The 72,089-nt window shown below is 32.6% G+C and overlaps 2 protein-coding genes and 1 pseudogene across 10 annotated transcripts; 1 reads left to right on the plus strand and 2 right to left on the minus strand.

The window, feature by feature from the left end:
• Nucleotides 1-8,347: 8,347 nt before the first annotated feature.
• On the plus strand, nucleotides 8,348-12,168 carry LOC129289087 (RING-H2 finger protein ATL46-like). The gene is made up of 3 exons (XM_054925907.1): nucleotides 8,348-8,521; nucleotides 11,242-11,540; nucleotides 12,108-12,168. Exons 1-3 carry the CDS (start codon nucleotides 8,348-8,350, stop codon nucleotides 12,166-12,168), a joined length of 534 nt encoding a protein of 177 aa, XP_054781882.1.
• Nucleotides 12,169-15,059: 2,891 nt separating this feature from the next.
• On the minus strand, nucleotides 15,060-23,169 carry LOC129288285 (putative pentatricopeptide repeat-containing protein At1g74580). 9 transcript variants are annotated; one of them, XM_054924798.1, is made up of 4 exons: nucleotides 22,890-23,169; nucleotides 17,368-20,693; nucleotides 17,249-17,286; nucleotides 15,060-15,642 (listed from the first exon to the last, which is right to left on the minus strand). In XM_054924798.1, the coding sequence occupies exon 2, from the start codon at nucleotides 19,801-19,803 to the stop codon at nucleotides 17,485-17,487; it is 2,319 nt and encodes a 772-aa protein (XP_054780773.1). In that variant the 5' UTR covers nucleotides 19,804-20,693; nucleotides 22,890-23,169; the 3' UTR covers nucleotides 15,060-15,642; nucleotides 17,249-17,286; nucleotides 17,368-17,484. The 9 variants fall into 9 exon arrangements, with proteins under 9 accessions (XP_054780773.1, XP_054780766.1, XP_054780772.1 ...); XM_054924791.1 differs by having other exon boundaries at nucleotides 16,565-17,286; XM_054924797.1 differs by lacking the exon at nucleotides 15,060-15,642 and adding an exon at nucleotides 22,681-22,737 and having other exon boundaries at nucleotides 16,195-17,286; nucleotides 22,937-23,169.
• Nucleotides 23,170-32,904: 9,735 nt separating this feature from the next.
• Nucleotides 32,905-42,634, minus strand: LOC129289088 (endoglucanase 3-like; annotated as a pseudogene).
• Between the last annotated feature and the right edge of the window lie 29,455 nt (nucleotides 42,635-72,089).

The raw sequence follows: 72,089 nt of genomic DNA on the forward strand, positions 1-72,089 counted from the left end.
TTTATATTATACCTTACTTTTAATATTATATGTGTGTGTATCCATGTAGCTAACCCTGCTTATAGCAAGATGATATTTGTTGTTATTGTTAGGGCAAAAATACTCATAAAGTGGTCAGTTAGGGGCACCTTGCATCCTAAAGTGAAAAAAAGAGTAAAAATACCTATAACGTTACATGAATGGGTGCAAAAGTGACCAAATCATTAACTTTATTTAACCTAACGCTATTAACTTTGATCGTTAAATACTGACTATGCATGCCACATGTCAGTCTTTGCTAACGTGGACTAATAAAGAGGTAAAAATAGTCACAAAGTTATTGGTTATGAGTAAAAATACCCATAATGTTACCAAAGTTGGTGCAAAAGTAACCAATCTATCAAATCCTTTAAATGTTGATCGTTTAACTGACACCTAAGTAGAAGTTGACCATTTTTTTCGCTAACATGGACAAAAAAAATTTTCAGATGAAATTTTCTAGAGGTTAATTGATCATTATATGAATATCATGTGAGAAAATATCATTATAATCAAATATCAAATTAAATCACTTATTTCTTTGCAGCAGTGACAAAAATCATTTGAAAATTTTGAACCTATTATGAATAAAATTGCTTAAATTTGTGACAATGTTCTTAAGGTAGGATGGCATAGAAGGTGTGCTCAATCTCAATCTTCAATTGTGTTTAACTTATTTCACTATGTTGAATCTCAAGTTTTGCAGATAAAAAAGAATAAGTGGAGAGGGAGGGAGGAAGGGGGTGAAATACATAGCAATGGAAAGAAACCATATGTCGTGGATTTTGATGAATTGGTCACTATTACACCTACTAAAGTAACATTATGGATACTCATACGATGATTGATCAATATTCATAAAAATTCATCTAGGAATATTTTTTGTCTATATCAATGAAAAAATAGTCAACTTCTACTTAGGTGTCAGTTAAACGACCAAAATTTAAGGGATTTGATAGATTGGTCACTTTCGCACCAACTCTGGTAACATTATCGGTATTTTTCCTCTTGGTCAATGATTTTGCGGGTATTTTTATCATTTTATTAGTTTACATCAACAAAGACTGACATGTGACATGCATAGTTAACATTAATAGTCAAAGTTAACGGCGTTAGGTCAAAGTTAACGGTTTGGTCACTTTCGCACCCACTCATGTATTATGAGTATTTTTACCATTTTCCTCACTTTAGAATATTGGGCGCCCTTGGCTAATCACTTTATGATTATTTTTGCCCCTTTACCCTTGTTGTTATATTGTATGTATGTATATACTCCCTCCTTAATATAAGGCAAACTTAACCAATTTTATGCTTATTAAGAAATGATAGTTATTCTTTCTAATATTATTTATAAGTCACGTTCAACATTTCATGTGAATCAAGAAAAATTTTAAACCTCATTAACTCTATCTAAAAATTCATCAAGTTTCTAATTTCACCTCCTATTAAATATACATATTTTAAAAATAAAAAACTCTAGTATTTAATAACTTTTCTAACATTTAATAGGGGTAAATGGATAAAGATGCAAACAATAATGTCATATAAATAAGATCAAAATAAATATTTACTTATCTTTGCCTTGTAAATAGTACTAGAGGAGTATATCCTTAAAATTGTTAAAAATATATAACTTTTCAATTTTTCTCTTATTTGCATTTAATAATCATATTTAGGGCTTGTTTGATTTTTGTTTTCAAAAATTATTTTCTATTTTTAAAAACAAAAAGTTTAAAAACTCATTTGGATAAATATTTTGAATTTAATTATTTTCAAAACTATTCTTATTTTTAATTTTTAAAAATAAAAAATGGAAACATCTTTAAATTATTTTTATTTATTTTTTATTTTTTAAAATTATTAGATTTAATTATTCAAAAATATAGTTAGCTTGATTGATTTCTATCATAAACCATCACTATTAACTACTTGCAATCATTACTATCATCCTATTTTTAATTATAAAACTGTTTTTAATTAACCTAACCAAATAGATTTTCATTTTGTTTAGTTTTGAAAAAAATTCTAATATCTTTATTAAAAAACAGTTTTAAAAATAAAAATTGGGAATAGAAACCATGCAGCCCTTAATTGTTGTTGAAGAATTCAAACCATAACAAATAAATAAGGTGGTAAACCAAGGTGAAACTATAGTTAGGAGATGTACTCACATTTAGAGACTGAACATATATCTCAAATATAATTACTTTTAATAAAAAATATTTTTCCATCACAATAAAAACGAATCCCTTTTATGTTAAAAATATATATCACTTTTTTTAAAATAAAATATTGTCAAAGCTGTAATTTATGCAGTTTAAGAAGAGCCATTTAATTTATCCGTTTCAGGGTTTGGATTTTAAATGGTCCTCAGGTCACGCAACAACGTACCCATGTTCTCAATCATGGGTTATCGAAATGGGTTTAGACCCACGATAATAACAAAAATTGAAATAAAATAAATGAATAATTAAAACGTGACAGATGCAGCCTTAATATTTTCTAGGGAAAGTCATTGTCACCCTATCGGGTCTCTCTAATTATTCTAAATACCCAAAATCTCACCAAATCTATAAAAAAATAATAATAATAACAATCAAGGATCACTGAGTAAAATTTATATAAATTAAGAATTAATTATTGTCAAAACTTAAATAAATATTTGTTAATTTATGTTAGTCTTTTATCAATAATTACCCATTCAAGTTTTAACAACAACTCATTCTAAATTAACAATAGTTCATTCAAGCTTATTTTTCATTCGGGTTTTAACAAGAAGCTAAGTGATCATTGACTAATATAAATTTTGATCAATGGTCTTGATTGCTATTTTCTCAATCTATCTAAATAGTTGTCAGGCCTCTTGGACTTAAATGCAAATAAGATTGGAGGGACCATGATCAAAATACCCTTAGTTTAAAATAAAAGAAAACGTACTCCTACTTCTACTGATTGTTGAACAGTCCTTCATTCTTATCAAGAAAAGTTTTAACCCAACGTTACCACACCACAAAAAAATTGACTTTCAGCGGTGACAAAAATCGCCATTGAAGACAAAAAGTCACTCAATGTCACCGCAAGAGCTCTTATCACTGATTCTATCTGCGGTGACAATAAAAGTCATCGCTTAAAGTTTAGAATCAGCAGTGACAAATGTCACTGCAGAAAGATAGTCGCCACTATAAATTGAGAATCGACGATGATGAAAGTCACCATAGAAATCACACATTAGCGGCGACTATTTGGTTGCTGCTGAAAACTATCAATTAGCGGCGACTTTTTTTGTCACCGCTGAAAAGTAATGTTGGTTTTACCATCATGTGTTGCCACCTCACCCCTCCACATGGCACCACATCACCCTCCATGTGTTGCCCCGACCTCACGCCATGTGTCGCCATGTCACTAATTTATATTTCTATTTTACAAGTTGTCTCCTCCAAGGTTTGAACTCATGACCTCCTCTTTTTGTATCCTGCCATTTTGCCACTAAGTTAAAATGAACTTGCAGTCTGTTACTGCATAATTATATATATATATATATATATATATTAAACTATACAAACACACACATATATTAAATATTAAATATAATAAAATATCATTACTATCGTTAAATACTTTAATTTAATTCTTTTAATTTATTAAAATTGTAAATTATATTATTTATTTTGTCTAAAGTAAACTATAAATGTAGTTGATACAATATCATTTGTGTTATTTATTTTAATGCTCATATTTACAATTATAATATAAAAAATATGTAAGAATAATAGTAAAAATATAGATGGTTATACATTAGTTCATAATTATTTACTTTTCTAGCTAGTTTTACTTAAAATTTTATTTTTACTTTTAATTAACAATAACTCTTAAGTAATGTAATTGGGTTGTTTTATATTACACTTTACTTTTTTAATTAGTTTTCATTTTTAAATTATAATTTTATAAGAAAGTTATGCATTATATGATCTAATTTTTTTATATTTATGTCACAAGATAGCATGAAACCAAAAAAATCATATAGCATTACATCCATAGATATATTTTGTATATTATAACAGTTAAAAGTAAAATTTTAGAATATCTTATTTTTCTTCTTTTTATCTTTCTCTTTCCTATGAGCCATCAAAATGAGAACATCTAAAAGCATCAAGCTCTAAAGTTACTAGTATTAAATGTAGAATTTGAATTAAAAAATTATAATAAATGAAATATCATTCTATGAATGAATAAATTTAACTATCATATGTCTAATTATTATAAACGAGTAGTGTTATTGTTTAAAATATCAATTTAATCATAAAAAAATTGAAAATAAAGACTCATTACCACATTATATACATTCCAAATTAAAAAAAAAATCAAACATTAGATTTTTGAATGAATTTATTACTTCATATAAGGGTATGCATTAGTCAATTTAGTTAGATTTGGTGTTATTTGACTAAAACCAATTAACTAAATTAGCCTAAATAGTTGTATTGAATCAAAGCAAACAAAAAATTGACATAAAATAATATAGTTTGGCTTAATTTTTTTCTCCGACTCATTAGCATTATAATAATACCTTAACTTTATTTTAAAATAATTTCATTATTTTAAAGTTACAATTTAACCATAAATTATATTAAATGAAAACTCATTATGTTATTTTATATATTCATTGTAAATTACAATAATACAATAAAATTAATGTCTTAAAATGTTAAACATTAGATTAAACAAAAATAAAAAATAATGTTGAAAATATAAAATCAAATTTTCAGTGGCGACTTTGAATGTCGCCACTGAAAGTGAGATTTTTAGCAGCGACTCAAAATGTTGCCCCTAAAAGTCTCACTTTCAGTGGTGACACTGTAAAGTCACTGCTGATTATCAACTTTTAGCGGTGACTTATATATCACTGTTGAAACTTATATTATATTTATTATACCATTAGTTTTTATAAAATTATAATACATTTTAAAATATGTTGACAATTAGCAGCAACTTTAAAAAGTCATTGCTAATTGTCAATTTTTAGCAATGACTTTTATATCGCCACTAAAACTTAGACCTTCGCGACAACATACACTTGTCGCCATTGAAGGTCAGACAATCAACGATGACTATATATTGTTGCCGCAGAAAGTCACCCTTTCAATGGCAATTTTAAATGTCGTCGCAGAAAGTTAAACTTTCAACAGTGACTTTTTTTGTCGCCATAGATTGTTCATTTTCAGTGGTAACTTTTTAGAGTCACCGCTGAAAGTTTTTTTTTTTGTAATACCCATTTTGTCCAAAACTCTAACTATCTCCACGTGGTGGTGACAAATGACTGATTTTAGATTGGAATTTTTATGTGGGTATTTTGCATCTTGGACTTGTCCACAACAATTTAGGATGATGGCACCTATACCTAAGTATTTCTAATTTCTTGAGGAATTAACAGATATTAATGGATTTGATAAAACCTTAGGTTGTGTTTGGATAAGTGGATTTAAGTTGGGAATTTGAATTTAAAATTTCATATTTGAAATCTCACATTTGAAATTCATAGATTCTAAATTCTTTGTTTGAATGATATAAAAAATTTCAAATTACAATATTACAATCCTTTGGCTTGGATCTAAAGTAAAATTTCAAATTTCCAATTTCATATTTGAATTTAAAAGAAACTTGGAAGATTGATCAAACTCAATGATTTGAATGGCCAACTTCCAATTGGATCAGACAAACAAAGCTGAATAGGACTGTGACACCGATGACGATTAGAACAGGACCTTTGACTTTCATTAAGACCAAACCATTGTGACAACAGGGATGGGACCCCCAGTCGACTTCTATCGGGACCAGAATGACAATGATGACAGGACCGGATTAATGGGGATGATAAGGATTGGACAGCTAACTTTTATCGGGATCGAATTGACAGTGACGATGAGGACTGGATTGCTAACTTCCACTAGTGCAAGATTGAACTAACGGTGACAAGGATCGGATAGTCAACTTCTATCGACACCAAATCAGACTGGTGATGATGGTGACCAGATTGAAGGCGATGGTGACGGAAGGCTGGACTAAACTTTCCAGAGAATTTTGGAATCAAGTGATATTATCATTTGCTATGATAGTTTAATGATTTGAGATTTTACTTAAAATTTATAAAGCCATTTTATTATGAAGTTTATTAAATTTTTTTACAAAATTTTGTCTATTTAACTTACATAACTATTTCAAAATTTTCATTTTATTCATGTTTTATTGTTTATTGTTAGGACGTTATTCACTGAAAAATTATTTTGGTCTCAGATACCTTAACTGACATTGATCTTCTTGCCGATTCTCGAGCATTATAGACAGGTGGAGGGTTGGTTGAAATTTTTCTTTTGATGTAATTATAAATGTTTATATATCTTATTTTTATTTTATTTTTGAAAAGTACGATTAGGTGCTCCGCATAAGCTATGACAAGGACTTTTATTTTTATATACATATGCTATTTGTCGGCTGGAAGAAGCTAAGCTCCTGATTTATTTTATATTTTGACTGCATCAATGTATTGTGAAAATTTTGAGAAATTCTATTTATAGGAGGGGTTTTGTTGAAATTTTTATGAACATGTTGAAACTTTGTTATAATTATTAGTGTTAAAAGTGTTATAATTTCAATATAAATTTGATTTAATTGTAGAAACAGAGTGAATTTACGATCTAAGGCTTACAAGGATGTGTGAAACGGTTCACATCCCGTGCCAGTCGCTCTCCAAATTTTAAGGCGTGACATGACTGATTATATTACCATTCTAGTTTTCAATACCTTGTATTTGAAGGAGTCTCTTCATCTCATCCCTTCAAATTTTCGTGTCTCCTTTTATTGTGCCTTGGTTTCCTACTTGATTTTGGATTTTGATTTGTTGTTTTGTTTTATGCTTTTGGCTAAATTTTGTGTGGTGTGTCTTTCTTGTTTCTGATTTTGCTGGTCAAGCTAAGTGTTCTCTTTCTTCCTCCTCCCTTTATTTCATTATTCGTGGATGGGATGGGAGGAGTATGACTGTCACTTTTTATCATATATTAAAGGGAATGAGGTTTAATTTTGGTGGAAGACTCTAGAAGTCAAGATTGCTCAAGATTCTACTGGTACACAATCTAGGACTATGAAGTCAATCAATGAAGACCAGATCAATTTAGTGTAAGTGCTAGGCACTACCACTATGGCAGATATGACTTGTTTAGTAGAGAAGCTAAGAGAATTATCAACATGGAGTACAATAGTCAAGCTTCACCTCAACAAATCCAAGTAAATTTGTATTGATTAATGTCAAATTGTTCTATTTAGTCAAATTCAAACCACAATATAAGATATAAATAATAGCCACCAAAATACGGAGAGTAATTAAATCAACACCCAACAAAATAACAATTAAGTTCACGCACCACATGTCTGATCCATTCACTTGTTCAATTACGCGGTATGATGTGATCCATTAATTCATTTTTCTTAACGATAGGGAGATTGCCCAAAAGGCTTTCAATTTCATCACGAGGGAGGGAGCAACTCAGCCGTTCCAATGCTTTGACTACAATCTGTTTGATTTCTTCGGCCTCAATGGGTTAAAGTAAAAATTGAGCAAATATATCTAACAACTAAGGGAGTGGGTTGAGCATCTGAATTATATTTTTCAAAAATAAATGGTCAGGTAAGAATTGTAGGAGAATAAAACCATTTGGATAAAACAGTAAGTAAAGAAAGAAATTTAAACATTCTTAAAAGAAACAATTGCCTAGTACATCAAGGGTGATACAAGATTACAAGTACATCAATTGATAACAAAGACTCCCATGGTTCCCTTTTTTTGTTCTTTTAGGAAGAACTCATAAGCAATTTAGAAAAATAAACTAATTAAATGTATCAAATTAAAGTTTACATAGAAGTTAAAAAAAATAAAATTTCCAAACAAGTAATGGAAAATTAGAAGTACAATAAATTTACTTGTCCATTTTATTCCTAAAAAAATGTTGATTTAAATGAAATGTGATATAGCTTATAAAACAAACTGGAAGTTACCTGTTTTAATGAAATGCAATCGAAGTACTTCCATATTATATTTGCCCCTACAGAAACTGCATTAGCCCTTACTGAATCACTTTGCTCGGACACTCTAAGCAAAGGAAGAAGGTGATACAATATTTTGGAGTAGTATCTAACATTATATTAAAGAAATGCTAACTAATCTCAAATCCAGTCCTCGCCCGGTGGAAGTTAAACTTTTGATCCTCATCATCATTGTTGGTTCGATTCCGATGGAAGTTGGCCTTTTGGTTCTTGTTGTCATTGTCGGTCAGTCTCAATGGAAGTCGACCGTTTGGTCTCGGTAGAAGTCAGTCATCCGGCCCCTGTTGTCACCATCAATCCTGTCTCGATAGAAGTCTGCCGTTCGGTCACCATCGTCACCATTGTTCCAATCTTAGTGGAAGTCGTCCGTCTGGTCCTCGTCATCGCTGTAGGTGTGATCTCGGTGGAAGTTAGCCGTCCATCCTAGTCAACAGTGGCAGTTTGTTTTAGTCAACTTTGGTGGTTCGGTCCAATTACAATTAGCAGATCGATCAAGCCTTCATACATTTGGGTCAAATTACAAAAGAGCTTGAGTCAGGATTTGAAATAATAGTAGTTTAAAAAGGATTTCAAATTACAAAGAAATTAAGGGAGAACTTGGATTTGGATTTCACTTGGATTTGGATTTGGATGAAATCCAAATCTATATATTTTTAATTATCCAAACAATGGATTTGGCTCAAATCCAAATCCAAATCTATGTGTATTCAAATATAGCATTAAAGTATTTTGAAGGACCTCTAACCAAAATTTATATTAGTCAAGGACCATTTGTTGTCAAAACCTAAATAGAAAATAAGTCCAAATAGACTGTTATTAATTTATAATGGGTTGTTGTTAAAACTCGAATGTATACTTGTTGATAAAAGACTAACCCAAATTAATAAGTATCCATTCAGTTTTTAACAATAAATGATCTTTATTGACTGACATAAATTTTGGTCAGCGGTCCTTCATTGCTATTTTACCAAAAAAAATATTTTCAATGTTTCTATTATTTTAATAATATTTTATTAATAATAGAAAAGGAATATTAGTATTTAAGCTAAGCCCATTTCTTCAAATTTTAAAAATAAAATATTAGTTTGTTAATAATTTCAATGTTCGAGCTTGACTCAAATTTTTTTTAAATTTATTCAGGTGATTCTAATAAACCTGAAGTTGAAAAAAATTTATATGCTCTAAAGTCTAAAATTCTATAATTTTTCAAGTCTATCTCGACAGACCTGTCAAGTTTCACTCAAATTATAGCGTTTAAATTTTATTATATCTGGAGGCAATATCTATGGTGTCTACGTTGCAATACGATGATGTTTAAAATAGTAGGATGAAAATGACAACTTTTTCTTCTTTTTATAAGACAAAAAATTGTATTAAACAAAGGAAAATGATACTCCCACCGTTAAAAAATATAAAATATTTTTAATCAATTCTCACTTTTTAATAAAGTTATTACTTATTTTTAAACTAACTTTATCTTTTTATATTTACCTCTATTAAATATCTTACAATAAATATGAAGTTATTCATTAATAGGGACACTTTTAAAAAAATATAATGATTATATCTCAAAAGATTAAAAATGTCTTATATTTTTTAATATTTAAATTTTTAAAAAATACCTTACATTTTTTAATGGGAGAGTAATAGCAAACAAAAAGCTCAAGAAAAAAGTTAAACTTCATCGCTCCAAGACAAATATATAGTAAGGATGTTATTAAATTTAAATATTTAAATATTATAAATTAAAAATAAATAAAAATGATGAATACTGCTTTTTACAAATTGTGTTGAATACAATAATTTTGGATACAGTTAATATAAATAAGATAAGCGGTAACGCTGCTGTCTCTTTCAGCATAGGAGTTTTGCTTATATGTACGTTTTGAAGACACTCTTGGACAAAACAAATTTCAACTACGTAGATATATAGTGTGTTTTAAGGCTTTGCCAATTGGCAATTAAAATTTATACCGTAAAAAATATTTTAATCTTTTTCACAATCGTGTTATATTGGTAGTTGCAAAATTATGACACAGGAAAATAGATCAACTGTTGCTGCTGAAGCGGACAGCATCACAATGCTGCTACATACACCTTTAATTGGAAATGTCAGATCACATCAGATAATTTTAATTTTATTTTATATTTTATGCTTTCCATTTTTAATAACATCTCTTATAGAGAGAATGATGGAGAAATCTTAAAAAGATTAATTAATTTAAATTAAGTTTTAATTTTACAATTATGTTTTAATAAATTTGTAACTTATATTCTAAATTTTAATAAAAATAAATTTTTTATTTTTCATTCATGTTAAAATTTAAAAAATAAGTTATAAATTTATTACAATGCAGTTGTAAAATTGAGAAATTGAGTTGTAAATTTATGAAGTTCAGTACTTAGGACCTAATTTAAATTAATTGATCCTTTTAAAACTATTCTTTGTCGTTCTCCTTTTTTTTATAAAGTTTAATTACATTTATAAAGTTATTTTTACTTTCACAAAAAAAATATTTTTACTATGTGAAATATTTATTTTAAAATAAAAACATAAATATATATATATATATATATATATAAATGCACCTAGGTTTTAGTTTGATCTCTTAATTTTTATAAAATATTTTTTTAATCCTCTAAGTTAGTATTTTGACTAAAAAAAATTGTCAACATTAAACTATTAAATATAAAACAAAACAAGGCGCACTTTTGCCCCATGTATTTGTGTGCGAGCGCGCAATGGACAGCACAGTTTCAAACCATTATGGATGGTTCAAAATTTAAATCTACATCTTTACCGTCACACAGCATCAGTTCAAATCTAAACCTCTGAAGGAATGTCACTTCACGGTAGAGCACTCGTCAAGGAAAACAAAGCAACTTAATAACAAAACTTACGTTGTGTGTGTGTGTGTGTGTCTTCTCGCATCGACGTTTATGCTGCATATATGTAAATCTATCTCCTTGTCCCATGCAAACTGGTCATCACCTTTCTAGTTTTATTACCATTCCGTTATTACTGCCAAGTGAAAGATGAATAACGTTATGTACATCTTGATGGTGTTATTCACAGTAATACTTACAGCATTTATCCTCTCAGTAATATCATATTGTTGCACCACATAGTCCAACACAGCAAGCCAATCAAATCATGGGGTTGATAGCAGAAATATTAGTATTGATGCTACAGACTTGAACCAGACAACGATGCTGACGACGACGATAGTGGAGCCATGCCTGGTAGATCAAACTAGGGTTTGCAACTACCTTAAGCTTCTTTGCAGTTTATCAAAAGCCAACAAGTTGTGTGATGAAGATGATGGTGTTTCAAGTTCTTGTTGCGTCTGCTCAATATGCTTGATGGATTTCAAAGAATCTGATCTCTTGCGAGTTCTACCACAATGTGGTCATTTCTTCCATGTCAAGTGCGTTGACCCTTGGTTCACAATGCATTTGACCTGCCCCGTCTATAGGAGTTCAATAAGAAATTTTTAAACCATACCCAATCTTCTTGGAATTTTGTATTTTGCTTTTATATATAATCCAAATTTTAGATAAAGTAGGCTTCATGAGTGTCACCAGGTTCAAGATAGATATATCTCAGAACTCCAAAAGTATTTATAGACATCATTTAGATTATCCATCACTAACAAAACCCTCATATCAATATGTAGTAGGATTCACCACATCCTTATATATGTGATATGAGTTGTATACTGATTGATTGGACAAACCTTGGTTGGCTTCTTAGAACTCTTCATATTTGAATGGAGTGATTGGCACAAAATTCACTCATTTAATGAATGTTCGATGTGGCTCTGATACCATGGGGACGAGTCTCATGTGCTAGCTTGGACCTAGATATCCCTGTGTTGACGTATCTTATGGTATATTGATCCAAATAAGCCCCTCAATGCCTCTCTTAGGTAAATTTAGCCCATTTTAAAATCCTCAATCCCTTGATATTTCAACCTGTGGATCTTTAAACATAGTGACATAAGCTTATTCTCATGGATCGTTGGTCGAATTCTTTCTGATGCACAGATATCTTAGAGAGGCAAGTATAGGGGATACTTTTTAGTATGATAAAATTAAGAGATTATTGAATCAAGCTTTCAAAAGAAAAGAAAGAGTTTTAAAAGAGAGACATAATTGAAAACACTCCTGAAACCCCTTTACTGCTGAATAATATCTTGTCCTTGAAAGAAATTTTCTCATATGTACAATAGCAATTGTTGATTTAATCGAATGACTATTAGAATTTTTGTCAATTTCATCATATGATGATATATACTTTGAAAGCATCAAATCTGATATTACAAATCATATCCTAGCTGATTTAATTTCTTGGAGGGGATGACATATTTGAGGGGTATTTTGACTGAGAGGTTGTTCTGAATTTTTGTAGGGAAATGTGTATTGTTAATATCAAACATTGATAAAATTTAATGGTTGTAATTAAGACATTTATTGAATGGGTGAATTTTGACTTTTCACCGAATTCAAATCCAAAGCCTTGTGTTTTTTGTATAAAGAATCTCTTTAAGCTAATATAATACACTGTGTTTCCTTTCGTGGGATTGTTGTGGTCACTAATCATAGCATAATTGAAATCGAAATAAACAAAGATCAAAAGCAATTGATTGATGATAAATAATCATTCTGTAATTAGTGTTCAAATTTTGAAATATTGGTCACTTCTCTTATTGGTTTTTTAGAGATTAATAGGTACATTAGTCATCACCACGAGATTACACGTGGGAATGTCTTTGAGAAATAGAAACATAAACAAATTCCCCATTTCGTTAATAGAAAAGATATCAATGGAAATGAATCTTGTAATAAAAAATAAAACAGACTAAAATAAAATGATAACGACCATATACATATAGAGAGAGGAGGGCAAGGTGAAAATATGGGTTGAGATATTTAAGATCATAAATCTAGACTTTTATTACTCTCTCCGTTAAAAAATGTAAGGTATTTTTAACTGAATTTTATCCTCCAATAAAGTAGTTACTTACTCTTAAACTAACTCTATCTTTTCATATTTATTCCTATTAAACACCCTACAATAAATATAAAGTCATTCATTAATAGGGGCACTTTTAAAAAAAAGGCAATTATATTAGATCTCAAAAAACTAAAAGTGCCTTACATTTTTTAACATCTAACTCCTCAAAAAATACCTTATATTTTTAAACGGAGAGAGTATTTAAGATCACAATTTTTATGTATAATAGAGAGTGAAAATAAGGATTGACATAAATATTTTCATCTGTATGAGTCAACTTCTAGACTGATCTTGAAGCATATTGAACTTCACGTTGCATTTCACGTACATCCATATACCTACATAGAGAAGCCCATAAAAGCCTTCTGTCAAATCTTGTGATTACTTTTTCTGTAACTAGATTATTAACAAGGGAGCCAAACCAAACCCTTTTAGTAGCGTTCATAATAGTTTCTTTTGAATAGATCAGCCTCTCCAGCAGCAAAGCTACTGCCCTCCACAGGAAGTGATTTTTTTTAAAAAAATAATAATCAAAAGTTTAGATGAATTGAGTTCTAAAAACTCACAAAGATTAGGGCATTCTTCCAAACTCAAGGAAAAAAAAAAACTCGATCACCCACAAATAAGATCATTAAATTGGCAACATTTGATCTCACAATTTTATAAATTATGAGCTAAATCCTTATCAATTAGATCAATTTTCATGTTAAGTGTTTTTCCATTTGGTGACACTTTGATTGCCCAATCAACTGCCATGCATAAACCTTCATGAACTCTGTGAGAGGCTTATATACATGAATAATAATGAACTTTGTGCCTTCATAATGATAATTAAAATTTCAATGCATATTTTTTCAAAAACAGTAAGAAATGAAGTGGGAGTATAGTTGAAAAAGTAATTATAAAAATTATCTAATGCCCTATATTTTTGACTAAGTAAACTTTTAGAAAATATCATATATTGTGGTCCGATAAAAATAATACAATGCCCTCTGTAATCTATTGTTTATTTATCACGCAACCTCTTGAAGAAAGACATTAGATGCCCCCTCCGTTTTAATTCTTTATGGTTATTGTACACATATTAAGAAATACAATTAATATTTAAAAATATAATATGATATAATACTACATCAAATTTCTTTCACCAAGGATAAAATAGAAAAAGCATCATTAAATAGTTTTTTTTTTAGTCTAAAAAACAAATAACACGCATAAAACAATTTTTCCCCCCAAGAAAAGGTATATTTTGAAATATTTGTGTAAATTCTCTGAAATCGACCGTGTAAAAGAATTCCTCTAATGGGATAACGCAATACTCAATGAACCACAATATCTACGAATCAATTAAGTATAGTATTATTAAACAGGAAACTCCAACACTCAGATCAGATTTTACAAATTAAAATAACCCTTGAAGTTTCGTTATGTGCACGATAACGATTGCAGTAGAATGACAAAAATAGACCTGGACGCTTGGCTTCAAGTATCGCATCTAAATGTGTAAACCAACTGATGAAAACCCAATAAGAAGGTGAAAAATTGAATCTCACCATAGGATGAAAATGACACTCAATTTCATGTATACAGGTCCGCCTATCATACAGGTCTCTCTCTCTCTCTCTCTCTATATATATACATATATAATGCATTTACTCCTCTGCTTCTTCAATTCAGTAATTATGCTTCCATTAATGCTTAGCATTTTATTCTGACGAATACAAATACATACCTTTCATTGCAGACTCCTATATTTGTACTAGGTTATTCTCAAGTTGCACCGACAGTTAGTTATTTTCTAGTGGAATGAAAATATTTGCTTATAAAGTTTTGGAGGTTGTTTAGTAGATATAAAAGAAAGTGACAAGATAAAAATAATTTTTAAAATAAAAATAGAAAAACAAAACATAATTAACATTACACATAGAGAAGCAAAAAATAAATCCTCCATTTCCCTAAACCCCCATGCCTTGAAAGCTTATATGTTCATATTGTGCATTGGTGGAAATGCCATTACTTACAGGGCTGTTTAAACGGTAAAAGAAACAAGCTTAAGCTAAATTAAGAAAAAAAGATTCTTTATGATAATCACAAGAGAATCTTGCTTCCACTGTCAGCAGAGTTTTGCAATGTCTAGTAGATATAAAAATATTTTATAGAAAGAAAACGATACATGCACTTATCCCTTCCCCCCACCCCCCATAATACATTCTTTATTTCCTTTCTAAGAAACTTTTTCCATGTACCAAATATGCACTGACACCACTCTCAAGAGTATAAAGTCAAATTCTACAAACTCCACCGTTCTTGTAGTGTAATATAAAACTAATTCTGAAGGGCATGGTCATTACCATACAGTTGTGTGTAGCTGGAGATCATCAACACATGCCTTGTTCTTGATTGGGTTTCCACGCCTCTCTTTTGACACGGTGTCTCATGATTCACATTGATGAGGATTTTGGGCATCGCTTTTAACAACTTTTTTTTGTGCCTGATTTGTTTTTGTCCTCCACCTAATTCATTTGACAAATCACAAATGCTTCACTAACTTGACAACACTGAATCACATCACTGCCTCCTACGTTTGATTCCCATCACGTTTGACTCAAACAACAGAGCAGAAAAGTGAATTAGCAAGACAGACTTTGAAAGGAAAGATAACTCTTGCAATATTTCATCCAAAAATGCACAACAAATCTCTCCACGCATTATGCAACTTGTCACCATATTTAACAAAGTGAATGTCACGCAACAGAGACAGGGCTATTTGCTCAGAACAGATGCCTTGTGTTTCACAGTGATGAATTGTAAATGATATTTAAGGATTCACACAATCACTAACGTGGTGCAGAACAAAGTGTGTATGCCTTAAGGGAACCAACTGATTTTGTTAGTGGCCATGTGGCTAAAGAACTTTTGGGGACAGCCGCTACTTGATGTATTGTGTTTCTTTTGGGCTGAGCCCACTGCTATCTCAACCCTCCCCCCCCCAAAAAAAAAGAAAAATAGAAACTATTTATGAGTTTAAGACGTAAAGCAGAATTAGTTCTCAAGACATGCGTTCGGATAACAGAAATATCATGGAGGATTCTTAAACTTCCAATAGGTATTGTCGATTTATACTGGTCCCCAGGGCATTCTTTTTTTCGGGGGGCTGAACAACTGAAATCTATTAATATTCAAACAAGAGATACAAAAACAACTACAAGCTCCAACAGAAATCCTTCATTATTTTCCACCTCATGTAGCAACAAAAAGTGGTGGATGATCAAAGACTGCAAAATCGTTGGGAACACTATAACCTTTTTTAGCTAGAAGGTCAACAACACTACTAGAATCTCTATTAGTTAAGTTTACCTAAACAAGCCGGTCTCCATGCAACAAATCAAAAGTAGAGTTAACGATATCTTTGTACGGACGATGGTAGTAGCATACCCGCATAATAAGATAGATTACTTCTGTACAGTCGGAGTAACTTTTATCTTTCGAAGTCCTCTCTCTCAACATAATTCTAGTCCTTTCATGAGACCATACAATTCTGTAATAGCTGGTGGGCAAGGGGGTAAGTTGCTGCAGAAACCGACCATCCAGGTTCCATTTATTCTCTTCACAACACCATCACAGGCACTAAGACTGTTCAGCTGAGCCGATCCACCAGTATGTAGAGCAATCCACTCCCCAGCAGCGTCCTGAGTTCGACAAACAGATCCTCTCATCTCTCTTCTATTGCTAGAATGAGCCATGTATTGAGCATCCGCCATTACCCTTTGCAAGACTCTCTTTGTATCAGAACACAGATCAGCCTCTTCAGTACTAAAGACTTTTTTTAATTCTCAAGTTCCAAATTTCCCAACAGATATACAAAAAACCACGTTCCACTTCCTTGAATAGGTATTGCCTAATTCCCTTGTCATGTTTCATTTTAACTAATCAGATCTTGACATAGTCATAAAGGACTCGTTGTAGATGCTTAATTCATTGTTTCCCCAGCCAAATGTAAAAAGCTGGGACTACAGAACATTCAGCAATGTTCCAATCTGCTAAGTGAATATGAACTTCAACTGTTTCTTAAAATGCAGACTTAAAGATATAAGAAATGCCTTGACTAGAGTAACTTACAGTCTTAAGTTCAAATTTGAAATCCCTCTGTGCTATCCCTGAAAATTCCAAAAAGAAAAATTCTTAGCGTTTTGTTTGTGCATAAATTTGCAATAGAGAAAGATATAAACGGTATTTACCTTAAAGTTCAGTTTCAGATTCTAGGAAGTCCATTTTTATATGCATCCACTGCAAGATCCCCTATCCTGGGAGCCAAGTTGCAGATCAGGAAGTCTTACACACATTTTCCACATATTTTAGTCAACAGCTGATAGCCTCGCCCCTGATTTATGTGAATTCATGGTTGGGGGATTTTTCTTAAGTGTCTTCTTATCTCTAACCCCGTCATATAGCAGCTCATAGGCATAATAAGTTATACAGCCCTTCTTCAACAAGTCTTCCACAACGATCTTAGGTGCTGCTACCTCCTTTTTGTCAGCTTCAAAAATTGCATTAACAGTATCTGGGACAATACCCTTGGCTACCATAAGGTGGATGATGCCAACAGCCTCACGGATCCGATGCTCCACACAAAGACAATTTAGAACCCGTCCGAATGTTGGCAGTGATGGAATGAACCCCTTCTTAATCTTCTCTAACAGAAAATTGTATCCAGCAGTAACATTTCCGGTCTTGCAGAAACCATCAATCATGACCTGATAAGTATAGCTACCTGGATCACATCCATTCTCATTCATCTCTGTAAACAGATTTTCTGCTGTATTCATATCAAGCTTTTCAGAATATGCATTAATCAATATATCATATATTGCTGTCGTCTGAAAAATCTTGTGTTGGTTTTCTGTCCTGAAAAACTGGTAAGCTCCACCTAGATCACCAATCTCACAGAACCCATTGATCAATGTTCCCAAACTCACTGTGTCAGGAGTCAAACCCTTGCTTTTCATTTCCCTAAACAAATCCAAAGCTTCATTTAGTTTCTTAGCTTTGCAAAGGCTTTCTATGAGTATGTTGTATGTAATAATGTTAGGAATACAATCCTTCTCCAACATTGTTTTGAAAGTCTCCATTACGTCTTCATATTTTGCGGCCTTACAAAGCCCATTCAATATAGTGTTATACGTGATAGCATCAGGAGTCACACCTTGACTCCACATTCTATCCACCATATCAATTGCATCATCTAACTTCAACTGTTTACAATAGCCATCAATCAAAGTATTGTAGGTAAATATGTCTGGAAGACACCCATCAGCAATAGCATCGTTCATAAGTTTACTGGCATCAGATACACAACCCATCTTGCACAAGCCGTTTATAACTAAATTATACGTCCATATATTGGGGTGGCAACCATTTTCTGACATCTCATTCATCAGTTGCAAAGCTGGCAAAATAAGACCCAGCTGAGATAGCCCTTTGACTAATGTATTGTAGACAATAATGCTAGGCCTTATACCTTTTCCGAACGCATCTTTAAGAACAGCCATGGCATGATCTATCTCACCATCCTGGCATAATTTATTAATTAAGGAACAATAAGAAAACTCATCAGCCACAAATCCCTTGAAGATTGCATCCTTCAAAACATTCTTTGCAGTTTGTACCATCCCAGCCTTGCAGTATCCATCAATAATACTATTATATGTGAAGCCATCAGGCTCAAATCCATCATTAACCATTTTGTGCAAATACCTCTCAGCTTCGACAACCCTTAAGTTTTTACACAATCCACAGATTAATGTATTGTAGGTTACAACATCAGGAACTAGACCTTCCCTAGACACACTATCAAATAATTTGACCGCCCTGCTAAGAGAACCTTCCCTGCATAGTCCTTGAACAAAAATATTGAAAGTGAACAAATTAGGAGAAATCCCCCTCTTTAAAACCTTGTCCAGAAGTTTCTCACTTTCTAGGACATTACCCTTCTTACAAAGTGAATGAATAAGCTTATTGAATGTAGCTATATCAGGACATAAATATTGAGTGAGCATTTTATGAAACAATTCATATGCCTCAACTGGATGATTGCATGCATAAAATCCAGCAATGGCTGTGCAATATGCTACTGCATTGCAATCAGTCCCTTGGGAAGGCATGTTATTGAGTAGCCTCAGAGCAGCATGAGGCCTGCTTGTCCTACAGAAGGACTTTATCCTTATGGTAAAGGTGTACACATCAGGAGCAATCCCTTTATCTCTCATTCTCAAGTACACCTTGTGGGCTTGATTGAAATACCCTTGCTCGACCAGTATATTCATAATCACATTAAATGATTGAACAGATGGCTCACAATTGTAGAAGTCCATCTGCTCAAATATGTTAACAGCTTCCTGAACGTTCCCTTTCTTCCCATAGTTCTTCATAGCACCAATATACACCCCCTCCAATAAGCTGTTATCAATATTCAATCTCATCTCCGAAAGAAGATTCTCCATTGCCTCAAATTCCCCGTGCAATCCAAGTTTTTCAACCATGCATTTGTAAGTTAATAATGTGTGCTTGAATCCATCTTCCTTTTTCACTGAGTTGAACATTTCAAGCGCTTTAAGTGGGTCCTTTTGAGATCTTACAACAGCAGCAACATGCTTAGGAAGTAAAGTAGGACTCATTCCAAGATGACACTCTACAAATAATTTTATGTATAATAATCAAATAAAATCCATCAACCAAACATAAGCAGTTCGTTGCTTGGGCATGTACATTAAACCTTCAAAGTTACACACATAAAAACAGAAAATTCATTCGGTAGCAGGACATATGCCTACGAGCTTGCTTCTTTGTGCCCTGACAAACAAGCTTCCCACCTAATTATCACCGTTGTAAATCCCATAAAAAAAAGGTTAAAATTAAATCAACAAATTGAAAGAAGGCAAGCAATAACTAGACTTGTCCAAATGCATTTCACTCTCTATGAAGTTAATTGCAGTCTTACCATCAAAGGACAAAAGTAACTGCCAGCAATGGAATTGACAAAAGCAAACCAATTATGTGCAAGAAGCATTTCATTAATAGAGCTTAGCAAATTGGCTCATGGTCAAAGGGCACAAGAAACATGCATGTACACAAGAAGAGAGAAGCTGAACTTTTGCAAAGAGAAATTGACAAACACACAAACAAGTTTAGGCGAGAAAGATTGCACTAATAAAACCTAGAAAATCGCCTTCTTTTCTTTGATAATAAAAAAAATAAAAAGTCTCTTTTTGCAATAAATTCCCAAACTGTTTCTTTTTGCATTAAATTCCCAACCCAAAAAAGGATCTTTAGTAGGATAAACACCTCACAGGAGACAGGCAGAAAAAACAAACCCTATTAATTTACAGGAAGTGAGAGTGCTGCTGGTGAAGGCTGCCCATTTGATGGCCTGATGTTGCCAGTCAACACCAACGGTGTGGTGGGGACTAGACAGACAGTGCAGTGGCAGGGGGAAGTTGATATGGTGTTTATCCAACAGCTAGAAATCTTTTTCCCTTCACCCATGTCATCCTATCCTGTTCCACCTCTGATTGGCCAATTGAAAAAAAAAAAAAAAAGTCATCATATTTAGTTTGAAATAAAACCAAAGCATTTGCAGCAACAAGAGAATTTTTCTTATCTTAATCAAAGTTGAACTGTTGAAGTCAATAGTCATTCTTTCTAGCTACATGCAGCACTTATGTACTTGAAATAACAATGAAAACAATTCCCCTAAGCAAAAATCGACATCAGATGATTCTTTATAGTTTAGAAGAGTTTAGAGGGGAGAAGAATAGAGGGACAGGAGAGAAGTTCTGAGTAATATTCTGAGTAATTCTTTTTCAAGGCAATTCATAATCTGATTACACAAAGGTAGACTTATTTATAGTTTTTTTCATTCCGACATACTCCTCTAATGGCTGTTAACAGACACTACCTAATTAACTAACACTCCTGTCATATAATACGATATTACACTTATGTAACATGTGGACATTTAGTCCATGCGAGTAACTAACCAATTAAATGCAACTTAAAGTTTTGAAGACAAATGTAAATACATAGTCCACAAGAGTCAATAATTAACCAAATGAGGCTTGAAACCATGAGATTAAGAACAATGCCCACGAAAATTAAACTACCTAATTAATTGGTTCGATTGGTCAAAAGAGTTGAATCAATTTATCCTAAGGTCTCAAGTTCAATTCCTAGAACATGCAATTGTGTTAAATAAAATGCTAAAAGCATCCAAGGTACCCATGAGGCTATTGTTAATAACAACAGTCCCACATAGCAAGGGTTCGAATTAGTCTGAGCAGGAAGCAGTAACACTCCCAAGTTTTTCAGGATACCGAACGAAATAAATAGGAAAAAGTTGTTTAAACTTATATAAACATTTTATCCATCCAACATAATATATTTGCTAAAGCTAGAATAATTTATTTTACCAAAATATTCAATAATGTAAATACCTATCGATAGGTGATTTAATAATTATTTTGATAAGAGAAATTCCAATTGTAAATTAATTGGGACACAATCCACTTATCTTGTATCTTTGCTAATAAATAACTGCCCCTAAATGATCACTTTTGTAATAATGGCCACTCCTTAATTCCCTAATGCCTTAAGTAACACCACTGTCATTTCTTTTATACACTTTATAAAACTCATAATATTCATGTAATAAAATTCTCGAATTACTAATCTTTAATCAATTCATATCTACATATATCTAAGAACCTACCTGACCTCATTAAATTAGTTAAGGCTAATGTTCGATAACCCCATGGACACATTTACACTCTAAGTCCACGATAAATTTAAAAGAAAAGAGTTTAACACCAATTTTCCACATGTAAGAAACAACATTGAAAATACTTGATTGCCTTTATCAAGTAAAGGATTACTAGAACAGGTAAAACATTTTCGTCAATCTTAAAGACATATTCCGTAAGGAAATGTACATCCACATACTGTAATTTAACGATCCTTTACTATACATATTGTAACTCCACTGGCTAGAGTGGTTTAATTAACAAAATATTCAGTACTTAAAAGATTTGATAAGTCGCAAGTTCTAAAATTCACTCCTTACAACTTCTATCATGTTACTCTTCCTCCAGACACCCTATAAAAATATATATAAAGAATTTAGTTAAATAAACACGACCACGATCAATCAAGGTTCCCCAGAACACAATCAACTAAAATAATTCAAAGTTCCCCAGAACACCAACATTTATGCATTAAAGTTTCTTCATATAACTTCAGCCGTAGCTAATTGCTCAATTGGGATATGTTTTCCTCTTAGATCTTTTGGCAAACACCTTGTGTGCAACAATTTCCAAACCATTCAATCAAGGTTCTGAATCCTTAAGTCTCATGCCCAACAATCTTCAAACATCAATATTTAAATTTACCAAGCTTCTCCTATTTGATTCCCCATAAAAATTAATTTAAATTCAAGAAAACCAAATCTAAACCCATCTTCTTCCCCTTGCAACAACCCAGAGCAACTGAAGTGAAATTACACATTCAAAAAAGAGCTTGCTTGGACTCCAACATCTCCTACAGTTCACACACGGCAGCTGAAAAAAGACAATAATAATCAACCCATAATTTCAGCATACAACATGGACGACACTAGGAGAGGATTCTCCCTCCCCCCCCCCCTTTCTTTTTTTAAGAACCCAACACCAGATCTTGACAGAGGAAGAAGGATGAAGAAACGAAACCTCACCCACACCAGTGCAGAGACGATGCGAACAGGGGAGAAGGAGAACTCACAAGCTGAATGGCGCTCTGCAGTGACGGACGGACGACGTGAGGGAAGAATGGGTACCCCCGACTCGAGGAAGAAGTATCTGGTGATGCGAAACAGAACAGAGAAAGAGAAGAATTTGGCAGCTATGACAGCCACGGCAGCGGCGAACGGACGGACGAGCTGCTGCACAAACGCCGACGACGAGAACAGGAAAAAAAAGGACGCAGCAGATGTTCTCGGACCCACCCACCCTCTCTTGCGCTTGGCAACGGATCCCAAATGAAATGGAAAAAAAAGAAAAAGAAAAAGAAAAAAAAAGGATTCGATGCTGTTTTTTAGAGGGCATTTTAGTAACTTAGTATAATTGACGCGAAATTTTTTTTAAAAAAATCTGGACATATTTAAGGGATATTCTTTTATACTGCGTTTGAATATACATAAATTTGGATTTAAATTTAAATTTGAGTTAAATTTATTCTTCGAGTAATTAAAAATGTATGGATTTGAATTTGACCTAAATACCTAAGTCTAAGTTCTACTTCAATCTCTTTATAATTTGAAATTTTTTCTAAACCCATATTCCTTCAAAACTTAAATTAATATCTTTTGTAATTTAATTCAAATCCATGAAGGCTTGATTGACCTACCAACGATAATGGGAACAAACCGTCAAAGTTGATGGAAACAAGCTACTACATTTGACTAAGATTAGATGACCGACTTCCCTAGGGACTAGACCGGGACGACACGGTCGACTTCCACTAGGACCGGATCCACGACAACAACTGACATAGGACGGTTGACTTCCATCGGAACAGGACAGACGGCAACGATTAGGATAAGAAGATCAACTTCCATCAGGACTGAACAGACAAGAACGGGATGGCCAACTTCCATTGGGACCAAATCAATGGTGAAGATGGGGACTGGACTGCCTACTTCTATTAGGATCGAACAGACGGTGAAGTCAAGGACCTCCGACTAACTTCCACCAGGATCGGATTGACGGTGACCACCAAACAATTAACTTCCATCGAGACCAAACCGATGGCGATGATAGGGATCCGATGGTCGACTTCCACCTAGTCCCATCTCAATGGAAGTCGGCCGTCCAATCCTAATAAAAGTCAGCCGTCCTATCTTGATCATTGTCGTGGGTTTGTCTTGATGGTTACCGTCGGTTTGGTCTTAGTGGAAGGTGGTCGTTCAGTTCTCGTCATCACCTTCGGTCTAGTCCTCGTGGAAGTCGATTGTATGATCCTTGTCGTCACTGTCGATCTGATCTTGTCGTCACTATCTATCCAATCCTGGTGAAAGTTGGCTGTCGATTCGGTCCCAGTGGTAGTAGGCTGTCTGGTCCCCATTATTATAGTCAATTTGGTCCCGATGAAAGTCGGGCGTCCCCGTCTTGGTTGTCACCAGTGCCACAGTCCCAATCGACTTTGACTGTCTGATCCTATTGGAAATTAGCCATTCAGATCGTTGAATTTGACCAATCTTTCAAGTTTTTTTTAAAAAATTTAAATATAGAATTTAAAATTTAAAATTTTACTTTAGTTTCAAACAAAGGATTTTAATATTGTAATTTGAAATTTTTTTATATCATCTAAACAAAGAATTTAGAATATATGAATTTCAAATGTGAGATTTCAAATATGAGATTTTAGATCTAAATTCCTAACTTAAATTCACCCATCCAAATACACCTTAGATTACAATATAAGTTATTGTTACTCCTTTAGTTCTATTTATAAATTACTTTCAATATATTCATTGAAATCAATAAAAACTTTAAAACTTATTAATTATGTCTTACAATTTAGTAGCTCTCAAATTTTTCCCTATTAAATATATATATATTTTAACAACATATTTTTTCTCCAACTTATAAAATCTTCTCTCTCTACAATAAATAGAACTAGAGGGAGTAACTAATTTAAGCTTCTTAAAAAAAGTTGGTTAAGATCTTAATTTTTTTGAAAAATTTTGCCTCTTTCTAATTGTACCCTTGAAAGTAATAAATACAACATTTGACTTATTCAAAACACCATCATTAATTAAAGTAAGGGTGTAATTGGAAAAAAAAAAATAACACCTATCCAATATCCTATATTTTAGACTAAGCAAAGCTTTTAGAAAATGACTTATAACGTAGTTTGAAAAAAAGTATTTAATAGCCAAAAAGCACAAAAACATTATGATGTACACTAATTTAAAAATAATTTTGAATGGTAGAAGACTATGATAATCTTGCTTTTTAAGAAAATGGCCTCCCACATCCGGCAACCAATTAAATCCTCTCGGTGGCTAGGGTTTAAACCTAACATCCGTTGGCCACTAAAGATTATAAAGCCCCCATGTCTTGTTAGTTATACAAGACAAAAATTCAATATATGTTGTCTTATTAATTTTAAATTTTCCAAATTATATTCTTGTTTAAACAAGCATCCATTTGTTAATTAACAAGTAACCAAGTATAGTTAACAAGTAGTCATTTGTTAATTATAACAAGTATTTATGTGTATTTAACAAGTAGTCATTCATTAATTCACAAGTTATAAAATCTGATAGAGCTTAGCTGTGGAAAGGGACAAGTATAACGCTTGTTAATTAACAAATATCACCATATGTTAATTAACAAATTTAAAACTTTGACAAAGCTTGATTATGGAAAAAGACAAGTGTAGAACATGTTTCAACAGGTAGTCATTCATTAATTAACAAGTATCCATATGCATTTATTAAGTAGCCATTCATTGATTGACAAGTTCAAAAGTTTGATAGAGCTAGGTTGTAGGAATGGATAAGTGTAAAACATGTTTTGACAAGAAGTCATTCATTAAATAATAAGTAATCAATTTGAGCATTTAACAAGCAATCATTCATTAATTGCTAAGTTCAAAAATTTGATAGATCTTAGTTGTGGGAAGGGACAAATGTAAGGCCTATTTCAATAAGCAACTATTCATTAATTAATAAGTATTTATGTGCATTTAACAAGTAGCCATTGGTTATGACAAGTAGATAACCAAGCCCTGCTAGATTTTTAAACTAGTTAATTAACGAGTAACTACTTGTTAAATGCACATTGATGCTACTTATAGGCTTGGTGTTTCACCTAGAAGATATGTTTATTTCACCCATATGATTTAAATTATTGATGGCTACATGATTATTATCATTAAAGAACTTACTTTACAAATTAGCCTTGGTCCTTGTCTTTCTATTCTTGTCATCTTGGGCAATTTAGTGATAAGATATAGTAATGGGAAGCAAAGTCTTGTTAGGTTTATTAGAACATTTCAAGGGGTATTTGTATCCAATTTGATAAGATATACTTTTAACCTTGCTAATAACTTCTTACTATTCAAATACCAGTTACATAAAGTTGGGTTTTTTAGGCCAAAAGGGAAAAGCTATCATATATTAGAAACCAAACTAGAAATAGCAAGCTACCATCATTAGCAAAATAAAGAAACAAAAAGCAAGGAAAAAAACAACAAACACTAGAAACAAAACAAAAACAAAGGTTTAAAGGAATAAAAACAACTAGAATTCCTAACTTTAATCATGATATCAGCTAGGATATTTGCTAAGGAAGAAAGGGTTTGACACACCCACTCTTCGAGTACTTCTCCCTAAGAGGAGCTTAAACACACCAAATAACCTTTATAGTTTGAAGTCTTAGAATCCACTCATAGTGATTTGAGCCAAGAGCTTTTCCAAGATTAAAAGAATTCACTAGAGCGAATCAAATCCCCTCAAAACAAAATATAGCTTTAAACATAGCCTACCCAAGTGGAAAACAAACACACTCCTTGCAATGGCCCCTATCATTATTTATCCTTGTTCATTTCCTTATATTTTCTAACTAAATTTGTAACATCCTCAAACTTTAAAACTTAGAATGCAAAGTGTAAATAAGGGTAAATTGGTAAATTTACATTATTAATGAATTAATGATGTTTTTAAACTACTAATGAAGTTATTGGATCATTAAAAAACCTTGGAGTAGGCTAAATTAGAGTTTGAGCTAACCAAGCATTCAATGAGGCCCAAAGTTTATTTTGGGCTCATTATGACATCCACAACAGCAAATGCACCATATGTAGTTGTGGATGTGCAAAAAAATTTAGTTAAATCAAAAGGATGAGTAAGCTAAAATAGAAGGAGAAAAAGAGAGACAATATAAAGAGTCATAATAAAGGAGTTTTGGTCTACTAGGATTTTACTTTTAGGGCTATTTCAAGGCATTGTAAGTTAGAAACATCCTTGGGTAAGCTCCTTATCCATTCTTCTTCCTCTCTATTCAAAATTGAGTTTTTGGATATAGTAAGATATTGATTTCTTCCTCTATTGGGTCTTGACAGAACCCATTATGTTATTTGGTTATATGCGGAGTTAAATTAAGTTTTTAAATCTAGGTTTGATGATTTTATAGTGATTTATAATTTTTAGCTATGATTTAGACGAACTTTAAGTGAAAATTTAAAGATTGGGAATAATCTGGGTAAAAATTTGATGTTATTTAAGTGTTCGAGTACTAAATAGAATTAATAGAATATAGTGGGAGTGTCATTTGTAACATTCATGAAAATTTAATCATGATTAGTTAACCTAATGAGTATGATTATTAAGTTAATGAAGTGTATGGCCAGAGGGGCCTAATTTATATAAATTGTGGTAATTTCAACCCTAGAAGTAGCTCTAAATTGATAACGAGCCACTCAGGTAAGGAAATAGGAAGAAAAAGTAAAGGTTTGCCCTCTGTGCCATATGTCGTGGCATGTGGTTCATATGTCGTGGCATGTGGTTAATCTGTCGTGGCACACAAGGGCAAATTCAAATATAACGGCCTTTTTATGTCATGTGTTACGGGGGAGGGCAATGTGTGCCATGGCTTATGGTTAAAAATTTGATAAACCAATTTCATGCCTGTTTGAAAATTAGAGAAGAGAAAGAAGAGAAATGCAAAGAGAACGACTTTAGCTTTATTAGGGCACATTGTTGGATCATATTGAGGATAGATTGAAGCTTTGAAACACCCAAGGTAAGCAATCTATGCCTTGTTCTTTCTTTCTCTCCCTCATTTGTGAAGACTTAAGTTAGGGTTTGAGTTGAAAAGTTGATTTTCAGTCTATAGGAGTATGGGTCCAATCCCATTGGTTAAAAGGGATATAATGGGAATGGTTTGTGATAGATAAACCCTATATTGATAATTTTATCAAGAGTTTCTTGGGTAGAGCCATTAATGTTTGAAAATTGTCATTCATGAGGTAGTTGGGAGAGGTTTATGTCCATTAATAGTGGTGTTAAGATCTATAAATGATAATGTGCTTCAATAGAACCTAATGTACCCATTAGGTGTGAATGGGTAATGATTTAGAAGATTGATAGAATAGATATATGGAGTTTGGTATTAGTAAATCCTCAAAAATGAGATAATGATGGTATTGCTTATGATTGTACTGTGGTTTAATTTGGCACCATTTAAGCTAGTGAGAAGCTTTGGAAGTATTTTGTGTGAGGGGTAAACTTTTGACCTCTTAAAGGTTTGAGATAATCAGGAGAAACCTAACTGATATAGTTGAATATTAATTGTTTGTTTATTAAAATGATTTATTTGAAATGTGACTTATATTTCTAAACAATGATGCAATTGGCAATATAATGATTTTTAGGGAAATGGTTTTGAAATGGGAAAAACCTTACGCATACCATTCATTTGTGTTTGATGATGTTTGGTTTGATAGCATGTTATGAGAATTTGGTAAATATGATTTTGAGTTGTGGAGTTTGTGGAGTTTGTGAATTGGGAGGTATGATTTCATGTGAGATGTATTATGGATTAAAATGCATAAATATATAAAATGTGCATAGCATGATCATCAGTAGGAGTTCGCCCAGGGAAAGGAGTAGTTGGTTAAAATCCATGTAGTATTGATAGTGACTGTTAGAATCAGGAACTTGCCTTAGTATTGACCGTTGGAATCAGGAGGTAGCCCTTATCCCATGATTAATTTAAAACTGTCTTACTTGTTCTATAAGAGACTCAAACCTAACTAGTCTCCACTGGTTCATAAGGAGGCTAGATTAGAGGTATGACACCCTATGGTTGTTAGTATTAGGAAATATTAGATTACATAAGTGAGTGAATTAACCCTGGCCTTGTAGCTCCTCACAAGTGGAAGACTGGGTTTGTCTGTGAAAGATGTAGCCTCGTGATAGTCACCGATTTTGTATCAGAGATAACAAGAGGATATAAGGTTGGCATATGATCATGCATATAAGTTTGGCTACATGATTGTTATTATTGTGGTCTGGTATGTGTAAGGAGTGCATGGTTGACATTATTGTGACCCCATAATTTGCATTGTAAATCAATATGAATATATGTGTTTTTAGACCCAGTCATATAATTGTTAGTATTGTGAACTATAGCCAAATCCATTATATGTTTTGTAATGTTGTGTTTTGCCTATTTGCATCTATTTTCAATTAATATGCAACTGTATAGATTAGGTGAAACTTGGTTATTGAATGGTCGTACTTATCCCTCAATTCTCAATATTTTCAGGGCCTAGCTCATTAGATCCGAGTTGGAAAAAACACACAAAGGCTTAGGATTGTAGAGTAATCCTTTCTATATGCCTCTATTTGTTGTTTTATGTGTAAATGTTAATACAATTACTAATTAGGATCACATGTCTTTATTCTTATACTACTTGCATTAACTTAATGTACAACTTATGTATTTTATGCTCCAAGTTAGTGAATTTTAGTTGTAAACCTGTAGATAGGGCCAAAATACTTGTGCAAGTAAAAACATGTGTATTTTAAAAGATTTGGAATGAAAATGATGACTTTGTGTATAAATTTCCTTCCACTTGTGTTTTGTGAAATTGGGGTTGAGTGGTAATTTTGAAAAATATGTGTTTCTGGTTATATGTGGTGCATTGCATAGGTCCGCTAGAGTCTATTGAATGTGGTTGGAGAGTCGATGTAAGCTTTTAGCACTTGTGGTTGAGTTAGGACACCAAAGTTGTGAGATTTTTGTGAAAAAGTGGTAAAATAGGTTTTGGTGTCCAACTTTTTGTAGAAAATAAATTTGAATGTGAAACTTATACTATTAGCTAGAGTTAGGAGAAAGCTCTATATAGACACCAAAATCACCTCAATCGAACATTGGATAGAGATTTGGGACGCGACGAAAGTTCACTCCCATTACTATCAAATGACAGCAATTGTTGCTATCAAATTCATACAATACACCATAGTGCATGGTGCCTTATGCCGCAGTGCATGGCATAGAGAAGGGTAGGTCATGGCACATATGTTACAAGCCATGGTACACGTAACGTTTTCTACACAAAATACTAGTTTTGAGTTTTAAAATTCATTGTTTTGGGTCCTACTTTTTTTTAAGTTTCTGCATCACTCTCAAACTTTGATTTGAACCTTTTAAGTGTGTGATTGAGATTAAAATTGAATTTTGGGATCCTATTGTTTATGATTTGAAAATTCATCTCTTTTATTGTAATTACAACTTTGATAATCCTTTGAAGGTTAATCTATTAATTACCTTGATTTTGGAGTTTAATGTGGTTAAATAAGGAAGACCTTACATCGTTTATGCCAAAGAGAAAATTTGAGTAGTGTGGGCACCCAAATTTAGTCTAAAATGGGGTTAATTAGAGTTGTAAATTGATTATTAGTGTTTAATCTTGTAGATTGAATATTGATCGGGCCTTGTTGAACTAGTAGAATCTTAAGGTGTGTGAAGAGAGAAAAATCATAGTCCATAGGTGGGTTAGACTATCTTTGGCCGAGTATTTCTACCATCGAAAGTGTGCTCGGGTCAACAAGTGGTTAAACTGAGAGAGCCTATGGTTTCATGTCAGGGAGCATTGGAGGTTCGGTCGTTAAATGATCATGCTAATGTAAAACTATGTGTTTTGTTGAGAAGAGATACATTTATCTCATAATTATGATATGCTTGTAATTTCTATGGTTTTGATACTTTTTCATGATTATTTGTGGTAATAAACATTTGATGAACTATATTAGTTACTGAGATGTTTATTTCATCCCGTGATTATATTTTACAAGCAAGGGCTCCGGTAGGGGCAAGGGAAAAGAAGGAGCTTCTGAAGAGTGAAGAGCATTGTAACATAGCTCTTTCCTTTCTCCTTTTGGTTTTGTAATAAATATTGTCACTAAATATTGCCAACTTAGCAACATGACATTATTTGGATATTACTTGTGTGAATTTGTGATAAGTGTGTATATCTTGGTCCAAGAATGATGTTATGAATTAAGTGCATGCTTGGCCAAGTTACTTATATGTGATATACGTCAAGTGTTTTGAGTGCCAAAATGACCAATTGATTTGTGTGTTAAATTGTATCCACCCCATTGTGTTATCGTCTAATAGGGGTTTGTGGTTATTTTGAACGTAATTACTTAATTGTGTGATGTGAATGAATTGTTATGTGGTGTGTGGTTTATTTGAGGTAGTCAAAGTGTCTCTGGGGCTAATGGCATTGTATATTGTGAGTTGGACATCATTGTATATGTTTTGTTGTAAAAACAAACCATTTTGGGTTCGAGTGTCCATCTTTTAAACTGATAATTGTTTGAATGTGAAACTGGTATCATTAGCTAAAGGGCTTAAAGAGCTTTGTGTGGACACTTGAACTACTCAAATCAGATGTTAGATGGCAAAACGGTGCGCTTCGGAAGTTTAGAGAAAAGTCATGATAGCAGGTGCGCACCACGGCACATGATTATTGTGCCACACCGCAAGAGACCTACTAGGGATTTGTCCCTCTGTGCCATGCGCCGTGGCGGGCACGGCTTGCACCACGGCAGACGAACCAGATAAGGGCTAAATGACTTGTTTTATTCTATTTTGAAATGAATTGATTTTCATGCTTTCGTATTTGCTTTTAATCGAATTTTAACCATGGTTTGAGCTCAAACTATATTTTAAAAAGGGTTTTCTTAGGATTTCAATGTTTTAACTAATTATTTTCAAACCCTTGAGTTGTGGTAGCTTTGGTAAGGGATTTTATTAAATCCTAATTATCACAACGATGTGTGAGTATTGTCCTGGTAATGTCAAGGCAAACATTACAATTATCGCCAATGCTACAGTCCTAGTCAACTTTGACTGTCTGATCCTAATGAAAATTGGCCATTTAAACTATCCACTTTGATCAATCATCCAAGTTTCTTTTAAATTCAAAGATATAGTTTAAAATTTAAATTTTACTTTAGATCCAAACAAAGAATTTTAACATTATAATTTAAAAATTTTTATATTATCCAATCAAAGAATTTAGAATCTATGAATTTCAAATATGAGATTTTAAATCCAAATTCTCAACTTAAATCCACCTATCCAAACACAACCTTATTTTTAATCAAAAGTGTGAACATGTGAACTTTAATCGCGATTCATACATAAAGCTAGAATAATCCAAGAACAAGAGTGTAGCTTCACATTGAGTTTCTATGGGAACGCAGGAAAATTCAGATATGGATATTCACACTAGCAAACAAAATTGTCTGAAATTAAACTTGTCCAGATTAATTTTGACATTAATACAATGGTCTGTACCAAAAATACCATCAACTGCAGTTAGTTCACTTATCAGCCTTCGCATGACATTGAATTGTTTTCTGTAAAAAGTTAAAGAGAAAATCTATTTGCTTTTTCTTATATTTTAGCATGTTTTGATATTTGTCCTAATACTTTTTTTTTTTCGGTTGCTCCAATTCCCTTAATTTTCAAATGTCAGCAATATTAGTGCCTACATTATTAAATATAACCATATAGACTTAACCATGGCTAATAGTGTGTGCATCAATTATATTATTATTTCTTATATTGAGTTGTTAAAATTATGATGAGTTGCGTAAAAAATTGCACAAAGCAAAAAGCAAAAAAGCAAAAAAAAAAAAAAGGCTTGACATTAAATCAAAATTATTAAATGTGCAACGGAGGAGCTACATGGAGATTGCCACAATTAAAAGAGTGCTTTGTGGCAGACATGTACTTTGAATATGTTGTAAGCAAAAATGTTATTGCTGTCATATACTGCATGTTGCTTCCTGAAAGCTTGTATATCAATCCTCCTGCATATCAATCAATCACAGTAATTATAGCAAGTCTCAGAGTTTTTCACATTAGTTTTGGAGGGCTTTGCGCGTCGATATTGAAGTGACTTAGTTTCAGATATAATAAAAAGGTTAGATTTAAATTTGGTGAATGGTCTAAATATACTTATTTAATGAGTGTTTTAATTACATTTGTTGCATTTCATCAATATTTGAAAATTGTTAAGACATATTTTTCTTTAAAAATTCAAAACCATCAAGATCAAAACACCTCTTATTAATATTGTCTTTTTCAAAAGTTTGAGATTTAATACTTTTGGAATATCATATAACAAAAATTTTGATAGCCGTTCAATTATATCAAACCGTGTTGTTATCATGTTACATGAGACACTTATTAAATAAATGTATTTGAACCATTTATTAGATTCAAATCTTAAAAAGTTGGCTAAAAAGTTGGCTTGTCTATGTGATAAGAGTTTTTGCGTCACTTTCGTCTGTTAAAAATTAAAGTGACATAGAAATTCAAGAATCTACATCACTTTTTTATTAAAAAGTGACCATGGGGATGCTCTTATATGTGACAAGTAATGTAAAGAGTCATTTTTAAATATATATTTGATATTTTTTACAGACAAAACTTGAACTTGCATGAATTCAATATGTATATATAGCAAACTCATCAGAACACAAAATATACCAGACGTGCCAGACTAGTACCAAAACTATTATCAAACTATTCATTCAAGTATACAATATTCACTATCTATACTTAATAGTGCAATAAACTACAACAATTAATACACTAATTACAACATCCTTAGCTAAGAAATAAGTCGTTTTATTCATAACTCATCATGAATTATAATACAGCTTGTTACCTGGTGTGTAAGATGTAGATGAAGACGGAGAGTTAGGCAAGATTTTGCCCACAAAGTTCTCAGCTGCTTGCTTATATTCAGTAGAATTCTTATCATTTTTCACCAATGCTCGCTGCATATTATGAAAAACAAGAAAATTAAAGCTGCTTAAAAAAACCAGAAAAAATTGCGATAAACCTTGACTAACTGATATATAGCCAGGTCATCTTTGTGAAGTTGTAAGATACATGTTTATATTTCAATCATAAGTAAATGAAAAAATATAAAAACAAAAATATGAACATTAATTAATGTACCCTTGAAAGAAGGACACGTGCACCAGCATATTTATTGTCCCAGCTAAACATATCAGGCTGATCTTTTGCACCCCAAGATTTGATTAAATTATAGCAATAAATTGAGTTCGTTGCTCTATATAGCCACGCGGCTCCCCACAATAACTCGTCCTGATGAATTTGAATTTCATTAAAATAAATATTCAAAAGTCAAAGACATGCATGCTTCGATTTTGGGCATAACTTTAAGTACAATATGAGAAAAATTAATCATTCGTCCCTGTAGCTTTTACTCAATTAATCCTTAAACTTTAACATGATATAATTTAATCCCTATAATTTTAACACGATTATAAGTTAATTCATAAACTTTAACTTATTGTAACTTAATTCTTATAATTTTAATAATTTAAAATATTAGCCTTGTAAGTTAATAAATAATTTTAATCCTTATAATTTTGTTCCTAAAATATTGGGAACAATATTTTAAATGATTAAAATTATAAAAACTGAGCTACAATTAAGTTAAAATTTAAAGATTGAATTACAACTGATTGAGTCAAAAGTAGTGAGACAAAATTATTAATTTTCCCGACAAATATATATATATATATATATAAAAGAAAAATGGTCAATAGTAACAACAAGAGTAGGTCTATTGCATTTGCATTGATCAACTTGAAATGAGATGCATTATTTACGGATTGTAAATAGTATAATATTTTAAATACTTTTTATATTTTAAATTTGCTGAGCTAGGGAGAAATAATACCTTGTAGCTAGAATATGAGCAATAAAATGGACAAACAGCATGTCAAAAGAATTGCTATAGGCATCTTGATATTTCAAAGAAAACTGAAACACCTTTTGAGCTGTATTCACCAATAGTTTTGAATAAGTTGGGTCAACCTTTCGAAACATGAGAGAGGCGGTGGCCATGGCAGCAGTGGTCTCACCCGCCACATCTGAACTTAGGTTCTTAGGTGAGACTGAATACACAGTTCAGACTGTGTCCATGTCCTTAGGCCTTTCCCAACATTTGTGATCTGCATTTGGGTCTCCGACTCCAACATAAAGGATCCTTGGCTTGGCATTGGCACACTTCAAGAGGTAGTCAGCAACCCAACGGATTGCAACCCTAGCTTCTTAAAGCTGAGTTCCCATTTTCTTGGCATACTCAATTGATGCCCATGAAAGAGTGGTGGTGGTAAAGGCCACGGGAAAATTGAATTTGGCATTGTCTCCAGCATCATAGTACCCTCCTGTTAAATCTACCTATCAAATGCCACACAACAAGAAATTAATGTATTATTGTATTATGTTTGATAAATTGAACACTTATACTTAACTATAAAAGAAGTAGAGGGATATATATATATATATATATAGATTTGGTGCTCATTAAAGGAGAGATGAGTGTCATATTTATCTCAGCTAATGATTCCTTTTGATTTTATAGCAACAATTCAGATTTTTAAATTTAATTTTTATATTTTTTATTATATCATAAGAGTTACAATTTTGATGGTTAGGGCCTACACGCTCCATTTTCCTCCTTACTATTTGAATTATCCTTTTTCCCCTCTATATGTATATTAGGAGGATTTGAAACTTGTCCAATTCTATCATTATCAACAGTTTTACTCTTTTAGTTAAAAAAACTTAAAATTATTATTTTCAATTTTCTATTTTACTTCTTTTGAAATAAAATAAATATAAAAATTTCAAAAAATAAAATAAAATACGGATCATAGGTCTAAATTTTATCTAAACAATTCAGATGAAGGGATGAAAATTAATGAGAAAAAATTAGAGGCGGGTATATCTCTTTCTTGTCATCGGTAAATAGCAGGTAGGATTTTCGTCTATCTGTCATTTCACTACAACATCTCAATACAATTCATGAGAGGATATTCATATTCAGAATTAATTAATTAAATAAGAGGAAGTAATTAAAGAGAGTTAATAATTAATTAAGTACCTTGGCCAAGAGACCATCAGAAAGTGCAGCAGAGGACCTCCAAGTGATTTGCTGGTTTTGAGGAATAATCTTACCAGACCTTTGACCTTGAAAGAACACTAAGGACTTTGCAAGAGCTTCTCTGTAATTTTGTTTACACTCTACACTATTATTTCCTAACATCAACAGTAATAGTGATGTTATTGCAAGTAACAAATTAAAGAACCTCAAGGAAGCTCCCATATTTGTTAAGTTGGTTGCCATATGAATGTGAGTGTGGTAGCACATGAGCTTTCAAACTTCCAAATTTATAAGCCAACAAAAAGAATTCATCTTCTCAATCACAAGCATTCAAGCCGCAAATTTTGGCTTTTACTACCCAAGATATCTACAATTCATACTATTTTATTTTCCATACTTATCCATTGAATTGGGATTTGATTTTATTTGTCAAGTCATTTAATGTGGAATTTCTGAAATTTAGACCCTAAAAACGTTTGGGTTGGGTCTTGAGAAAGACTCTAATTTGAAGTAAACGGTTTTTTTTTTTTTTTGCGAGTTCTTTCGTCTTTAGTGAATATTTGATATAAATGATGAAAATGTAATTATTTCATTTGGGGAATATATGAACTATAGTATGAATGATGTTAGTAAAATTTGGCCGAAAAATGATATTAGTAAAATTTAAATGATGAAAAGTCAAACATTAAATAATTATTAGTTTTGTTATGTATTGATGGTGATGATGATGATATTTGGAATTTTATAAAGATATATAAATTTTCTAAAAACATAAGTATATTATTTATTTATTTATTTTTGGTAAGTTATAAAAAGAAGGCCATCTTTTTATTTTTATTTAATATTTTATTTAACAAATTAATTTTCAAAAGTAAATTAAATGTATATGAAGGGTTGTTTATGACTGTTAATTATCAGCCACTAGGATTGGGTTTCAAATAAATTGATATTATTTTTTTAAAAATGATTTTTTCAGCTTGTCCCTTTGATGATGACCAGTCCCATTAAAAATCCACCTTAATTCCTATAGCTCTGAAAATTTCGTTTGCTCAAATGTTTATGTTAAATGTATATGTTCAAATATATATAGCATGAAAGGGAGAAGGTATTTATCTATTTTTTTTAAGAAAATACTTTTAATATTTTTTTATTTCAAACTGATATTTTAAAAAATATTTCAAGAGAATATTTTTTAACAAAATTCAAGATTAAAAGTCTATATTATTTAATACATATATAACTTAATGTAACCTTTTTTAAAAGAAAATCCATGGTATAGTAAAACCTTTAGTCCCTCAAATTTATTTCAGTTATCAATTTAGTCATTTAAGTTTAATTTTTATTAATTTGATTCATTATATTTTGTTAAATTATTATGCAAGTCTTTTAAGTTTTAAAACATAAATTGACTTTTAAAATAATTTAAAGTGTAAATTATATTGATAATTTGACATGTATAGGTTGCTAAATGAAAACAAATTAACCCTAAAATGAATTTAGTTTTTATCATAATAATCCCCTACAATGTGTTTTTATTCTCCTATTTTTTTAAAAAATTTCATAGTCTATTTTTTAACCTAAATAATTATACTTATTTTAATTAATTTACATGACTGTCATCAATATTCCACTATATATATAGGCAAATTTTAACAATGTAACATATTTTTTAAACAATAAGGACCAAATTGATTATCTAAACAAACTTGAGAGATTAAATTTATAGAAATTAAATTTGAGGAACCAAATTAATAATTGAGACAAATTTAAAAAAATAAAAATTGCATTATCCTAAAATCTATAAACTCATCATGGGTACTTGCCCAAAAATTATGGATAATTGATGATTACATCACTTGCTCTTAAAATCTCTTCCTATGCTTGAGACAAAGTAGGAGAGTGTTTGTCTTTTGATCAACCCTCACTTTTTTGTTTGAAGGTGCTGAATGATGATAAGGGATCTCCTTTTTGATTAATTTGTAAGCTGTGTTAGCTCTGGATCTCAGTTGTAATTAAAAAAAAAATCTCTTCCTATGCTTTAGGACCAAGACTTTGAATTCTCTTTCTCCGATACAATTTTACAATGCGAAGTTAATGCATCTCCATTCTTTAAGAATTAATATATTATCTTTTTTTTTAGATTTTTTTCCTTTGTTCTTACAAGTTACAAATGCTTTCAATGAATTATAAGTATTGCATAAAGATTAAAAAATTGTTAAATTGATAAGTATAAAATTTTAGTTATATCATATTTGTAATCAGGGTTAAATTATTTATTTATTAAATAAAAATACAAAATATTTTTTATTTGCTTAATCTCATTCATTTTCTACTTTTTCATGTTCAAATTTTCCTTGTTTATATCTTTATATAACTCGACACAATCATGTCAATGGCTAACGCAAATAATTGGGCGCCGCGAAAAAAGGCTTTGAAAGATCATTTTCTTGGACAAGAATTCTCTTCCGCTTGGTTTCCATAAAATTCATGCATCAGATTCAACCGAATATAGTAATAATTATTATATTAATCTTATTTATAAATTATATTTATAAATTATTTTTAACATATTTCACTGAAACTAATAAAAACTTTATAAGAAGAAATTTAATAAGTTTTTAAATTTATCCTATTAAATATAGATTAAGGTACATTTTTATTTCAAACTTTTTTTAAAAGCATTAGGTATCTTGTATTAATAAATAGGGCAATTTTTCTTCTAAACTATTTTTTTAAAAGTAAAAATATTTTTTATTGGTCAACCATTAATTTTTTTTCTTTTTCTACTAACATCGCTTATATGTGGGACCCACACACAATGATAAGTAAGACTCTGATAATATTTTTTAATACTAATTTACTTCTAAACTCTTTTCCAATACCATTGGGTAACTTAAAGTTTTTTCCTAAGAGTATTGGCACCCTGAAATCTAGTTAAAATAAAATTTAATAAATATTTCTAAAATATTAAATATTTTCATATTTACTAATATAAATATTATTACTTATAAATATTTGTTGATATAATTTTTTTATATATTAATAGTTCAAACTAGTTTTTTAAAAATTTATAGATGAATTGTAATTTTTTTTTATATAGATCATTTTTTTAATATTTATTAAATTGTTTAAATTTTTATGTTCTTTTGTTTAATTTTTTGTTCAACTAATTATGATCTTTCTCCTAAATATTACACACCCAAATTTATATTCTCTATACGCTGTAGTGTTAGGGTTAAAATAAAAAACATGACAAAACAGGATCAACCTACCAACAAAATTGTTTATTTGGAAAATATCACCTATGCCATTTATGTGCTAAAAAATGCTATTTAACAAGAGAATAATGGATAGATGAAGGAAGAAAATCCCTTTATTAATTTAGAAGTTCATTCCCTTCATTTTTAATATGAAGTTGCAAAATATCAAAATATTAAATTGGGTGGTGCAATATTTTGAAACAAAACTGTTAGTTGATCAAAAGAATTATAGAGAAAGGCATAAAAATTATAACAAACTTAGTATGTGTTTGGTTTTTAATTTTTAAAAGTTTATTTGGTGAAAGTTTATTTAACAAAATTCAGTTGTTGCAATGAAATTTGTGTTTGGATACATTTTTTTAAAAGTTAGTTTAGTACAATAAAAGTTATTTTAGATTATGACAGTAAAATATGCTTTTGAATGTACAATAATCAAAAAAGACATTGATTTATGATGATTTTTAATTTTTATTATGCAAATGTAATATATTTAAATATTTAAAAATGTGATAGAGATTTTAAATAACATGAAATTTGATCTATAATGCTAAAATTTTAATCTCTAGTTATTTGTAGTTTTTTAAATTTTTAATTTTAAAAAATGTGATAAAGGTTTATAATTTGTATTATATATTAATTATAAAATTAACATAATTAATTATTCAATTTATAATGTTGAAAACATGATACCTTTATTATTATTATTATATTATTATTATTATGATAATTATATTTTTATTTATTAACTATTTTTTTAAATCAAAGAATAACAAATTAAACTTGGGATAGTATGATTAAATAACATCTCACTTTTTAGATCCACTCTTCAAAAGCTCCATTGTTTTAAATTGGCCAAAAACACATTTACCAATATCTGAAAATGACTTTTTAAATGAACTTATTAAAAAAATTAGAAATCAAACAATATCTAACTTTTGAAAAGTAGAAAAGCACTTCGGGATGTTAAAAGTTATAAAACCAAACAAACCCTTAATTAATATATAAAAAATTATAAGTCATCTATAAATTTTTAATAACTAGTTTGAGCTATTAATATTTAAAAAATAGTTTATAAGTTTTAGGTGAATATTTATAAATAATATTATTTAAATTATTAAATATTTATTAAATTTTATTTTAGTAAATCAAGGTATCTAACATTCATAGAAAAAGACTTCATGATACCTAATACTCCTAGAAAAAAGTTTAGTAACAAATTAGTACCAAAAGACATAATTAGAGTCTTACCTGTCACTGCATATGAGCCTCATGCACATGCCACATGAGCAAAAAAGGAAAAAGTTAACATCTAGTCCCTCCATCTCTATAATAAAAGGTCTTCTAGAACCTTTTTTATCCCTAAATATAAGAAGTTGTTAGTATATTTTTTAATGATAGACCATTATACCCTTATTAAATTGGAAAAAAAAAATAAGTACTCTCATTAATTTACTTTGAAAAAAGAGATTTATTTTTATTTACAATAATTAGGGGCAAAATTAAAATGTTGTTGTGCTTTTAATTAAATAACCAATTTTTATTAGTTTGCGTGATTCAGTTCAAAACATCTTATATATAAGGATGAAGGGAGTAACTAATAAAAGGAATTTTTTGCTCCTCGAAAAAATGATTCAAAGGAAAAATTATTCCATTTATCAGTACAAAATGCTCAATGCTCCTCGTAAAAAAGTTTAAGAGTAAAAATACACTTAACCTTTAAATATATATGCTTTCATAGTATATTTTCTCTCTTTAATGTTCAATGGAGGGTAAAAGAAACTTTTATGATAAAAATTTAATAATATAACCATAAATAAAATAAGATTTTTTTATCTCTCTAGCTTATAAAAATGATAGGAGCGAGTAAAATGTTGCATTAAATACACACACACACACGATATTGGGTAAGCCATTGAACCTTTTGGTATAGATAATCAAAATTTTAATATTTTAAATATGTTTCAATTATTAATTTAATCCTTTAAATTTAATTTTTATCAATTTAAATATTTAAGTTTGTTTTAATTATTGGTTTAGTATTTATTATTTAATGAGGATATAATACGATTAAAATTTTTTAATATGAATAACAAAATAATGATAAAATCCTTTTAGATTAATGACAAGTACTCCTTCTATTCAAAAATGTAAGGCATTTTTTAAGAAGTTGTATATTAAAAAATGTAAAGCATTTTTAGTTTTTTGAAGTATAATCATTGCCTTTTTTTTTTTCAAAAGTGCTCATACTAATAATGAATTTATATTTATTATAGGGTGTTTAATAGGGTAAATATGAAAAGAGAAGGTTAATTTAAAAGTAAGTAACTACTTCATTGAAATGTGAGATTCGGTTAAAAATACCTTATATTTTTAAACGGAGAGAGTAATTATTAAGGTAGAAAAAAATTCAAAAAATCTAAAAAAAATAGTAGAAGTAATTATTTTGATCTCCTAATTTTATAAAATATATTTTTAGTTCTTTACACTTATAACATAGCTAGTCTCAAATGGTAGGGTTTTTTTTTGCTAATCATTGTTATTTTAAAAAGTTAAAATTAATATATCATAATGTTTTGTTAATATTTAAAAGTTTAATATCAACATTATTTTGTTAACAAAACTAATGGAATTAGGATGAAAAGACATGTCATAAAATTAAAGAATAAAATAAATATTTATATGAAGTTAATAAATTTTCTTTAGGTGGATATTAATTATTTTGAACAAATTTGTAAAAAAGACAACAAAGTTTTTAAAAGAAAACCAATGACTGTTTGATTTTTTTGACAAATTTTTTTTAAAAATAATTTATAAATAATAATTTAGACAGTTACTAGGAACCTCCATTTGCTAATTGAAAGTTACATTTAAAATTTAAATGTATTATTTATAATTTAAAATTTTGAATTTACAATTATTTAAACTATTATTTTAAATTTATTTTTTTAAAAAACTTATCATGCACCTAGTTGCAGGTTAAATATTTTTGGAATTAACTGTCATTCTTGAAGTTTAATTTCACCATAGTTTTTTAAAATTCTTTTAAATACAGGTATATACCTATCAATGAAATTTCCTTCTTCAATGAAATTGCTATCAATCCAGTCTCAATGGAAGATGGCCATTTGGTCCGATCTCTATGGAATGAAACTGTGTTGTCCTCATCATCACAGTCGATCCGGTCTAGGTGAAAGTTGGCCATCCCATCTCGATCATCACCGGTGAAATTGGCTTTTCGAACTATCAACTTTGATCAGTCATCCAAGTTTCTTTTAAATTCAAATATATAGTTTAAAATTTAAAATTTTACTTTAGATCCAAACAAAAAATTTTAACATTATAATTTAAAATTTTTTATATCATCCAATCAAATAATTTAGAATCTATAAATTTTAAATATGAGAGCTAAATTCAAATTTTTAACTTAAATCCACCCAATCCAAACATAATCTTATTCTTAATCAAAAGTGCGAACATGTGAACTTTAATCACGATTCATAAATAAAGCTAGAATAATCCAAGAACAAGAGTGTAGCTTCACATTGAGTTTCTATGGGAACGCAGGAAAATTCAGATATGGATATTCACACTAGCAATCAAAATTGTCTGAAATTAAACTTGTCCAGATTAATTTTGACATTAATACAATGGTCTGTACCAAAAATGTAGTTCACTTATCAGCCATCGCACGACATTGAATTGTTTTCTGTAAAAAGTTAAAGAGAAAATATATTTTCTTTTCTTATATTTTAGCGTGTTTTGATATTTGTCATAATACTTTTTTTTTTTCCGGTTGCTCCAACTCCCTTAATTGGCAGATATTAGTGCCTACATTATTAAATATAACCATATGGACTTAACCATGGCTAATAGTGTGTGCATAAATTATATTATTATTTTTTATATTGAGTTGTTAAAACTATGATGAGTTGTGAAAAAAATTGCACAAAGCAAAAAAGCAAAAAAAAAAAAAAGCCTGACATTAAATCAAAATTGTTAAATGTGCAATGGAGGAGTTTTAGAAGGAATATGAAATCACAGTAAGGATAGACAAATAAAAAGTTTTGTAGTCATTTGCTCATATAATGTTCCAGTTATTATAATTTTATGAGCTCAACAACAAAATTAACATAATTGTGTATACGTCAGCATATTTAATACCATTAATGACAATAAGAACTAATGCTTGTAGACAGATGAAATTTAAGGAACCTCAAGGAACATGGGGGGATGTAGAGACTAATATCAAAACATGTTAAATAAAAATATAAGGACTAATAGTTTTTAGTTTACCAAAACTAAACACACACACACACCATCACAAGTATCACCTTCACAAGTATAGATTTCCTCTCTCCGTTTCAAAAATATTGTCACAAAAACATTAATTTTTTTTTTACATAAACCAAAAGAATAATTAAGAAATCCGAGCTTTTTTCTAAAATCAATCCAATACTTTCTTAAAATTCACCTTAAGTTTGTTTTTCCTCTATCCTTATGTTTTGATTTTTATTTCCATTTTGTCCCTAAATATGTACTTGTCCCATTTTAAATTTTTATGTATAATAATGAATTTCTTCCAATAATATCCTTCTAAGAAAATAAAATTTCCTATCTAGCCATTTAATCAAGGAAAATTTCAGTCACGGACCCTTGATTGAACTTAATAAAAAAGAGAACCCTAAATTTTTTGAAACTTCACTGAAGGACCCATACAGAATTTTTGTTGAATTTATGAATAAAAATGACAAAATTGCCCTCTTTTAAATGAACAACACAAACGACTTATTCATTTCCATATTATATGTTATTCATTTACTTATGAAATATTGTTCATTTTCCTACTTTACTTATTTATAAGCCTAATTTCACTTAATTTCATTCCAAGGGTCATAAACAAGTGAAGTAGGAAAATAAATGATATTTCATAAGTAAATGAACAATATATAATATGAAAATGAACAAGTCATTTACGCTGTTCATTTAAATGAGAAAAATTTTATCATTTCTGTCACAAATTCAAGAGAAATTTCATACAGGCCTTCAGTGAAGTTTCAAAAATTTTGGGATCCTCTTTTTGATTAAGTTCGATCAAGGGTCCTTGACTGAAATTTTCCCTTTTAATCACCTCTTTGCATTAAATGTTGTAATATTAAATTGAAAGTAAAAGTGAAAAAAAAAACAACTGTTACATTCTACATCTCTGTCCTTCTTTTTGGATTATGTGCATTTTTATTTATTTTTTAATTATAAGAAATAGTAAATTTGTCCCAAACTATAAGTATAAGAGAATAACCTTAAACTTATTTTTGTATATTTATTTATTATTTGAATTTTAGTTAGACATTCCAATGTTTAAGACATGATTATTTTTTGGGCAAAAAAAAAAAAGACACGATTATTTTGAATGATAAGATATAGTAATAAAATATTCCAAATGCATGTGACTCGCAAATCAGATGACTGAAATTTAAGTTTAGGGATTTATTCAATTTAATTTTAATTAATTACCTTGATGATGTGTTATAAAGGGGCCACTGGAATGAAAGAACCAATTTCAGCGCTCATATGTATGATGAGCATCGGAAGCGGATTATCTTTAGACACTGTTCAAATCTAATTTGAATTCTCTAGATTTATAGCTTTTTACTTTGATTTTTTTTAAAAAAATATTTTAATAGATACAGAATATAAAATAAAGATGATCTTTTAACTTTCAGTTTTTCAAAAAAAATAATTTTTTATTTAAAAAATACCAGCTGAAAAACTATAAATATGAATCATTCAGATTAGATCTAAACAGTTTAGAGGTGATGACTTTTCAGTACTCAATCTGTATGATAATGGATGAGGTAGCACATAGTATTTTGGTAAAACCTTGTCTCTTATACTCTATGGATTCCTGGCTATTAACAGCTATTTTTCAATTGTTATAAGAATCCTATATTGTTTTATTAATACAAAATTTGTCTTGCACTCTTTAGCAATATTTTTTATGCACAAAACCCAAACCCAATGTAACATCCCAATTTAAATTTTAATAGTTAATTTGGGTTAATAGAAATTTAAAAAAAAATAAATAAATAATATTTAGAGGTAACAAAATTAGTAGGAGATGATTATTAAATCTAACTTAGGATATAATTTAAAAAAAATTTAAAAAAATTTTAAAAAAATAATTAAAAAAAATAAATAAAAAATAAATTATTAAATTATTATTATAATAAAAGAAAAGGGAAAACGTATAAAAAAAAGGGGAAAAGAAGAAGAAGAACAAACTGCTTTCGGCGCGCATGAACATAAAATAATAAAAAAAGAAAGAAAGAAAGAAGAGAGAGAAAAGAATAAAAAAAAAATGTGTGAGACCCACTGAATTTTTATAAAAACTCACCCGTTTCCTTTCGTTTCTTCATTCTTCGTGTGCGTGAGCTGAGACTGAAAGAGCATCTAGTTTCACCGGTGCGGGAGATCTGAGTTTTTAAGGTAAGAGTTTTTAATAGGATATTTAGGGTGTGATTTTAAACTTTTTAAGACTAAGTAAGTGTTCTAAAATTTTTTCTTAGTCATCCTTCTTCTTTGGTTTCTGATTTGTAGTGGTAGAAAATTTAAGATCTGGAAGAGGGATGAATTTATGTTGAATAAATATGGTTTTTGAGGTTGTTAGTAGTATAATAAATATTCTAGAGTATAAATTTATTGGTGATCTTTGAATTTGTGGCTTATGGATCAAATTCTAGACTAGATCTGAAAATATATGTTGATTTATTGAGGTTTAGATGATTATTTGGGATGAAAATGAATTATTATGGCTATAGGATTATGATTCTAAGCTAGAGACTTAATTTTTAATTTTTGGGTATTTTAGGTACGAATTTATGAAATAAAAAGAAAATTTTGATAATAAAATTAGTTTAGAAGTTGATTTTTAGATTATTAATGTTTATTGATAATTAAAAGAGGAGTTAAAAATTTTACTTAATAGTATTGACTCTAGATTTGTATTAAGATTGAGATTAAGAATTATGTTATATTTTTAATTCTATTATTAGAATTATTTTATTAGTTTCAAAAATTGAAACTAATATTTATAAATAATATGTTATTTGTAGATTGTATTATTGGTGAAGATTGTGGTGAGAGAGAAATTTTAAGGAATAATTTATTGAAAAAGCCACAAGGTAACCATGCTTTTAATTTGTGATTAGTGTTACTTCATGTTAATTGGGTGATTATTGAGAAAATTATGAATTTTTGTAATATTGTATAATTGTGCAATATTATTATGAATTTGTTTAATTATTGTGGGAGGTGTTGGGAGACTTGCTATTATTGTTGTATTTATGTGCCACGTGGTACGCCCCTATTGGAGCTCAATAGGTGGCTTGTAAGGGCTCGGGCTAATCTACCTTTGGCCGGGTAATTTAGCACCGAGTGAGGGCTACGGCTCGAGGTTAATGGAGGGATATAAGGATGGTTGTTTGTGTATATTGTAATATTTCTTATATTTGTTGGAATTATATTATTTTTAATTCTCACTTAGTAAGCACACACTTAACTGTTTGTATACACTATCATAAATTGGCTTTGGTTACTGGGACTTTTGAGTCTCATTATGTGGTTAACAATTTTCAGGAGAAGAGCCACGAGTGACACGTGGAGGAGTCCCAGAGGCTTAGTGGTATAGATCCACTGTCTCTTTTGGGTATTTAATTTATGATTTATAATGTGTTATATTGCCAATATTAGGATTTTTTTTGTTTATTGTCAATTATATGAATATATAAATGTAATCATGCCTTTCAAACTATTTCTATTTTTGGTACAATTTGGATGACTGTAATTTTAATATTTGGTTTACTTTGGATTGGTTAAAATGGCATGATTATAAGGCCAAATAACTGGCTTGTGTTGAAAATTTATTAAATTGCTTATTTTACTTGTTGGGAGTATAAGGATGGACAAATGTGATTTAGTTTACTTGTTGGGAGTATAAGGATGGACAAATGTGATTTAGCCTAATGGCATGTGGGAGGTAAAAATTTATCTGAAATGTTATAGTGTGTGAGTTGAAGCCAATTATAAAATATTTTATATTGAAATTATTGATATAAAAATGTGTTGGGTGGCTGTAACCCAACTATGGTTGAGTTAAATTATTAAAAAAAAAATTTGGTGTGTTACAATTTTGGTATCAGAGCTACATATTTCAAATTTTATAAATTATGAAATTGTTATACATTAACCTAGTTTATTGGCAATATACATTATTAAATCATAATACTTCTCCATTATTTTTCTTGTCTTGAGATTAGTGTTAACTTAATTATGTGACTTCCATCCTTTAGGAGGGGAGAGATGGTGTCCAAAACTAGGAGAGGTGGCAAAATTGCCGGTGATTCTATAGAGCCAATAGGAAATGACATACCTTCACTGCCACAACCGGAGCCCACACAGCAACAAATTGGGCAGGGCGAGCCCATACAGTCACAACTAAGGCAGGATGAGCCAACCATGAGGCAAATGATGGATCTACTATATAATCTTAGTGACCGCATGAAGAGACAAGAAGAAGAGTTGGCCGCTTTAAGACAATATAAGGAGAATTCCAACCGAGAGGGAAATGGCCAACAAGAAGGAAGCCATACCAAGGTATTTAATGCGAGCCAATCTGCTGATGAAGGCTCACCTTCCTATTCTCACCATGAGACTAGTCCGAAGAATGTGAGTCTCCACTCTGAGCAACAGACATCCACGATCACAAAGATCTGGAGTACTTTTCGTAAGTTTAATCCTCCTACTTTCGATGGAAATCTTAAGCCAGCGGTGGTTGAAGAATGGATAGATCAATTGGAGAGTATTTTTCGTATGGTTGTGTGCACTTCTAATCAAAAGGTGCAGCTGGCAATATTCCTACTACAGAAGAGTGCTAAGAAATGGTGGGAAACATCAGGACCGAAGGATGATTCCTCTCTTACTTGGGAAGATTTTAAAGCCATATTGTTCGAGAATTATTTTCCTACTGCACTGAGAGCAGAAAAGGAGGCTGAGTTTCATGCATTCCGCCAGGGTGATCTAGATGAGGATGAATTTATTGAACAATTCTCAGAATTATCTAAATACTCTACTTACCTTCCAGAAACATGAAGACACGGAGTGGATGGCTGAACGATTACTAGAGAAGGCGAGGCCTGATCTAAGGGAACAGTTAGCCCCTTTTGAGATCAAGACATTCAGTGAGATGTGCAATAAGCTTCGAATAGTTTCTCGGAGGAAGAGAGAGGCTAGATTAGAAGCTGATAGAGAGAGGAGGAAAGAACCTCATGGGAAGCCCCCTATCCACACCAGACCCATTGGTGGAGTAGAGAAGAGGAGCAGTCAAATCTTTGGAGGCTTTAGAAATCAGAAGAAGAAGGGCTACTACCATAAGGGCCAAAGCTACAGAGGGAATCAGAGTGGGAGTCAGGGGTCCTACAGGAGCCCAGCAACCTCTACTCCTACTTCCGGTGCTGCTAGTAATCAAGCATGCAGTAAGTGTGGGAAGTTTCATTCTGGTGATTGTTGGGTTTGTTACATCTGTCAGAAGCCTGGTCATATTGCTCGATTCTGCTATCAAAACCAAATAGGGGTAATGATCAGAGACCTACAGTACCAGCACGAGTGTATGCCCTCTCTGGGCCAGAGGCTGCTAACAACCCTAATGCTATCAGAGGTATAATCCGAATCCTTGATAATGATGTTTGTGCTTTGTTTGATTCGGGTGCTACACACTCTTTTGTGTCTGATGAATGTATGAAAAGATGTAAATTGCCTGTGTGTACCTTACCTTTTGATGTGAAGATTTCTACTCCTGCTGGTTTGACTGTAAGGACTGCTAAGGCATGTCTAAATGTAGAGGTTGAGTATGAGGGTCGAAAGACCACCATAGACCTCATTTGTTTGTCTTTGTCTGGGATTGATGTTATTGTGGGGATGGATTGGTTGTCTGCAAATGGAGCTGTACTTAATTGTCAGAAAAAGAGTGTGTCACTCTCAGCTCTTACTGTAACCCCTGTAGAGTCCCAAAGTCCTATGTTGTTGTCTGCAGCTCAAGTAGAACAGTGTATAAGAAAGGGCTGTCAAGCTTTTATGATTTTCTTCTCAATCAAGGCAGAGATTGAAGAAGGTGTAGATCAGATTCCAGTAGTGAGAGAATTCCCTGACGTCTTTCCTACTGAAGTGATCGGTTTGCCTCCAGAACGAGAGGTTGAGTTCTCATTGAGCTCGTACCTGGTACGGGGCCTATTTCTAAGGCACCCTATAGGATGTCTCCATCGGAGTTAGCTGAGTTGAAGAGACAAATTGAAGAGTTGTTAGAGAAGGGGTTTATCAGACCGAGTGTATCACCATGGGGGTCACCGGTACTGTTTGTGAAAAAGAAAGATGGAAGCCTTAGATTGTGTATTGATTATAGACAATTGAATAAGGTAACCATCAAGAACAAGTACCCCTTACCTCGAATTGATGATTTGTTAGACCAATTAGTCAATTCAGCGGTGTTTTCTAAGATTGATCTAAGATCAGGGTATCATCAATTGAGGGTTAGAGCAGAGGATATCCCTAAAACTGCTTTTAGGACTAGATATGGGCACTATGAGTTCCTAGTGATGCCGTTTGGGTTAACAAATGCCCCAGCTGTCTTCATGGATTATATGAATCGAATCTTCAGGCCTTATCTCGATGAATTTGTTGTAGTCTTTATTGATGACATACTTATTTATTCTCGGGATGAGGTGGACCATGCTAGACATCTTAAAATTGTTTTGGAGATATTAAGAGAGCACAAGCTCTATGCCAAGTTGAGCAAATGTGATTTTTGGCTTAAAGAAGTTAAATTCTTAGGCCATGTTGTTTCAGAAGAAGGGGTAGCGGTGGACCCTAGTAAGATAGATGCAGTGATGAAATGGGAGCAACCTCGAAGTGTGACAGAGATTAGGAGTTTCTTGGGTCTTGCAGGCTACTATCGTCGTTTCATTAAGGGTTTTTCACAAATTGCAATGCCCTTGACTAAGTTGACCAGGAAAGATGCTCCATTTATTTGGACGAACGAGTGTGAAGTTGCCTTCCAGGAGCTAAAAAAGAGGTTGACCACCACACCGGTGCTCACCTTACCTGTTCCAACTGCTCCTTATACCTTGTATACTGATGCTTCTAAGAAAGGTTTAGGTTGTGTATTGATGCAGGAGGATCGAGTAGTGGCTTATGCCTCTCGACAGTTGAGACCTCATGAGGAAAATTACCCTACTCATGACTTGGAGCTTGCTGCTGTGGTATTTGCCTTGAAGATTTGGAGGCACTATCTTTATGGTTCTTCTTTTGAGGTCTTCAGTGATCATAAAAGTTTAAAATATTTGTTTGATCAAAAGGAGCTCAACATGAGACAGCGCAGATGGATTGAGTTTTTGAAGGATTATGACTTTGAGTTGAAGTATCATCCAGGGAAAGCTAACGTAGTCGCCGACGCTCTGAGCAGGAAGCTTGTACATACTGCTCACATGATGGTCAGAGAACATGAATTATGGAGTAGTTTCCATGCAGTAAATGTAGAAGTAGTCGAGAATCGTTTGGCTGCTCTACACATTACTGAATTTGAGAATAATTTTTGGGAAGAAATCAGAATTTCGCAACAGAAGGATGATTATTTGAATAAGATTAGGGTAGAGATTGGGGCTGGAAAGGCTGAACATTTTGATGTGACCGATGATGATGTCGTAAGATATAAAGGTAGAGTGTGTGTGCCTAATGATGCTCGATTGAAAAATATCTTACTTGAGGAGGCTCATCAGAGTAGATATACCATTCACCCAGGAGCAACTAAGATGTATCATGACTTAAGACGTGGTTGGTGGTGGCCAAGAATGAAGAGAGATGTAACTGAACATGTAACTCGTTGTTTGACTTGCCAGAAAGTCAAAATTGAGCATCAGAAACCAGCCGGGATGCTACAGTCTCTTGATATTCCAGAGTGGAAATGGGACAGCATTTCTATGGACTTCATTACAGGATTGCCTAGAACATCTTCTGGTCATGACACTATATGGGTAATCGTAGATCGACTCACCAAATCAGCTCATTTTCTTGCTACTAATATCAAGTATTCTCTTGAAAAATTAACTGAAATCTACATAAGAGAAGTGGTGAGATTGCATGGAGTGCCGACAAATATCGTATCTGATCGTGATCCGAGATTCACATCAAACTTTTGGAAGTCATTACAGAAGCCATGGGTACTCGTCTGAGTTTTAGCACCGCTTACCACCCCCAGACCGATGGGCAAACGAAACGAACCATACAAACTCTTGAAGACATGTTAAGAGCTTGTGCCATTGAGCTTAGAGGTAATTGGGATAGTCACTTGCCATTAGCTGAATTTGCCTACAATAATAGTTTTCATTCTAGCATTCAGATGGCACCTTATGAGGCATTGTATGGAAAAAATGTAGATCGCCACTGTGTTGGACAGAATTAAGTGAGAGAACTGTTTTGGGGCCAGACATTGTTGATGAGACTACCCAAAAGATTGCTTTAATCAAGCAAAAATTACTCACAGCTCAAAGTAGACAAAAGAGTTATGCGGATAAGAGGAGAAGACCGCTTGAGTTTGAAGTAGGTGACCATGTATTTTTGAAAATCTCTCCAGTAACTGGTGTTGGAAGAGCTATTAAGGCTAAGAAGTTGACACCAAGGTTTATGGGGCCTTTTGAGATCTTAAAATGAGTTGGACCAGTAGCGTACCAAGTAGCATTACCACCCCAAATTGCTGGTATACACAATGTATTTCATGTGTCACAACTGAAAAAGTATCAACCAGATCCTTCCCATATAATTGAACCCGAGGAGATTGAACTCAGGGAGAATTTAACATTCAGAGCTGAACCGAAAGATTGTGGATTATAAGGACAAGCAATTAAGAAACAAGACCATTAGATTGGTTAAAGTAATTTGGAAGGGCACGACTCCAGGTGATGCTACGTGGGAGACCGAGGACAGTATGCGACGTGATTATCCTCGTCTTTTTGATTAAGTAAGTAGTTAATAGTTACTAACTTTAAATTTTGAGGACAAAATTTCTAAAAGGAGGGGAGAATTGTAACATCCCAATTTAAATTTTAATAGTTAATTTGGGTTAATAGAAATTTAAAAAAAATAAATAAATAATATTTAGAGGTAAGAAAATTAGTAGGAGATGATTATTAAATCTAACTTAGGATATAATTCTAAAAAAAATTCAAAAAAAATTTAAAAAATAATTAAAAAATAAATAAATAAAAAAAATTATTAAATTATTATTATAATAAAAGAAAAGGGAAAACGTATAAAAAAAAAGGGGAAAAGAAGAAGAACAGACTGCTTTCGGCGCGCATGAACATAAAATAATAAAAAAAGAAAGAAAGAAAGAAGAGAGAGAAAGAATAAAAAAATGTGTGGGACCCACTGAATTTTTATAAAAACTCACCCGTTTCCTTTCGTTTCTTCATTCTTCGTGTGCGTGAGCTGAGACGAAAGAGCATCTAGTTTCACCGGTGCGGGAGATCTGAGTTTTTAAGGTAAGAGTTTTTAATAGGATATTTAGGGTGTGATTTTAAGCTTTTTAAGACTTAAGTAAGTGTTCTAAAATTTTTTTTAGTCATCCTTCTTCTTTGGTTTCTGATTTTGTAGTGGTAGAAAATTTAAGATCTGGAAGAGGGATGAATTTATGTTGAATAAATATGGTTTTTGAGGTTGTTAGTAGTATAATAAATATTCTAGAGTATAAATTTATTGGTGATCTTTGAATTTGTGGCTTATGGATCAAATTCTAGACTAGATCTAAAATATATGTTATTTATTGAGGTTTAGATGATTATTTGGGATGAGAAATGAATTATTATGGCTATAGGATTATGATTCTAAGCTAGAGACTTAATTTTTAATTTTTGGGTATTTTAGGTACGAATTTATGAAATAAAAGAAAATTTTGATAATAAAATTAGTTTAGAAGTTGATTTTTAGATTATTAATGTTTATTGATAATTAAAAGAGGAGTTAAAAATTTTACTTAATAGTATTGACTCTAGATTTGTATTAAGATTGAGATTAGGAATTATGTTATATTTTTAATTCTATTATTAGAATTATTTTATTAGTTTCAAAAATTGAAACTAATATTTATAAATAATATGTTATTTGTAGATTGTATTACTGGTGAAGATTGTGGTGAGAGAGAAATTTTAAGGAATAATTTATTGAAAAAGCCACAAGGTAACCATGCTTTTAATTTGTGATTAGTGTTACTTCATGTTAATTGGGTGATTATTGAGAAAATTATGAATTTTTGTAATATTGTATAATTGTGCAATATTATTATGAATTTGTTTAATTATTGTGGGAGGTGTTGGGAGACTTGCTATTATTGTTGTATTTATGTGCCACGTGGTACGCCCCTATTGGAGCTCAATAGGTGGCTTGTAAGGGCTCGGGCTAATCTACCTTTGGCCGGGTAATTTAGCACCGAGTGAGGGCTACGGCTCGAGGTTAATGGAGGGATATAAGGATGGTTGTTTGTGTATATTGTAATATTTCTTATATTTGTTGGAATTATATTATTTTTAATTCTCACTTAGTAAGCACACACTTAACTGTTTGTATACACTATCATAAATTGGCTTTGGTTACTGGGACTTTTGAGTCTCATTATGTGGTTAACAATTTTCAGGAGAAGAGCCACGAGTGACACGTGGAGGAGTCCCAGAGGCTTAGTGGTATAGATCCACTGTCTCTTTTGGGTATTTAATTTATGATTTATAATGTGTTATATTGCCAATATTAGGACTTTTTTTGTTTATTGTCAATTATATGAATATATAAATGTAATCATGCCTTTCAAACTATTTCTATTTTTGGTACAATTTGGATGACTGTAATTTTAATATTTGGTTTACTTTGGATTGGTTAAAATGGCATGATTATAAGGCCAAATAACTGGCTTGTGTTGAAAATTTATTAAATTGCTTATTTTACTTGTTGGGAGTATAAGGATGGACAAATGTGATTTAGTTTACTTGTTGGGAGTATAAGGATGGACAAATATGATTTAGCTTAATGGCATGTGGGAGGTAAAAAATTTATCTGAAATGTTATAGTGTGTGAGTTGAAGCCAATTATAAAATATTTTATATTGAAATTATTGATATAAAAATGTGTTGGGTGGCTGTAACCCAACTATGGTTGAGTTAAATTATTAAAAAAAAAATTTGGTGTGTTACACCCAAACTCCAAACTCTTAACAATATTTACTTTTAAATCCAATGCGCAGAATAACATATAGTAAAATGTTTATTTATTGGACAAATTAAATAATGACCACTTAATCAACATTGTTTGGGTTATTCTTGAAAACACAATAGTAGGTCATCATACTTTAATTGTGTTTTATTTTTAGTTCCTATAATTTTATTTCATTGTTCCTAGTTTTTTTTTAGTTTGATTAGTCTATAATAATGTTAATGTCTATATATAGTTTAAAAAGTACACAGAGACCATTGGCTGCCACTAACGGAAGTAATTTTATTGTAACTCTGCTAACCATATTTCGTTGACATGATTAAGATATGTTGATGACATTAAAATAAATTGACCGTGTATGATTAAAAATAAAAGGTAAATGGAAAAAAAAAATTTATTTTATATTTGACTTAAACAAAATGTGAAAGATGAATGTGAGTAGATTAAGCTCATGTCAACAAAGGGTTAATATAAAGTTAAGTACATATCAACAAAATTAACTCCGACGATGTTAGTTCAAGGTCCTTATGTTAATTTTTAAAATTATAATGACTAACATTGTAGACAGATCAAACTAAAAGATTGGAAATAATGAAATAAAATTATAAGGACTAAAAACAAAATGCAATTAAAGTATAGAATCCTATTATTAGATTTTCCATAAATATATATATATATATACACCCTCATAATCTTACTCCACGATCAAAAGAATAAATAATCATAATGGACATCCATTAAGAGATTTATTAGTAATCCTTCTATCACACCTTAATACAAAGGGTATAACTGGCATGGAATATGAGATACCTTACATTTCATAAGCCGTAATTAACCAAAAATTAAGCTGAATTATCAATATATAGTTTTTTATATATGTTTATAAAGTTTATAAAGTCTTAAATGTTTGTAGAAATTTCAGCAAAATTTTCCCTCTAATTTAAATCTCCTAAAATTCCTACAATAGTAAAAGCAGTAGCAAATCAATATAGTAAAGGAGACTAGCTCCACATGCTAGCAGATTACATACCAGCAGAATAAAAGTTGGACCTAACTACGGCATACGTGGAGTACTAACTACTATTGTATGATGTAATGAGTATTTACATTAAAATAAATGATTGAAGTGTGCTTCCATCATCCAAAAAGCTACAAAGCCCCTTAATGATCGACAAACAATGCAGGGTCAATTATATTATCTGAGACAAAAAAAATTTTTAGTAAGTAGTGTCTCGATCAAAATTATGGCTAAAACATGTAAAAGTAGCAAGTAATAAAATTTTATTTAAAATAAATCAATGGAATATTAAATCACATATTATAACTACTAATAAATGACACAGTTGCTCACAACATAACCATAAAATAAACCAATAATTTTGGAATTTTATAGGTTACCAAGAATCATACAATTAATAAAAATATACAAAAAGAATTCAAATGATGATATAATTAAGAAAAATTTATAAATAACTATTATAATACAATAAATTTTTAAATCCAATCTAGGAGAAAATTTACCATATAAAATCATATACAATTAAACAACTTATTTATCAGAATAAATTTAAAAATAATAATAATTTTTTAAAATATCATGCTTTAGTAGGACTTAATTAGAATGATTAACAAGGGTGGATGCATAATCTATGAGGATAAGTCACCAACAAGCGTAACTAAAAGTCACAAAACAAGCGTAAGCATGTAGCCCACAAAACAAGCATGAGTACAATGCTCACAAATATCTATCTCTTTGTTCCACGTGTGTTGGCCTGTGCACAAGGCTAGCACATCTTATAAACACCCTATGAGCTAGATGTACTATGACATACTAAGGGCTAACAGAACTATCATTACCATCCAATGTTCTGAACTCAGTCCCTCTAGCAAAAATTATCAAGCATGCAAGGAGTTGAAAAAAAAAACCCAATATTTTCATTTCCAAAGTATACCATTCAACTACCCTCTTCTATTTCTAAACTTGTTTTTCATTTCCTCCTTGCACAAACTATTGCATTAAAAGCTTTTATATGGACATAGAGTTAAATACTTTTAAAAATTAGAACCATTTATTCTATATCAACTTCAATCAATTCTTATTCATAACATAAATCATAAAAATACAATTTACAAGAATGTTTATACAATTTATAAAAGAATAATATCAAAATTTAAAATTTAAATAAAGAAATTATATAAACACTTTGTAAGAAATTATTTGAGATATTACCTACTCACTTGAGAGTTTTTCAATAATTTCTAAAGCTTACTCCTCCTCAACTTCTCACTTATATCTCAAATGATTACATAAAATCCCTAATAAATAAATCATAATTCTAAAAATCCCTTATCAAGGAATTTCTAAGCACATGGTGACATTCAAATTTAATCCAAAACAACATCACAACCTAAAATATACAATAATAAATTCATTACCAATTTAGTAATTTCTCAAAAATCCATCTAAAGCAAGAGAAGACATTTTCATCCCTCTTGTACCTTCTTAAAGATTAATAAACTGCCACAACTATCATTTAATTTAACCTAATCTACTCTGGGTACTTTAGGATCTCAATTTAATGATCAAATCACTACTTACACATATTCGTTCAAAACTAGTAATATGAAAATTGAACAACTTGCATTTTTATTAAATTTTCTATCATGCATTTTACAAACACCTTGAGTGTGTTAAGGTTTAATTTACAATAAGCATCCAATATGACTCTAATAATTTCCTCAATTCAACTCTAATTCCTTCCTTAAACATTTCAACAAACATTTTATGGACATTCCAATTTGATTTAAGAAACAAGAATTTTGATATAAAATAGATAACCCCTCCTTCAAGCTCAAATGTAAATTTTTAATTTTCTCAACATCAACATAAACATTTAAACTAGAATATAAATTTCCTCCTTCTTGTCAATGAGTTCCAAAGTTAGTTTTATTAATCCATTGACACCTTACTCTTCTCTTAAGCACTTTTTTTTTTAAAAAAAACATCCTGATAGCATTCACATATGTTCACTACAAACCCAAATTTCATTAGTATCAATTTCTTCTCATCATTTAATTCTTAAGTCAAACTCCTGTACACTACTCAAGCATCATCAATAATACAAAACATTGTAAAATAAATCCCAAGTGAGCCTTTAAATCACATTTGAAAAGAAACTAAAATCAATAGTAAATCTTGAGATTTCCAATCAGTATTATACTAACACATACTCCTCCTACATAAATATGGAAATTTAATAATATTTGTTTACTAAATTCTTCTCTCAAACATTTTGACAAAAAACCTTGGGAGCATTCATCAAAATTCAGTCCTCAACGAGCCTTCAACAATTTAATCAACTTCCCACACTAACTATATCATCAACCTTCAACTTATCATCACAACAAAAATGTTCATGGCACCAATCGAAATTTTCATTCTGTTTGGGCTAAATATGAAACATCGCTTAAATAGGTCACAGGGCTAGTTGGGCTGAGTAATTGAAGTGTCAGGCCCAATATAAACAAAAAGGGTCGGCCCTAAAGCTCAATAAAGGCCATAATAAATAAACATACCAACATCTCATCAGCTGCAAATATTAGACAGTTGGCACGAAGACATGATCTTAAGTAATGTTGAAATTTATGCCCAAGTATCTCGATGAAACGGCCTAGTTGCCAAAATGGAGAGCATGGAATAAAGACCGCGCCATGAGTTTTGTAAGATCCCTGATTCTTCAACAAAACGTGCTAGGTTTTAAGAAAAAGCTACTGCTATTTTGACACTATAAATAGAAGAAGAAAATACAGAAGAAACTAGTCAATACTCAATCAAAAACTCATAAGTTTTATATTCGTTAGCCCTTTCTAGTTTTCAATTTTAGGTTTGTAATCTTTTCACATTTCAATAGCAATTAAACACTTATTCTACTAAAGCCTTATATCTTTTTACATCTGAGTAAACTATGGTAAGGGAGCTCGGGACCCTTTTATTATCAATTGAGACTCAGCGTCTCTAGCACACCTAGTATTTGTTATTCACACTCAAACAATTTTTTGGCACACCTGGTGGGGCCTGTGTAATAAAGATGGTAAGGATGGGAAAAGACAAAAAGATTGATGAAACAGGTGCTAGTTCTCATGAATCAGAGGGGACCTCTGCACATGCAGGGTCAAAAAACTTATCACTTGATGCTGAAGCAACTGAGCATCGTGAGCACGTAATGCTGATGATGATAGGTAGCAGCAGCACGAGCCCTAGCTCAAAGTCAGGAAGTGGACAACCCAACCCACTAATCATATCTAACAAACTTATGGTAGAAATGCTATAGGAAATTCAAGACCGGATGGATAAGTAGCTGAAAGAGAACCAAAGGTTCTTTGCATTATCCCTAAAAATATCAAAACATAGGGAGAAAGAATGATAGTAGATCATGATACAAGCTCTACATGATGACATGAAGAACATAGTCACATCATTGAGAGGTACTCCTCTGGAAGCAAGCTCAAGTGTAGGGCCATTTAGAGGGTGGCAAGTAGGAATCAATATAAGTGCTGGCCATCAGGGCCACACACTTGTAAGAGACATCCCTAACCCTCAAATATTTTCTTATACTTATCCTTTAAGTAATCCTTTATATTATTTATAGGAACCCAGCACGAGTGGCCTAGGGGCCATGGCATGATCCCAGAGCGTCAAATCAAGCCTCAAAACCAGCTGGTGAACATGAAGGCTCTAAGGGATGCCATACAGGATATATATAGACCAGGGCTGAGGCCAATCGATCGTCCCACCTTCTCAAAACCATATCCAGAGTACATAAACAAGGACAACTCATACCCTGGGGATATAGGATCCCTGACTTTACATTGTTCTCAAGAGACAGAATGTAATCGATACTAGAGCACATTGGGAGATTTACAATCCAGTGTGATGAGATTGCTAATTATGAGAACTTCGTTAACTTGAAGTTGAGATTGTTCCCAAATACTCTCATGGGCCCAGCATTCATATAGTATACATTATACCCCGTAACTCAATTATTAGTTGGATGGAAATAGAGTAAAATTTCCATATCTAGTTCTATAAAGCCGAGCCAAAGGTCAACATAGCGAAACTCTGCAAACTCACACAATAGGCCGGAGAGACGGTGGACCAATACTTGGTGAGGTTGAAACGTTTGAGGAGCAGGTGTCATGTGCTGCTTCTAGAAACTAAATTCATCAAGCTGGCACAAGCAAGACTGGATATAGAACTTTAAAAGAAATTCTAGTGGATGGAATTTCAAGATTTTTATGAACTCGTAGCCAAAGTATGAGGTTATGAGGAATTGCTTTAGGAAGAGAACCATCACTGACAAACTACAGCAGGAACCTATTTTGGAGACCTAGATGTGGCGGTGGCAGAACTAAAGAATGCTGGTAACTACACATGTTCAACTCTGATAAGGAAGGTTGAAGAGCTTCCCAAAAGGCCAAACATAATCTAGTATACCTTTGATACCACTAAAATAGAGAAAATCTTTGATTTTCTCCTCAAAGAGAACTTTATCTCTCTGCCCGCTAATCATGAAATCCCTTCGAAGGAAGAACGGAGAGGGAAGGAATGCTGTAAGTACCATCACTCATAGAGTCACAATACCAAAGCATGTTAGGGGTTCAAGAACATCATCTTGGACCCATTCCCTAAGGAAGAATTTATGGTTGTAAATGAGGACCCTTTCCTACCATTTGTCACAGTCAACATAATGGAGATAAACTCTGACAAATGATGACACAGGAAAAGTGATAGTAGGCAGAAGGATGGGAGACCCTAGAATGTCTAGAATAAGGATAAAGTGACTCAAGAAAACTTTAAGACAAGATGGGACTGCCTAAGAAAACCTACTAGCCGATCTAGCAGGAAAAAATCTTTTAGATGGGACGTGGGCCTAGAAGGGCAAAACATCAAAAGCTTGGATGGATCTAAAGTGGTTTAGGATCACCTGGGAGAAACCCAGAATGAAGACAACCAGCAAAATATGAAAAAAATAGCAAAAGACTATCGAGATGGGATATTAGCCTAGGGGGATTGATAATGATAGAGCCAAATGGATCTAAGGTGGTCTGAGACCGCATAGAAGAGCCATCTAACAAATTTAACTTCTTCATGAAGTACTCAGTACCCCCAAGAGCAGGTGAACCATTCACGAGGACACCAACGGGCTAGGATGTAGGCCCTAACAGCCTCCCTTTACTACCATTAATGACATCAGAAAGCAACACAGAGCTTCCTTGAAAGCTAAAAGCTGCTGAGGGTTTAGGCAAGTTCGTTACACTACCTGACAATGTGCTGCCTTTGAAATGGAGAGTCGTAAGACACAAGAAGTTCCCAACTACCTTAACAAGGACCCAGAAGCAATGTCTTCAATGAAAATGGGCATACCTTGAATAGTAAAAATTGAGGTACAGGATAGTCCCGATGTTCAACAGAAGGCTAGCAAGTTCAAAAGAAAGTCCACTGAGGATCAAGACAAAGGAAGTGAGACTAAAAATTAGAAAGATGGGATTATTCATGTTAGTGAGATGTCGCTTAAGCTCTACTGCATCGTCTTATTAACACTACCTTCTTAATTTCGGTCCACTACTAGTAGTACCTAAGGCCAACAAAAACAGAACTCCTTGAGGCCGACACAAGTAAGCCCGTATCAATATTGCCCAATGGAGCCAGGGAATGAAGAGGGGTATGAACCTATAAGGATGTAAGCATTAAAAGAAGAGGTTGTGGAGCCCGTTTGTCAAATTACCTTGCAAGCAATAGAAGGGAAGCCAAAGTGGGCCGTCCTGGAAAAACTCAGTGTTAAGATGACTTAGCACCTGAAGCCTTTATACATCAGGGCACATTTCGACGAGAGGCCAATGATTAGGGTCCTTGTGGACAATGGCTTAGTGGTGAACATTCTGCCAACTTGCATGATACTCAAGATGGGGCGGGAGGTGAGTGATCTGATGTCGACTAAGGTATTTGTTGTAAGGTTCACTGGGACTGCATCCAAGGTCCTTGGTGTACTATCATTACAGGTTGATGTTGGGACCAAGTCATCATTGACGGCTTTTTTTGTGATCAACACCACAGCATAATACCAAGCCCTCTTAGGTCGGGATTGGATCCACATCAATGAGTGCATACTTTCTTTACTGCATCAAATGCTCCTCATATGGAAAGAAGAAGAGGTAGAAGTGGTTTAAGCTAAAGACAAGCTATTCACACCAGCCACTGACTTCATAGATGCGAGGTATTATGATGCTGATATAGACACTTTTACATTCTAAAAGGCTCAAGGAATCCTTTCATACAGAATAACAACGGACGCTATAGTGCCTCTAACCTTACAGAAGCACAAGCTCATCATAGAACTGGTTGATGACTGAAACAAATAGAAGAAAGGCCATGGTAGCTGTAGCCATTCAAAAGCTATGGTTGCACAATATATAAGAAAAACTAGAAGAGTACGGACTCGAGATCTTTAGGACTGAAGTCATATATGAAGATGAAACCTAAAAGGTAGCACAACTGCACGAGCTAGACCTTGCACCTCTGAAATTTAAAGACATAGCCCCAGAGGTCCAAGATCTACTAGAAGAAGTAAACCTCAGATTCCTAAAAGAGCTAAAAATTACATTCATTAACTCACTACAAGATAAAGACCAAAAGAATGCCATCAAGCTAGTACTGTTGGAATTTAAGGATTACTTCACATGGGACTATGATGAAATGTTAGGGCTAGCAAGACATCTGGTCAAACACAGGCTTCTTATAAAGTCAAACTATAGACTGCACCAATAGCTCACTAGGAGAATGTCAGTCGACATAGAGCTATGAGTAAAGGAGAAGATTAAACGTCTCATATGGGCTAAATTCATATGACCCTGCAGGTACGCTTAGTGGCTCTCAAATATAGTCCTAGTAATTAAGAAGAATGGGAAGCTATGAGTTTGCATAGATTTCTGAAACGTAAACACAACCACACCTAAAGACATATATGCAATGCCTATTGCAGACAAGTTAATAGATGCTGGGGCTGAAAATGCTTTATTATCATTTATGGATTGCTTCTTCGAATACAATGAAATATTTATCACAAAAGAAGACATTCACAAGGCCATTTTTAAGTGCCTAAGCTCCATTGGAACATTCAAATGGGTAGTTATGCCATTTAGTCTGAAAAATGCCGGGGCCACCTATCAGCGGGCTCTGAATGCCATCTTCCATAATATGATTAGGAAAACATCTAGAAGTATACATAGATGATATAATGATTAAATCTAAGAAGGCACATGATCATATTGAGCATTTGAGGATGAGTTTCTTCTAAATAAGGGAGGCCAACCTTAAGTTAAACCCACTTAAGTATGCTTTCGGTGTAACTTTAGGTAATTTCCTTGGATTCTTAGTCCACAGAAGGGGAATTGAAGTAGACCAAAATAAAGCATGAGCTATCTTAGAGGCAAAGGCACCTAGCAACAAGAAAGAGCTTCAAAGGTTCCTAGGGCAAGTTAATTATCTCATGCGTTTCATCCCAAACCTTGCAGGGAAGACAAAAGAGTTTTCGAAGCTCTTGAAACTTAAAGGCGCCAAGGAATTCACCTGGAATGGAGATCATCAGGCGGCCTTCAACAAGATTAAAGAGAACTTGACAAAGCCTCTAATCTTAGCAGCCTTAAGGGAGAACACCCCATTTTTATTGCATTTAACTTCTACCACTACGTCTATAGGTTGTATGTTAGCTCAAAATTTTGATGGGAGATGTGAGTAGGCAGTCTATTATTTAAATAGGTGTTTAACTCCCACAGAGACTAGATACTCAGCTATGGAAATAGCATGTTTGGTGCTATATTATGCTTGTACTAAGTTAAGGCATTATATAATAAACACAGTTGTATATGTGGTTTCTTATTCTAATTTAATCAAATACATGTTTAATTAGCCAATCATGATGGGCCATATAGGAAGTGGAGCTTAGCCTTGGCAGAATTCATATTAATATTTTTGCCTCAAAAATCAGTAAAGGGCTAAGCATTAGCAGACTTCCTGACTAATCACCCCTCAGCCGACCTCCCTAAAGAGGAGGAAGAACTACCATTCTTAATAGATCTGGGGCCCTAGGTGCTTAAGTTCGACGGATCTAGTACTAAATAGGCATCTGGGGCTAGAATAGTAATAACCTCTCTTATGAGGATAAAAATGATACTATCTCTTCAATTAGATTTCAAATATACTAACAATCAAGTGGAATCTGAAGCACTTCTCATAGGGCTTGAGATTCTTTAAGAAATGAAAGCCCGTGATGTGGTCAAAGAAAGGGATTCTCAGTTAGTCATCAAACAATTAATTGGTGAGTATAAGTGTACAAGCCTGGCTCTAGTAATGTATTATGCTGTGGCTTCTCAAATTCTAGAAGAGTTTAAGACGATAATGTTAACTCACGTTCCCCGAGCTTAGAATTGGGAGGCCAATGAACTGGCTCAAATAGCGTCAGGGCTAAGGCTATCACCTGGACTCACTAGAAAGGTAATTATGGTAGAACAAAAAGAACATCTCTTGATCGCTTAGTGTGGTTTGACAGTACAATGCAACGCGATCCCGTAAGGGTTGGCCCGAGATTGGTGAGATGATTTCAAGAGTTATCTACAAGATTCTAGTCAATAATACCCTTACAAAATGAGGATATGCGCTTAACACTTCTTTCTAATTAGAGATAAATTATATAGGAAAGGCCCTGATGGGTTGTTACTTAGATGTTTGGCCTTCACTAATTATATAGAGGTCTTAAGACAGGTACATAAGGGAGTGTGTGGGGCCCATCAGTTAGGGCCAAAGATGTAATGGTTGGTATGTAGTCATGGATATTATTGGCCATCAATGACATGAGATTGCATTGAATATGCTAGAAGGTGCAAGAAGTGCCAGACTCAGGCCAACACAATAAGTACCAACATCAGACATGCATCCAATTATCAAACCATTGTGTTTTCGAGGATAGGCTATAGATGTAATCGGGAAGATTTATCTGACCTCATCGAAGGGCCACTCATTCATCTTAGTGGCCACAAATTACTTTACTAAGTCGGTAGAGGCCATCCCTATGAAGAAAGTAGAGCAGGATGATGTTATTAATTTCATACGTGAACAAATTGTGTTTTAGTTTGGGATTCCTCAAACAATTACAATAGGTCAGGGGACAATATTCACTGGAAGTGAATTCAAAGCTTTCGCTGAGGAAAGTGAGATTAAGTTATTGATATCCTCACCATATTACCCTCAAACAAATGGACAGGCTGAAACTTCCAATAAGATTATCCTCGAGATTCTAAAGAAGACAATCAAAGAGAATCCTAGAGAATGGCACATACGATTGCCCGAGACACTATAAGCATACTAGACATCTAAGAGGGAGGCTATGGGCATGAGCCTGCATGTCTTAACATATGGGCACAAGGCCGTTTTGCCTATAGAAATAGTAGTCCCTTCATTACGCATTGCGAGCAATCTAGGAAGACTATTTGATGACTACAATGAGGCTATGATAAACGAGTTAATTCAGTTAGATGAGATTCATTCACAAGCAATGGATCATATGATCACAAAAAAAAGCAGGTTTCAAGGATATATAATAAATGAATAAGAAGAAAACACTTTTGGGTGGGCGAGCTTGTGTGGAAACTTGTGTTACCACCTAGTTCTAAACACCAAATGCTTGGTAAGTTTTCACCTAACTAGGAAGGACCATTCAAGGTAAACGAAGTATTTAAAGGGAACACGTATGTGCTAGCTAGCATCGATGGGATTCCACATAGACGGGCCATAAATAAAAAATATTTGAAGAATTATTAGCCTTCATTATAGTAAAAAAGTAATAAGGGACTCGAGGCCTAGAATGGTCTCAGGCCATACGAAAGTCACAATAAAAAAATTGTTTGTTCTTTATTACATTTGAACTGTGCTACAAAGGGTATAGAATACAAGAATAAAAAATAAAGAATAAACAATAAACAATAATAATAATAATAATAATAATAATAATAATAATAATAATAATATGATACATTATTTAAAAAGACTACACATGGTCTCCCACGTCATTAAAGCCGAGTTCAGCTCCTTAAAAAGGGTCTGATAGCAAGTAAGGGCTATCTCAAACTCAAGTATGGAATGAAGCTTGGCATCCGAAATGGCTCGTGCCTCATCCAAAACCTTAGCGGTGACCTCCAGTTTAGATTTAGCTGGACCGTCTTTAGCTTCAACTCGTGCCAACTCCTCTTCAACTTCTGCTAACTGGCGCCTCAAGTCTACCACCTTAACCCATAACACCTAGAGGTAATCCACACAAGGGACAATCTCCTGAACCTAATCAATGGCAGCAGTCGTTCGGGTCTTGGCGGCAAGGTACTCATCCCTCACAAACTAATTGTTCTTCAAATATTCCAATAGGAGGAGGAGTTCTTTACGGCACCAGCTGATGATACTATAACATGCTAGGACTTGAGCTCGTAGGAGCGCTAACTTAGACATGGAGACTGCCTTCTTCACAACCTCGAGAGCCTGAATCATTTCCTCAAAATTTTGTTCAGGAATGATGAGTAGATTGAAACTGAGTTGGAACTGCATAACCCTTCAAGCATCCAACACCACATCTATTTCAAGGACACAAATACGGGCTGGAAGGGCGTTAGTGGGCATTGCGTCCAGCGTAGCAAGCTAAAAAAATAAAGTGAGGTCAATAATGAGAAATAAAAAGAAGAACTAGAGAGGCCAAAGCAAAACAAGTCAATACCTAAATTGGGTCCACGTGTGCTTTTTTTTACTTGTGGAAGGGGGAGGAATACGTGTAGACCGCACTGCTGATCGCAGGGCCTTCTCCACACGACCTGTGAGAGTAGAAGAATCAGTATGACCCTATACTGAGATGTCTTGAGGAGAGGCCAGAACAACTAGGGTGTTATTTACAATCGTCGCTTGAAATTCTTCTAGGAACCTCTTAGAACCCTCAACTTCTTAAGCACTTGATGAGTTAAGGGGTGGGATTTATTTGATAGGGGAGACATTATAGGGCCTTTAGTGGAAGCAGGGCCTTGAACTTCAAGCTCCAACTCATTATTCGGGGCTATGGCGAAAGCCCCTCCTTGGTCAATTGTATCCCCGACGTCTTCCAGACCAGCAGCACTACTTAGGGCTATAGTAGACATAGCAGTCCCCCAAACCTTCAGCATGTTTTGTCACCTCCTAGGCCACCTCCTGAGTAACTTCAGTTGGATCCATAGGTGTTGGGTCAAGATTGGTAGCGGTGGGGGAAGTGACTACTCAAGGATCTGGGAGCTAGGTCTCCTTCTCTCTATGTTAAAGAGGACTCACCCTGTCGTCATCAAAATCTGCTGACAGGATCATCATCCATTGGTGCTTGTGTATGTGCTTTCCTTTCTGAAGAGTGGGGCCAATCAAGAGTGGAGTAGAGGAAGGTTGGTCTAGTGGAGACGGCATTATCTTCTTCCTCCTCTTAACAGTAGGTGAAGGAGATGGAGCCCGCTTCCTCTTGTCAGGGCCATTTCCTTTATCAAGACATTTTAAGGAGATCTTCTTAACCCCAGGCTTCCTGGAGGTTGAAGGGATAGAGAATTGGGATGAGGCGTTGTCTTGCTCCATCCCTTAGACTACAGTCCTCAGTGAGAGGGCCGTCTGGGTCATAGAAGCTGCAAGGGCATCAATATTTCCCCTCAAGAACATCATCGGCATGTGAGATTATGTCTAATTAATGCTTATAAAAAATAAAAATAGGATCACACTAGGGTACAAGATAAAAGGAAGAAAACTAAGACAAACATGGGAGGTAATACTTACTGGTGAAGCTCTTTATTATGTGCCTAAAATACTGGGGCTACTATTTATTGAAGAGGAGGCAGGCATCTTTATCTATAAGTTTCACCTTGCACTGCCTCTGAGTGGTGTGTGGAATGGCTATTTGGTTGATAGCTTCCCTATCCAGCAACTTTATACCAATTTAAGGGGACAGGCCCCGAGGAATGTAATGGCTCAATCTAAACTGGCCGGCCACCAGTTGAGGATGATAGGACTCCAAGTAGACCGTCAGAGACTTGGAGGAAGAGCTAGTGTACAGTAGCCACATCTTTCTAGGAGTGGTGGCCAAGAGAAAAATCTCATCCCTTAAGAGCTTGGCAGCCTTATCCTTCCATTCCATCATGTGCTTGTACTAGGTAGGGAAGTGACGGTCTAAAATGTTAAAGGCCTTTAAGGTCCTTCCTAAGGACCAGCCTTGCTAATTGAAGAACTCGAAGAAGTTCTTTGAGTCGGTCAGTAGATGACTACCTAAGAGACAGGTGAGGGGGTGGTTGGTGTGAGAATCATATGGAAAAGGCTCCTGCCGTAGAAGTGGGAAGTAGGCCGTCGTCCATAGCTTCAGAAACTAGACGAGCCCATTAAAGTTGCTAAAGAGTTTCTTTATCAGTAACTCCCTCATATCGTCATAAAAGCAATATAGAAACATAGTCCCTATGGCTATTTGGTTGCCACAGAGTAGGGATTGAGCGATCCTCAGGTGCAACTGCACTAGCTTCCCTCTACCCGAGGCCAGAATCCATTAGCTCAGTAGGATCCATATAAAGACAGATGCTCCATGGTAGTGACGAGCTCAATGGCTGACTTTTCAGAGAACAACTCTATAATCTTCGTGTAAAAGCCTGTATTCCTGATCTTTCTCTTTAAATTGGCGGGGAGGGCGGTATAGGAGTCATGCTTCTCGAGAATTGTGTAGAAGTTCTCCTCCCTGGTGATGGGCAGCCCCAGGAACAAGAAGATGTCCCATAACGTAAGGGATATTGGGCTGAGCTCGAAGATGAAGGCGTTGCAGCTCATAGCCCAAAAGCTAAGGAAGGTTGTCAGAAGCTTAATGGGGATGTCGACGTCAGCCAGGGATAGCTAAATTAGGTCATACAAACCAATCTCCTTCTACTAAGGTGCATACTCTGACTTCAAATGCCTCACCCAGTTGACCCAAGTGTGAAGAGACCATGGCTAATTTTTGGGTTTTCTACAAGACAACTCTGGGAAGGGCGAAGTCGTTCAGGCCAAGACCAAGTTGCGAATAGAGGTTAGTGGCCATGGATTTTGTTAAGTGAGGGCTATGACTTCGAACAGGTCAGGAGAGATTGTTAGGTACCCGACATCGCTCTTGTTAGAGATTTGAAAGCTCCAAGGTAAAATGCAAGAGAAAAACAAAGCACGGTTAGCGTACTTCTTTAATAAAACAAAAAGACTAAATATAAGAAGCGAGAAACTTACAAAAAAGCCACCGATTCATGGAATAATGAATCCTCCTGTAAAGAAATGAACAACTATTAGAATGAGGAACCAATCTAAAGGGAAAAAAGGGGTTTTCAAACCACTAAATACATACCATCACGAACCTGCCAAGTGGGTTAATGAGATTCTAGATAGTCACTAGAGAATCAGGCGGACTCCTAGTAGAGGTGGAAGATGGAGCAGCAATAAAAGAAGCAACAGAAGCGAAGGAAGCCATTTAAGAGCTAAGGTAAGAGGAATGCAACAGATTGAATACTTGAAGTTTAAGAAATGGAAGAAAGGGCAAGAGAAGTGACTAGAAAAAAGAAACAAGTTTATATCAGCAAAGGATGCTCAGACGTAAAGCGACGTTTTATTTTTTTTCAAACGTGCCATGTGGCTTACATTACCAACCATTGGCACGTATGGGGCATTGTTTGGGCTAAATATGAAACGTCACTCAAATAGGTCACAGGGCTATTTAGGCTAAGTAATTGAAGCGTTAGGCCCAATATAAAAGAAATGGGCTGGCCTTGAGGCTCAATAAAGGCCACAATAAGTAAACATGCCAAAATCCCATCAGCTGCAAATATTTGATCATTGGCACAAAGACACGATCTTAAATAATGCCAAAATCTACGCCTAAGTATCTCGATAAAATGGACTAGTTACCAAAATGGAGAGCATGGAATAAAGACCGTGTCATGAGTTTCATGAGATCACTAATTCTTCAACAAGATGTGCTAGGTTTCAAGAAAAAGGCTACTCTGATACTATAAATAAAAGAAGAAAATACAGAAAAAATTAGTCAACACTCAATTAAAGACTCACAAATTTTACATTCATTAGCTTTTTCTAGTTTTCAATTTTAGGTTTGTAATCTTTTCACATTTTAATAGCAATCAAACTCTTGTTCTACCAAAGCCTTATATCATTTTACATTCGAGTAAACTATGATAAGGGAGCTTGGAACTTTTTTGTTATCAATTGAGACTCAGAGTTTCTAGCATGCCTGGTATTTGTTGTTCACACATGAAGACATTCAAATTCAAAAATAATTATGACAGCACTAAGAGAAACAGAGATGCGTCTTCGGTGAGGAAAGAAGGAGAATCCATGTTGCTATTGAAACCGAAGGAGAGGAAGGAAGAACCAGTGTCTTACGTACAACCAAAGTGCAGTGGAGCTGCCACTCTTCAGCTTGCCAACCACACCGAAAAAAGAAAGGAAGTTTCAACCAGCTGTACAACAAAGAGGAAGAGCAGAAATTATAGATCAAAAAAATAAAGGATTTGAGCTTACTAACCAGACACACTCGGACGCCCAACAGCTAAGAAGGATAGGAAGTTGAAGCTGACTCACACACCTGCCTTACACGCTGAGGATGAAGTTGAAAAATTTAGAAATGAAACAGAGCAGCAGACCAAAGAGGAAATCCGGTGACTTCCACACTGCTGAAGCAAATTGTATTGATGGTGAGAAGGCCGGCGGCAAGTTGCTGGTAGTGGAAAGGAGAAGACTGACAAATAGAGAAGCTGATCGGAGAAGGATGATAGAACTGACTCTCTTTGTCTCTCTCAAAGTGATCTGATGTTCGAATGGCAGAGACGGTGTTGATAAAAACCTGATTAAAAGGAAATTGAGAAATTACCAGCAGTGGCACAAGGAAAATTACAAGAAACGACATTAAATTTTTTCATAATTTAAAAAAAAAATAAAAATCAAACCTTTACTTGATAGAATTTGAACTCTTATTCTTCAAAAAAATTTACTAGTATAAATTTTAATAAATTATCACTCTTCACTTATTATAGAATTTTAACAATTAAATAAAACATTAATTAGGAGAAAAATTTATTAAATTTAAAATTTAGGGTCATTATACCTTTAATGAGATTTTGAATTTAAATTTTTCAATAAAACTGTATTAGTCAAGCAGATTTTTTTATTTGAAACCAAATTCACTTTAAATTTGAATTAGTGGATAATATAATATACCACCGTAAGAGCTAACAAAAATACAATATAAATAAAGAAGCATGGAGGTATGTAAAATATAAATGAATCCAATTTCTCCCATCATTAATGGGCAGCATAAGAAAAGAATAAGGAAAAATGACAAATAAATTCTTCTGTAATATGAAGATGACAACCTATTTTCGTAAAAAGTGATAATTCCTTACAAGTCTCGAGAGGCCTAATTATCATGAGATTTTTTGACAAAATAACAAAAATACCTTTTAATTTAAAAAAAGTAAAAAAATGGTTAGAGAAAGTTGTGAATTCAATACTTGTGAATTCCAAAATCAAAGTTGTGAATGAAAAAAAAAAAAAACTTTATTGCATTTTACTTATTGAAGAAAAATAGTGAAAAAAAATTGTCAATGCTTCAAGCACTGTAATCATTTACTGAATCAAAATTGTAAACCATAGAATCAAAGTTGTGAACGTAAAAAACTTTGTTGCGCTTTGCTAATAGAAGAAAAATGATATAAAAAAGTTGTAAATATCTAAACTATTATAGTCATTTGTTCAACTAGAATTGTCAATTTTTAAATTAAGGTTATTTTTGTTATTTCATTAAAAATTTTAACAACAATTAGATTCTTTGGGGTTTAGTTCTATACATTATCACATTTTATAAGATCAAATTATTATTTTTTTATTTTGAAGGGATTATTTGTCATTTTCTCAAAGAATAATATGCGTCACCCCATGATATGCTTTTATTTGAAAATCCAGTCAGCGTCATATATAGCCATAATAAGTGTTCTAAAACATTATTTTTTGTCCCAGTCACATCGCATGCATGTGAATTGTCCTTGTTATATTTTTATTATTATTGTCATTGCTTTTTTGTTGAAGAATTATATAAAAGTCATTGGTTGTATGATCATCTCTATTTTCTGAAGCTAGCTTCTGAAAGAGTTGCGCGCTAATTTATTTAAATATATTATAGTAATAATTAATTTATTTATTTCACCAAAAATATTAATTCATTTATTCCCAATCATGTGCTTGTAGA

This window comes from Prosopis cineraria, unplaced genomic scaffold (assembly GCF_029017545.1).
Source record: "Prosopis cineraria cultivar Desert tree isolate PC_DT_omini unplaced genomic scaffold, ASM2901754v1 PC12, whole genome shotgun sequence".
NCBI lineage: Eukaryota > Viridiplantae > Streptophyta > Magnoliopsida > Fabales > Fabaceae > Prosopis > Prosopis cineraria.

What these genes read in the sequence shown, in the direction of transcription:
- LOC129289087 (XM_054925907.1), top strand. Translation starts at nt 8,348, where the DNA reads ATGGAAGTCGACCGTTTGGTCTCGGTAGAAGTCAGTCATCCGGCCCCT. An exon ending in TAGGTGTGATCTCGGTGGAA is followed by an intron (nt 8,522 to 11,241) that starts GTTAGCCGTCCA and finishes TGCACCACATAG; the next exon opens with TCCAACACAGCAAGCCAATC. An exon ending in GGTCATTTCTTCCATGTCAA is followed by an intron (nt 11,541 to 12,107) that starts GTGCGTTGACCC and finishes CTTTAAACATAG; the next exon opens with TGACATAAGCTTATTCTCAT.
- LOC129288285 (XM_054924798.1), bottom strand. Translation starts at nt 19,803, where the DNA reads ATGAGTCCTACTTTACTTCCTAAGCATGTTGCTGCTGTTGTAAGATCT.